The 66,635-nt window shown below is 32.1% G+C and overlaps 2 protein-coding genes across 4 annotated transcripts; one reads left to right on the top strand and one right to left on the bottom strand.

The window, feature by feature from the left end:
* Positions 1–8,863: 8,863 nt before the first annotated feature.
* On the bottom strand, positions 8,864–28,843 carry LOC130890706 (thioredoxin reductase 1, mitochondrial). Of its 3 annotated transcripts, none has more exons than XM_057794941.1 (8): positions 28,541–28,843; positions 22,855–23,075; positions 16,138–16,268; positions 15,006–15,232; positions 14,750–14,900; positions 12,853–13,099; positions 12,432–12,790; positions 8,864–9,251 (listed from the first exon to the last, which is right to left on the bottom strand). In XM_057794941.1, the coding sequence occupies exons 1-8, from the start codon at positions 28,551–28,553 to the stop codon at positions 9,122–9,124; spliced, it is 1,479 nt and encodes a 492-aa protein (XP_057650924.1). In that variant the 5' UTR covers positions 28,554–28,843; the 3' UTR covers positions 8,864–9,121. The 3 variants fall into 3 exon arrangements, with proteins under 3 accessions (XP_057650924.1, XP_057650922.1, XP_057650923.1); XM_057794939.1 differs by lacking the exon at positions 28,541–28,843 and adding an exon at positions 28,142–28,471; XM_057794940.1 differs by lacking the exon at positions 28,541–28,843 and adding an exon at positions 27,701–28,107.
* LOC130890718 (C-factor) lies at positions 28,267–57,839 on the top strand. The gene is made up of 5 exons (XM_057794967.1): positions 28,267–28,514; positions 29,091–29,142; positions 37,295–37,485; positions 51,537–51,686; positions 57,586–57,839. The coding sequence occupies exons 1-5, from the start codon at positions 28,389–28,391 to the stop codon at positions 57,808–57,810; spliced, it is 744 nt and encodes a 247-aa protein (XP_057650950.1). The 5' UTR covers positions 28,267–28,388; the 3' UTR covers positions 57,811–57,839.
* Positions 57,840–66,635: the final 8,796 nt, after the last annotated feature.

Below are 66,635 nucleotides of genomic sequence, written 5' to 3'. Positions count from 1 at the left end.
TAGTTTTTTGTTCCATTAAATCAGAATTAATAGTTTTGTTTTGTCATTATGTTAGTTTTTGTAATCATTTATCAATAGTTTATCAAGTTCCAAAATGTGACCTTTGACGATATCTATAGGTTTCAATTTTACTGTAGAGTGTTAGAGTTATTATAGGCCAAAATAGTATAGAAGATTTTAGTTTTTATTGAGGTAGCAGAGGATCCTTGAGTATTTAATAATCTTAAGTGTTCGATTGTTGAATGGAAACGTTCAACAATGCCGTTTGATTATGGGTGGTCTGGTGAACAAAGATGTAATTGATTTTTATGTAAACTTCGGTTGCGTTGTCACAAATTATTTGCTTGGGTATAGCGTGATTGCAGAGAAATTTTATAAGATAACTAGCAAACCCGGCGAACTCCGTTTCGCCACCAGATGGCTTCGTTTTATGTAACATTTCATTTGGTGATTAAAAGATAAAGAAAAATTTTTTTTGTTTTATATTTGAAAAGGAAAAATTTCATTTCACAACAGTAATGAATTCATTTCGATCACAAAAATGAAGTGTTATTTAGTTGAACTTCTCTAAGTAAATGAAAGTAAATCCAAAGTAAATACTGAATCGAAGCGTTATACGTGACCGCAAATTATCCGTTTCATTGAAGTGCTCTTTGGTAAACCACATTTTTTGTTTTTGGTCTGACGTTAACACAAACAAAGCGAATGGTTTCCCAACTCGTGAACACGCAACGTATAACTGCCCATGTGAAAAACAAAGATTTTTTAAATTTATCCCGCAAACACTAAGCGATTGGCCTTGCGACTTGTTAATTGTCATTGCGAACGCAAGGCGAACTGGATATTGCAACCGTTTGAATTCAAACGGAAGATCAGTCGGAATCATTGGTATTCACCTGCGTACTTTCTGTTAATAATGGTTGCCTCAATCAAATTCGGCATAAGTCTTTTTACCGAAAGTCGAGTACCGTTGCAAAGTCGCGGTGGATTCAAATTACGCAATATCATAATAATTGTACCAACTTTGAGTTGCAAGTTATGTGATGGAAATCCTGGTAACTCCAAAGAGTTCAAAAACTCCGTTGGATAATTTACTACATCATCGGGATTTGTTATGGAATCAACGGATTTGTATGTCACCAAATCGCCAGCAATTTTTGATTGAATGGTGAAATTCAGTGCGTGTACATCATTATTCTTTGCGACAAGAATTGCTCGTTGACTTAACCAAGCATAATTCTGATAATTCTTACTAATGATTGGAAAAACATTTTCAATAAGAGCTAATTGAGAGTCTACAAATCGGCAGTAAGTCGTTGGTAAGAGTAATTAATCCAGATGTCGCATCAACTGGGACTTTCCCATTTCCAACAGCTAACAATTATTTGGAATATTGTGCAGCACTTTAATCATTTTGAAGTTGAACTCTCATATTAATGGTTAGCGATAATGTTTTTACATTATTCCATAAAGGTGAAGCCTTCAGGCAAGCATTCAATTCATCTGCAGGCGTTCCACGGGGAATTACTGGCAACGTCTGCCTGAAATCGCCTGCCAACAATATAATCAAGCCGCCAAAGATGTTATTTCGCCGAAGATCCTTCAGTGTGAAGTTAAGTGGTTCAAGTGATTTCTTATGTGCCATTGTGCACTCATCCCAAACAATGAGCTTGCATTGCATCAACAATTTTCCCATTGCACTGGATCGGGAAATATTGCATGTTGGAGTATCAATTGTGTTTAAATTGAGTGGCAACTTAAGCGCAGTACGACCGCCATCTAGAAGAGTCGTCGCGATTCCAGATGATGTTAACGCCAAAGCTATGTCACATCTCGATCGACTTAAAATATTGGTTTGTAGTACATGCTATGTATAAGAGGTGGCGCTGTATGTGAAAAAAAGATTTTCCCGCTTTTTTGTTGAAATTTTTCCTGAAGTTTCTTTGCTATAAACCTCACGAAGCCCGAGACCTTTCCAGCGAATGCAAAACCGTGGAAATCGGTTCGTGCGTTATGGAGTTATAGCGTCAGGAAGGAAAACTCGACTTATTTTTATGTAGTAGATTAGCAAATTTCTGTTCCTGATGAGGTTACTAAATAATAGGATTGAGCATACTTTGAAATCAGCCTACGATTGTTAGAAATTTTGAATTTTAAAATGTGTATGAATCAATATGGTACTATTTCGAATGGTTTAATTGCTGTTGGTGTTAAGTTCATCTGGACTGAATGTCGGTTATATTTGCATTGCTACATTCATTAATATGGGTTTGAATCGATATTTTTATATCGGGCCAGTAGTGTTTTACCTTAATTAGAGAAGAGTGATAGTTTTTTATTGTTTCGAAAATATTTCGTTTTTCTGTAACGTTGATTAGTTTACTAGTAATTGTTTTAATTTAATGGAAATTTGAAATATTGCTGTAAACAAACTGAAAATAGTTCATACAGAGTTGGGTCTTCAAAATATAGGTAATATGCAGAGGCGGAGTAAGACCTCGCAGTGCTAAGGGCCTCGCGCCTCACAGCCGAAAATAAATTTAAAAAACTATGGAAAATCCAAAGGTACACGCCACAAGGTTTTTCTTATTCTAGAGTATCTGTTAGATACTCTGCGCCAAGCACACATTCGCTCCACTACCCCACGAGCAATACACTTTTCTAATTTTCCTTTTTCGAGAAAAATAATGGTGAAACTTAACGTCGTCGCTGGTTGGTTTATTCAAGTTCTAAAAATAAAGTTTTCTGTTTTCCATGCAGACTATTTAGCAATTCACAAACTCAAACGGTACAGGAGAGGTGTTGTGATTAGTATTATTAGAAGTACAGAAAACATTAGACCAAGAAAACGAAAGGCGAAGTCTTGAATCTCAAGAACATAGGTACCTACAATTTGTTTGAGAGATTAATTGATATAATAAATTTTCTTAACCTCTCATAATCTGGCATTTAGTGGTCATAGAGAATCTCTAAAAATAGACGAAAAAACTAAGAATTCTGGTAACTTCATAGACTTATTTAAATTGATATCTGAATATGATCCTACGTTACAGGAACACATAAATCGCATTAATAATGAACAGCTTGTACACCATTATCTTAAGCTTTGATATTCAAAATTAATTAATTGCATTTATGTCAAGCACAGTTACCAGTGAAGTGATTGGTTAGATAAAAGAGGTAAAATTTTATTCTTTTTTACTCGACTGCACTAGAGACTGCAGCTATAGAAGAAAATTTTATCGGATTTCTTGCTATCACTGAAACGACTGGAGAATATTTGACTAATGCAATACTGGGAGAGCTAGAAAAAATGACTTAGATATTAAGAACTGTCGCGGCAGGGATACGACAATGGTGCAATTATGGTAGGCATAAATAGTTGAGTTAAAATTCAAATATTAAATATAAATCCCAGGTCATTTTTCTCACCTTGCGGTTGTCATAGCTGGAATCTGTTGTTGGTAGACGCACCTAATACTTCGCTGGCGACAAAAAAAATTTTTGGTTTTATGCAGAAGATTTTTTTGCTATTTTCAAGTTCCAGCAAACGCTTGAAAATAAGATAAATTAAAGCTTACTATGAAGCCAGGCACAAGGTGGGAAAGCAGAATCCTGGCGGTGAAGGCTGTATTATTGCAATTTGATGATGTTGTTGAATGCATACAAAACTTAAAATGCAAACGAAACAATCGGACACATCAGTAATTGTGATTCAGTGAGCAAATTATTGCAATCTGTACAAGTTCATTTAAGCATTACTCTTGAACATTTGCGTACATTCTGTGACTGGATCAAAGAATATCCACAAACTGGATTCAAACTGACGCTCGTCAGTTTGTTGAGAAAAGCAGTTATGATTTGCCAAAAGAGTAGCCAAAAAGAAAAGGATGTGTGATAAGCTACATGGAATCGAGATTTATGTCTTTAAATCAATATTTTGAAAATTCCAAAAAAGAAAATACTGAAAACCTGTCAGGATTTACACACAGTCCTGCAATTAGGTGAGAACAGTGACTTGTAAGAGGAGTTACAAAATATGATCCCAAATTTACCCAACTCCATTAAAGACGTGAAATATCTGCTCCAATATATCATAGAGAACGATTTGAAAGACTAAAAGTAATTAAAAATCATTTAAGCAATACTATGAGTCAAGAAAGACTTTAGCAGTTTTATCTAGTGAAGCAGATATAGCATCTAAGATAAATTACGAACCAAACATTAAGGAGTTCAGTAAAAACAAAAGTAAAAAATTTCTGTTTCTTTAATTATTTCTTTTTATCTTTCATTCTTGTTTATTGTTCCAAAGATGTATGAGTAAAAATTAATTTTTTTTCTTAATGAATAAAAAACTCTTTAATTTCAAGTGATTTTTTATTTTATATCCCCACCTTCTTGCGCCATAAGAGGCCCTCGCCTTGCCCACAATAAGTTAAGGTCTTGCGCTGGTAATATGAGACATCTGGAACAATAAAATTTATCGCGTTGTTAACAGTTGTTTTTGGATAATAATTTAATATAGAATCGTGGTTTGTTTCCAAAAAGATAGTCATCTCAAAGAGGTTGTGAATCTTGTTACTATTTGATTTCCCGGATCGATAAATTATCTGATAGTCAAACTCTTCACTTTTTATTTCAACGTAAAAGTTTTGAAATAGGTTTTTTAAGAGAAGGGAAGAGTAAGGTCTGAAGTATTTGGTTGCTCATACTATTGCTAAAAGTTCTTCTTCGATTGTTGAATATGATTGTTCTGAATCGTTTAATGTTCGTGATACATACGTTACGGGGAGATCCTAACCTATCGGGTCTTGAGATATGATTGCTCCTAACGCTACATTTGACGCATCTGTTGTAAGGTTAAATAGTTTCGAGAAATCGGAATGCTGTAAAATGGGTTCGTTTAAGGGTAGATTTTTGCAAGTTTCAAAACAGATTTTGAATTCGGCATTTAAATCGATTTTAGCACCTTTTTTGCGGGAGTTCGCTAGAGGTTTCGTGATTTTTTTAAAGTTTTTAATAAATCGACGATAATATCCCAGTAAGCCGAGAAATGCTTTGATCTGTTTTGATGTTTTCGGTATTGGAAAGTTGCGTATAGCATGTATTTTGTCCGGACCGGACTTAAAACCATTAGGAGTTACGATATGACCTAAGTAGGCAACTTCCTTTCTTAAAAATTCTGATTGGTCTCGTTTGACTTTGAAATTTGCGTCTCTGATTCGTTGAAATACTGTTCTCAAACGTTCTATATGTTCTTGAAGAAAAGTCGAGAATATATTATGATGTCATCGAGGTAGACCAGGCACAATTCATTCTGGATACCTTGTAATATGTTATCTGCAACCCTTTGAAATGTGGTAGGGGCCGATTTGAGGCCATAAGGTATTCGGAGAAATTCATAAGGTCCGTTTTCCGTATTGAATGTAGTTTTTTCAATATCTTTTTTTTCCATCCCTATTTGGCGGAATCCACTACCTAGATTTAGTGTTGAAAAATATTGGCAATTACCTGATTTTGCTAAAACATCGTGTATATTGGGTAAAGGATAGCGGTCGTCTATTGTTTTCTCGTTGAGTTTCATGTAATCTATTACTACTCTCCATTTTTGATTACCCCTAGCATCTTTCCTCTTACTGACTACCCAGATGGGGGATGACCATGGTGAACTCGAAGGACAGATTTTAGTGGAGTCTAGCATGTTTAGTATCTGAATATCACTCCTATGTCTACGTATAAACGTATAACTGAAGTTTTCGTATAGACCGGTATTTTATTGTCGAATTTTACTAGTAAATGTCAATGGTTTATTTTCTCGATAAGCTATATTCGTGATAAAGCTCGAGGATTTTTTCCTCATTCATATGCTAAGGTCGAGTTTTTGACAATGCTGAAGTTTCATTAGAGCATTCTAAGTTATTAATCTCAAAATTGTTTTCTATAAAGTTTTCGTTAAAAATTTCAAGTTAAGTCGGTTATGAAAAATTTAGAGTTACAGAGTTTGTAGATTTATTTGAAATTGTATTCAAAGCATAACCCTCTTTGACTGTGCTAAGACTTTGTGGAATTTCACAATTGTTTATTGTTTTTATAAGGAATAATAATATCTCCTTGATGAACTCTTGTTTTTATTTTTATCACCTGTTGCGTTCTAGGACCTATTGTATCAAGATTCAAGTCACGTGTTGTTTTATGATAACACAATTGTATTCTAGTAAAAGGTGTAATAAGATACCCTGTTGTAAAATTGACATTAGCATGAAGTAATTTAATTTAAGATTATCTAAACTTATGAGGCAGTGGAAGTTGTTATGAAAGTTAAAAAGGAAAAATTGGGTTTGATAAGCTAAATATTTTTGATCCTTTTATGTCAGCGCGGAAGATTGTTGAAATACAGTTGTAACTATAAAAGGATACTACTAATTACATTTGGGTACAATTTAAAAGCAAGATTAGGGTCTATAAAAGATCTAATTCAGCAGGAGTCGATTTTACATTGTTAAATGATATAGTTATGAGGCTGAAGCATTTGTTTTCTCTTTGTTAAGATTTTTCCAAGGCACTTATTGAAAATTTGCGCCATCTTCGGTTGGCTCTGATATATTATTACTATCAATATCGTTGGAGCCATGTGGCTAGTAAGAATTGTCGTAATCTTCTTGAGATTTTACGTTTATGTTCTTCGGATATGTCACTGGGACGATTAGTTGGGGGTCTACTATTTGTGGATGGAAATCGTCTGTTGGACTGAGTAAACTGATTTGTGTTACTCGTCGATGTTGACACCGGCGATGGTTTGTATTTGGTCTGAATACATTGGTATTTCGAGATTTGAGAATTTCTAGCAAAATTGTGTTGTATTGATATAAGCTGAGAAGGAAAATAATTAGTTTGCCTATTGAATATATGGTTCGGAGTGTTTGAATTGAATGGAGATCGATTGGGCTTTTGTAATTGTCGATGTTTCGACCTGTTGTTTTTACTATTGAAAAATCGTCTTGACGAGAGGAGAGTTTTGAAGATAATAAACATTTTCTTCTTGAGTTACATATTGCATAGCTTGTGTTAAAGAAGAGGATTTCATGCACCGAATGGTGCTACCTAAGGGTTATTTTAACTCAGATAAAAAAATTTAGGGCTAAATTTTGATAATTGGTTTTAAGGAACTTAAGCCTCCGTATTTTTTGGCGATTGACATAGCTACAAATTGAATATAGAATATGTAGACATCTATCGTAAAACGATTGGGAAGATTTCCTTCAATTCTCGATACTATCTCATTCAAAATATAATTGTTCTGGAAACTTTTGGGGTTTTCCCCCTCTTCCAAATAAGCTATAATTGATTCACTTACAGAGATAAACCTGTTCAAATCAATGGAATTGCTATCAAAATCTAGAATTCAGTTAATGTATTCCCATTTGAATTGTCCCTGTGTCATTTCTGATTCTGATAATTGATTATTACTATCTGTAATTTAAGAATATTCGCTTTTTTTTATTTATTTGTAATTTGATTTATTTAAGAGTTTGAACTAATAGAAAGAGAACCAACCCTAAATTTACTAAAAGCAGCTTAATTTTCTTTTAAAACATTATCTGAACTCATAAATTGTAGTTACTGTACTAGTAACTACTAGTAACTAGTAACTAAAAACTAGTCGATGGGCGTTCGAATTCTCGGATTTGAATGAACTGGAACAGGTCTTCAATACACTGGCTGATTTTTTTGTAACTAACGAGATTCGATTGTCTCGATACATCTTTAAAACGAATATCGAACGTTAAATACGCACGACTCAAACAATCCTACTGACTGCGCCAAATATGTAATTGATAAAGGAGAGGTCCTTTTTAAAAATATATTTAGTGAGTCAACCTACAAATTAAGCATCCCGACCATGTTTGTTCGGTGCAACAGCGTTACATTTATAGCTTAGACTATATTAATTTACATGACATAAGCAAGTTATTTACAATGGCATTACCTTTTCTTATATAGTTGTATAGGGTGGATATGACATTATTAGTTATTGTCGAAAAATCAACTGCTTTTTTTTCAAAATTTCTGAGCACGAATTTTGGAGCATTGGAAATAGAGAAACGTAGAGCATATAATTGAGCAACAGCTAGCACAAACGAGAAGAGGAACAAGATTCAAAATTGTTTTTAATATTATTTTCTAAATATAAAATTCTAATTTTGAAATAATTTTTTTTTAATTTCGTTAAAAAATTTTAATTGCAATTTTGAAATTGTTGGCCAATGAAGATGGGTTTCATAAGGGTTGAAATATTTAAAAAAAACACTTCTTGAAATACTGACAAAATATTGTCAATTCAATATAAATACTTTGTAGAAGAGTGTACCTAGAGCTTGAATTCAAATTTTCGTGAAAATCGAGGTTAATAAGTGTTTTTAAAGCTTTCAATATTACTACCCTCAGAAGATGGTCTTTGAAGACGTTGCACGAGTCCAATTAATCATAAACTTGTTTGAGAATATCAACAGATCTACTGGCCTAATCAGAGTTAAAATATATCTTATAATTTTTCTTTATTTACGTGATAAGCAAAAGAAAAGGAAAATTTTCCTAAGCTTGAAAAATCGGTTAATCGCAGTGTGTTCTAAAAATTAAAATACAGCGACGCCTAATTAATTATCTATATTAAATTGTTTCGCATTTACCATGTTTTGGAATCTCTTGGAGCAATTTTATAAAACTAAAATCACTAGCTCATAAAATTGTTGTCATACTTTACAAGCATATTATTGTATTATAATAAAAAAATTGATAATTAGACTCTCCAAACTCACAAAAGTTATTATCTGAGCCTCGTGTTAGTAAAAGAATAAAACAAATATCAATAGTGTGTATTTTATTAATATTTATATCATTTTTGAACAGATTTCACAAAATAAAATCATAAATAATAAGAGAATCTATATATGACAGGTTAAAAATTAGACAAAGACAAGTTAAAAGAACTTTTTATTGTGTTTCAAAATGTGCCACGAAAAAGCTCAAGTGAAAATAATGCAGTGATGAACCTTAACTAGGTTGTACATGTACAAAAATAAAGAGTTTTAGTTATTTTTCGTAATTGGTTCTTGAGTATTTTTTAACTACAGCAAGAAGCTGGGTTAGGATCTTTACCGGAACGTTTAGTCACATTTATTCTTGTAAATTCTTCAGCTATAGTCGGATGAATTCCCACGGTATCCATCAAATCCTTCACTGTCAAGTTGAGTCTGCAGAAAAGCATTAAAATTCATTTTAAATTGCCACACCCATGAGGACAAATTACTTTCTGTTCTGGACTATAATGCCATTCTTTATTAAGTTTTATTTGTTTCTACACAACAAATATCGAAATAAACTATAAACCATTTCTAAAATATAAGTTTTTGTAACAATTGCCAAAATTTAATCACAATTTGAGTGACCTTGCCTGTTAAATATTTCAGATTGTTCAATACAGTAAAGTTTAATTACAATCAATAATAACATAAAAAATAGCCTTAATAATATAGTAATAAACTACTTAAATATGCACGGAAAGTGAAAAAACTTTAGCTTTATAGGCAAATACCACAATTGTAGCCTCATATTTTCAACATAAACTTTGGCGGATATGAGTGGAAATAAAATTGACGAGTCATAGGCGTGTGGTTATCATTAAAAATTGTCTTTATCATTTTAGAACGAATTGGTTGTGACAAATATTTGCTTCGTATACTTATCTCCAGAAAAAAAATCAACACTAGTTTTATTTTAATGTGTTTCGTCTATATTATCTTCAGTTTTATTAGTAGTATCTTAAGCAGATGCATAACAACTATGGGTTCGATGGTAATTTCATTAACAAGATTCCACATATTTTGATCCACTATCACAACAGGTTTAAACATTAAATCCACTACTGTGAGGTCATATTGCTGAAGGAACTATCTAACAGATTTTCACCGCGGTTAATTTGAAATTAACATTGCTATTTCATTTTTCATTCAAACCCACACAAATTCTATTGGGTTTAACTTACAAATGCAAAAGAAATAAAATGATGCCTCAACTCATGCCATTGCATCTAGTACATATTAGATATATGTATGGTGCTAAGTTCAGTAACTTGATGATCAAAATTGATTCGATAAACTTAATATTTTTCTTAATGAGCCACTTTGCAATCTGAGCATATCTCCATTTAGTGGTTGGTTACTATTCTATACACCTCATAATGTTTCTTATCCATTTTATAATGATAATCTCTATTCTTCATAGAAATAGAAAACGTTTAACTTCCTTCAACACATCATAAATTCGTTTTCCCTTTCCATACCACTTAATAAGCCTTTATTTAACTAGGTTTTCTTCGTATAGTTTTCTACCACCCCTCAAACTCTTATTTGTTAAATATTTTCTACACCATATTTGTTTATTTTCTTCGAATTTTCATTAAGATGAGAATAGAAAACAATTTTTTATTGAGTTAAAGGTTATTTTTCAATTTAACTTCATATCTACTGTATGACTAACCTGTTTGGATAAATCTTCCAATTTTACCTATTTTCTTCCTATTCCTATGACTTTCGACGTGGATTAAACCATCAATAGTGTGCCGAAAAACTAGCTTCGATCTTTAGCGATGAAGCACCATCACAAGCTTCAATTCAATCTTGGTCGCACTTCGCTTCAGGATGAATTTCATGAAGGTCGTCCGAAATCGGATGTGGTGACAGACAACATTGATTCTTTGCTTAAACTGATATTGCAAGATCTTCATTTGATATACCGCGAGATTGAGACATACTTGGGCATCACTTTCATACATTTCATATTGCATTAAAATTTGGTTGTAAGATTCGTTCGCGTTCAATATTGCACAAATGACACTTCAAAAGACAGATATATGATCGTGACAAATCATATATACACCAGTCGTCGAAACGTTTTTCAAAATGCTAAGCAATGTAATTTACAAAAAATCCTGTTAAAACCACATATCAAACTCCCACTCTTGCATAACTATTCATGATAATCGCATCAAAATATGGTCGATAGTTTACATCATAGGCCTAGATCGGAAAAGCAGCAAAACATGGTGGCTAGGGATGGTGCCTCATAATCGAAAGTCGAAGCGAGTTGATCGGCACACTGCTATTGGTTTAATCCACGTCACAAGTAATAGAAAAGCATCGCACGAAAATGTTCGCGATTTAATTCCATTTTTTGACCAAGATGAATGTTTCAAGTATTTGTAAACAACTCAAATAGCAAGAGTATGACTACACGTTCTGAGTAAGTTCACCATTAAAATTGTCAAATTTCATGATGGCAATGTCAGATTTGGCACATCAGTGTTGTCATATCTCAAACCCTCGTATAGACAAAAAACAAGTTAAAGAAGAGTAATAGCTATTTATCTCTATAACAGAAAAATACAAGCTAATAAAAATAAAGTAAGTATCTGAATAACCTATCCAATTTGTTGTGTAATATGTAGTGATTTTAACATCAATAATACTACCTAAAATCAACCTAATTGCTTAGGTCAGATCTGAGGAATATGTTATAAGAAAGAATATTTAGAAGCAATCTGAGCTTCAAATCATTCAATTTAACCATCGTTCATATCGACTACAGTGCATTTCATCCGTTGTTATTTTTTTTTTTCATTATGAGGAAGTGCTTAACATATCTGGAAAGCTTTTTCATACTTAAATATGCATGTGAAATGATGTGATATATACTATGACCCTTAATTTTATTATCTGTTTGATTTTAAGAACTTTTTTAGGTTTTCTAAAGTAACCAGCTCTTTTAGATGTCATCATCATTGAGAATCATATGTGCTTGTACAGTCATGTTTAAGCTCCACATACTACTCAGTAACCATAATAATTTTCCAGCATATGATTTGCCTCAACAATAGTTTTTCTAGTTAAAAATCAATTCTCAGTTTAATTGTTAGTGTAGGTGTAGTGGTCATAAACAGAGTCTTCAGAATGAATTAAATATAAAAATTTGATTTTTGGTGACCTGTATCCATCCCACCAAGAACTAACTTAGTGTTTCATGTATCCAAAAAAGAATTTTTATCCAGGTAACATCAATAGATAAGTGATTCACGTAGGAGATTTTAATTTAGGATTTGACAAGATTCTGTTGTGAATTGGTTGAAATGACAATAATTTTTGAAATTGTAGGAAAAACAACATATAAAACAAAAACCTGTCACGTTTGTTCGAAATAAACTCAAAAAGGCATTCAAAAAGTGTAGGTATGATATGGCCTATCTATAGTCTCTACAACTTATATGGAAAATATGAGGGAAAACTTGAAGAAAAAAGCATTTGCAGAGGGTAACTATTGTTAAAAAATCGCGTAATAAATAAGGGAAATAGCCTTACTTGCACGTGTCACCAACTTACTTGATAGCAGCAGCAAATCCTTGGATGATTTCCCCAGCATTGGGTCCAATAAAATGCAGCCCTAATACCTTTTGAGGCATCTCCCTCAGCGCAACCACTTTCAAATAACAGTTAGCAATACTTCTTTGTGGAATGAAAAATTCGGTCGGTTTATAATAACCATGATAAACTTCAATGTTGTCTTCTCCGTAATTTCCGATCGCCTTTTCTTCACTAAGACCGACGCAACCGTATTCCAAAGGACTGAAAACTGTAGTAGCGATGTTGTCATAATCCATCATTTGATTACTATCAGAAAATAGTCGTCGAGCTAATAAACGACCAGCTAAAATAGCTACTGGTGTGAGTTCAGGTTTTTTCTAAAAATTATAAACATATACAACTTAGATTAAATGCCAAAGAGAATACCATTTATACTTACGTATAGAACATCTCCAACTGCAAAAATATTTGCAACGTTAGTTTGTTCGTTGACAGCATCGATCTTCTCTCCATCACCGGCCACTTTAACTCCTACCTTCTCCAATTGTAACTCCTTAGTCAATGCCTTTCTGCCGATAGCGAATAAAACGGTATCAAAAGTGTCTGAAAACTGTTCTCCTTTGTCATTGATCCATGTTACATTAAGTTTGTCGCCTGCACCTTTAGTAACTTCTTTTGGATTACATCTTCAAAAAAAAATACGTAATTTTTTAATCATTATATAGGGTGATTCATTAAGAATGTCCAATCTCTGAACTGTAGATTCTAGACCTCAAAATATGATGATTCTGCTCAACACGCCTTATACTAGGCTAGTTTCCGAGATATGGGGTTTTCAAAGTTTTAATTTAAATTTTGATTTTCGCAATAATTTTTTATGTTTTCACAATTTCACTTTGAAAATTGACAATTTTACGTTTTTTGGCATGAGGAATCATAATTTGCACTCTAATTTAACATTGTTAATAGAGGGTGCTAGTTACACTTGTTTGTGTTAATTAAATCAAAGTAGACTTTTTTGGGCTAAACTTACAATTAAAATAATGAAAAAATATTAAAAAGCGTTAAATTCTACAAAAAAAGTTACTCTTCTTTGATTCGTGTAACTCAATCGGTTATAGAGTTATTTGCTTCTAAAAATTTCAATAAATTTCAATTTTTTCATAAAAAAATTTTATTACTCCTTAAATATGTAACAATAATAAATTTGTAAACAAAAATAAAAAACTTCAAAGCAAATGCTCAAAATGCTCATATGCGCATATATATATATATATATATATATATATATATATATATATATATATATCACTTAAGTCACTTAAATCAGAACTGATTTAAGTGACTTCCAAACACTAATACAAGAGTTCCATTAATAGTTATAATAATAAAGTTTGTTAATTATAATTGTGTCAGTAATTATTATAACTAGTAAGTGAACTAAAAAATTGTGTTTAACTTTAAATTTTATTTCATAAGTTGCAAGCCAAACCATTTAAGAACCACATTTTTTATCATTTTTAAATACTTTGAACTGTAATTAAAAAAAGGGTAATTATAAAAAATAATCTTTAACTATTATTATGTCTGAATACTACATCTAATAAGGCGCAACACATGGTGTAGTTATTATTTCAAAATATGGGGTTGGATTATTTGTTGAAAAAATGTTTTCCCCTTAAAACAAAAATTCAGCATTTCCTTAAAATCTTCTAAATAGTGTCAAATATCATTCAAAATATATTTTGATCTTCTGATCACTTTTAATTCCAAGAAGGATTTAGACAAGAATGTTAAAGCAAGATGCTACTAATTCAATTGGATAGTCTTCTACAAGTTCTAAAAGACTATATTATAAGCCATAAGCAAGGTTTAATTCTATTTGAAATTAAGATATATGTATAATTTTTTTAGGTAAGTGTATATCATACCCACTTGCTTTTTAGTAAATCTACTAATACAATTTCCAGTAATGATAAAACATAAAGTAAAGAAAAATCTTGCTTTTTATGTATATATCATTATTATTGATACTAATATGTCAAATGGCTGAAGAGTATACTCGAACTACAGAAAACTGCTAAAGAAAACATGGACAGGAGCTTTCCATACTTTACATTCCATATTTTGGAATTTATTTTTTACTAATTAACCACTCCTTGAAGCCAAACAGTCAAAGCCAAACAAGTCAGTTCAATTTAAAATGACTTCTACATAAACCTAATGATTGATTGCCTTATACATGTATTCATAAGTGACTTATTTTATCAATTTTCAAATTAAATGTTTTTGTTTGAGTTCAAAATAGTCAGAAGAATCACTTGAAATATACTCACTTGTGTAAAAATTTCACGCCCTTTTCCTTCATTTCATTGTGAATCACATTAGCCATTTGTTGATCGAATCCTCTGAGAAGGACTGACCTTACCATCACAGTCGCTTCATAACCTAGACCATTTAAAAATCCAGCACATTCCAAACCGATATCTGAATTATGATTTAAGGAAATTCACGAAAATAACCTGTAAATTATTATCAAATAAATTATACACGGAACTTGATTAGCGGCTTTAAAGTTTATGATAAGGATACATCCAGCTCCTACAATTAATGTTTTTCCTGGAGGTTTTTCCAAACTGAATATGTCGTCACTGCTTATGCCATATTCTACGGCACCCGGAATGTTTGGATAACGCGGTCTTCCGCCTACAGCTATTAAAATGTATTTGCCAGTAATCGTTCTTTCTCCTTTTTTTGTTACTGCTTTTACTGTATTTGCATCTATAAAAGATCCTAAGCCATTTATATATTCTACTTGCCTACAAAGAAAAATGATTAAAACCACTTTCAGTATGAAAAATAATTTTTCGGTACTACTTTTAACATTAGTAGTGGTCAGGAACCCCAGAAAATAAGGTATAGTTATGTTATCCAATGAACAATATATAATGTAACAAGGCTACATCTCTTTTTCTCTGTAACTACCTATTTGCCTTTAATTCATAATAATCCAATAACAAGCAGGTTCACTGCAGCAACAGTTTACAGGTCAGAAAATTCCTGAATAACTTACGCAACCTTGTTTGATAGAAACTGTTGTGTAGTGTTAGGACTATTAGCTGCTGACAAAAAGAAAACTATGTCTCTATCCAATGATAATATAATCTTAGATATATATGTGAGTTTATGTATGATGTGACTTACGTCCTGTATAAATAATATAATGATATATCCAAATCACCATACAGATATGTTAAAGATATTATTAAAGACGTAGAAAGGTAATAATCATTTATTATCAGAATATCTCCAATTGTTCAATTTTCATTTAATTTTTTCAGAAGTACATTTTACATAAAATCTGAAGAATAAATTCCTGTTCAAATTGGTTTTCTTTCTCATAATTTATTTTTATGAATTAGCTAATTGTCTGGTAAATAGTGTGAACATTTTTGCCATTCTTGATCATAGTAAGGTTGAAAAACCCTGTTCTGGACGTTCTGTGTTTAAAAATCCTACGAGAATATTCGACAAAATCGAATTGATTATAAACGCAGTTATCATCGAGATAAGAAAGTTGTAAATCTCAATTTTTGTAAAATTCTTGGGGTATGTTGAAGAACCAAGTTGAAATCTCATATGATCAAGAAGATTTAGAAAATCATTTGACAATAATTGTTTAAGGAAAACATTCTATAGAATGAAAACATTTCAAAGTACTTACTTATCTCTTAGTTCTACCCTGGTGACCCAGTTAACAGACTTGATGTGCCCTTGAACAGCGTCTTTTAATCGTTCCCAACTATGAGAAATATTTTCTGGTTGTGGTAATTGCCATCCATATGTCTGTGCATCCTGTACATAAAAAAATAATATTTGTGTAAATGAAGCTTACTGCAGGATATCCACCACCATGTGTATAAAATATTGTGAAATATTTCAAAAAACCCATATATCTATGTAAAATCGCTGAGCAACTTAATTCTAATTTACCAGTTTTAATGGAACGTTGGGATAAACCATAATAAACTTTATTGTTCTATTAGATACCACTATTTGAATACCATATACGAGGGTTGCTACTTAAGTTTTAAGACAGACAAATGAAAACAAATAAGTATAATTGGATGTGGCTTTATTGTTTTTCAAAATATTATTCATTTAGATCAATACACTTTTGCATGCGTTTGAATTAACTGTCGAAGCATTTTTCCATTCTGATTGAGGTACCTCCAAAATATGTAATTTGAACGCATTAACTGCTTCTTCATGTGTAGAAAAACGTTGGCCTCGCAATATAATATATGTTTGCTCTGCGAGAATAACAAGAAATAACTCAATTCGATGTTCTGGTTGGTGTACCATTCAGAATTGACCGTTCTACGTTGCTCTAATGGAACTAATGTAACACGTCCAATTATACCGAAAAAAACAGGCGACCATTTTCTTCGAAGTGCTTCGTGCGCAAACAACTTTTGAAAATCCCATAAAGTCCATTGTTGGTTAGTTTAGAGTTTATATGCATAGATCCATGATTCGTCGCCTGTCAAGATCTTATAGACATCTTTTGCAGCACTGCGATTGAATTTTTTTAACATTTCTTTGCGCCAGTCGACAAGAGTTTTTTTGAGGGATTGTCAAATTATGCGGTATACAACAAGAACAAATCTTTTTGAACGTATGCAAGTGGAACTAATATCGAAGTATGCCGCAATCTCACGATATGTCACATGACTATCTGGCAATATCAAATTACGCGCAGCATCGATTCTTTTTGGCACAATAGACGATTCAAGACGATCGTCACGGAATTCGGAAAACCAGCGAAACACGGTGACTCGAAATGGTGCTTCATCACCAAAAGTCGAAGCGAGTTGATCGGCATACTACTATTGGTTTAGTCCATGTTGAAAGTCATGGAAAATTATTGCCTAAAAATGTTCGCGATTTAATTCAATGTTTTGACCAAGATAAATGTTTCAAGTATCTGCGAATAACTCAAATATCACTAGTATGACAACAACACGTTATAAGTAAGATAACAGTAGCAGCCATTGTATGCTTTTCTGTAATTTTAGAAGTAGAATGTAGAAGAGATAAATAGCGAAACAAAAGCGATGAGCTGTTCATAAAAATGAGAATTTTTAAACGATTAATCATCGAATTAAAATATTATTTCTGAAAAAACATGTCACAAATAACTTAAAGTTTAATGAATAATAATTTGAATAAATTGAAATAAAGATTAAAACTATATTTTACATAGTACCTATTTAATAAGCTTAGTTTTTTATTGTTTATGGAAAAACCATTACTCAAACTAAATGAAGCAACTTCTTGAAATTTTGACAAAAGTCAAATTACAAATACCTGTTGACAGGAGCACTCTCTTAAGAGACGGGAAATTAAAAAAACTACGAATTAATGGCATTTACCTGGTAATGCAAAATACAGATGTTTATGATCAGTGTTGGCTTTATGGAATATACTATATGCTACTTATTAATAATGAATTATTTAGATTTTAGATATACTGAAAGACATAACATATTAGAAAAATCGTTGAACAGATTGAATGGACAAGAAATAAAATATTTAAAACTATCTATCGGATGTTGAAACGAAAAAAAATATCGTTAAAACTTGTTTTACCTACTGCCAGATATTACGAACTACACATTAAATCTATGACTCATTTTTCATAGGATCGCAAATTATAATAATATACATTTATATAAGCATTCCTTAATAGCAATTACTTGCAATTTTATTACGAAAGTCATAAATGTGAGAAACTAGTAACGCAAGTTCTCAAAAGAACAGAATGAAAATTACTACACTGTTGCTCAAAAGTATATCATCCAAATTTATATGACAACAAAATATGTATTAACTGTAAAAAGGGTTGATATTTTATTGTTACCATTGGCTTTTCTATTGATGAAAATTTTTATGAATTTTTTACTAGAATATAGAAAGCTGCTGGAAAATATTGTAAAGGCTAAAACACAAACTCTCCATAGCTCAGAATCTTGGCCTGGAGCACTAACAATTCAAAAAATGTATAAATGGAAATTGGAAAAATATGATTTCGCGACTATGCAATATACCGAGAATTTTGCTTTCTTTTTAGCTTCGTTAATCAATTAGGCGAATATTCTCTTATCAATATAGGCAGGAAAAGAACATTTTAAGAAGCTCAACGACAGTTACTTGTAAAAACTTGCATATTCCATATTCAGTATAAAGCGTCGAGACTTGCTGTTGCCGTGCCGGCCGTCGTCACCGCCGCAACGCTTGTTCATACGTGCAAATTAATACGACTTGTGATGTATGTGCTTGCAATCTTGCATGAACTTGTTTTATTCTTCACCAATATAAATACGAATGACAAGGATAAACGCTACTAATTTGTTTCCGAAGTTAGTGTTGGCCAGTGGCGGAATTTGTTTCCAGATTTTCGAAAAGAAAAGTAAAGTGAATCGATATTAGTGATTGCCAGTATCGAAAAAAGTAAGTACTTACCTGCCTATTTGTTATATGCATATAGTTTTATTTTATATATTATCTATTTTACAATTTATTTTAAATGACAAATGGAAATTGAATAAATAAACAAAAATAAAGCTGCTATATGATATAGGTACATTCATTATATATTATTTTATGAAAGTGTGTAAGTTCATTTTTGTACCTACTACATGCAAACAATAAAAATACATTATTTATTAAAATATAAATTTTATATTGTAATAAGTAAAAGAGTGTAATTTCAGCTTTTCTTAGTAAATTGAAATTTATAAAGGAAATATTAATGAGCGCGAATTTTCAATATTTGTAGAGTGCCTTGATGAAAATATGAGTTCAATATTTGATTGCCTGTATTGTGATTTTAAAATCAGATTTGAAGATATTCTGTCGATGGAAATATTACCAAGGATCATAAATCTATTTGCAAAACGGAAGACGAGGATGTTATATTACAAAAGGAGCTACTTGAGCTTTGCACTAATGAGTATCTGAAAGTGATATTTAAAAGAGGGTATAAAAAATTTTAGCTGCAGGTAGAAATACCCGAAAAATATCGTGAACTGTGGGAATTGTGCAAAAGCTTCTGGTCCCGTCATACCCTGCCAAAATATGTTTTAATGCCATTACGACCTTATTAACAAAAAAAAAAAGAGATTTCCAATTATTCCTTAACAAACTCAAACCAAATATTGATAATTTTCTGTCAATCCATCAAATATATTCCTCTCATTAATTTTATAACAATAATTAATAGTTTATTTATTTGAATAAATATCTACAACATAAGAAAATATATTAAAGTCTATTTATCGAAAAATTAAATAGTAAACCAAAACATATTCATGCATAGTACACATAATCAGAGTTGATACAAAGTGAATGGCTAAAATATGGGACACATTCATTTAAAAATTTAAAAAGATTAGTATTGAAACATTAAAATAAAATCTTAATTTTTTACCTCAATTAACACATGTTTTATATTCTACTGCAAAATATTGTTTCATATTTGTCCAGATCAACTCAATGGGGTTGAGTAATCATAAAATGGTTTTATTTTTTTTTGCCAGTTCATCAATAATGTTTGCTTTATATTTATTTTAACCATGGTTTCATCAAAATTGCCATTGTTCGAATTTTCTCAAATTTCCTCGTGTGATACGAAACATTGTCTAATACGACAACACAATTCTCTTCAAGCTTAGGTAGAGGTTAAGAAAACCAATTTTCGAAAGAGATAATAAAAAAATCTTTTAAAAAAACAAACTTTTATTTGAATGAAACTTTAGAGAACTCACAAATGGCATTAAAAATGGACGAAGCTCAAATAACCTGATATTTAGAAGTAGACAATCAAGTGAGAAATATAAATAAAGATGAGGAAATTCATTTATGTTTTATAGTTTTGGAGATAGCCTTCGATCAAATAAGAAGAAAGGATATAGTGCTAGATGTCATTAAAAATGAACTTCTTAGTAAAATATTTTTCTGGAATATTACCTGATGGGTTTTTCAATCCCGTGAAAAGTCCCTATAAGAATGCTTGCCTTGAGGATTTTTGGAAGAGTCCACCAAAACCTTATCCTTAGTATGTCCAGCTTTTATCCATGTAGTAAATTTTTTTATTTTCTTCACGAAATTTCTTAATTTTGCTGAAGTATTCTCGCCTCGACACAATTATTTTTGCTTTTTCTAATAATAAACGGTTCCTTCCTCGTTTTTTGAAATCCTATTTCTTTTAATAAATTATAAAATGTTGATCTTTCAAAATCCGGCAAGTTCTTATCTTCGTTAATTACTCTCAGAACTCTATCCACTGTAGGTAACTCATTTTGTAAGAATTCTTTTGATGGTGCTTCTGTCGAAATCATCAATTTAATTGTTAATTTTTTTATGATGGATACTTTTTTGGGTTGGCCACTAAATGATTAGCTCTGTACTCACGAAGGATTCGGTAGACACTTGAAGAAGATACTCTCCTGATACTTGCCGTTTTGAAAATAACGTCATCAACAGTCTTAACATCATTTTCTTGCATTTCATTTTTTTATATATTCACAATAATTTGTTTTCGCTAACGTTAAAATAAATCTTTTTAGCTCTTTTCTTAAGCGGAGTATAGCTAATGTCAATAACTTTATCAGTTATATCCGTGTCAGACATGTTTAAGAAAATTATGCAACAGACAAAAATAAACAATCTCACTGCAGTTCGATAATACAATGCCGGATGCAGTCCCTGTGCTACACCTGATCTAGGGCCTGTTGCAGCAATGGGGCACTCGCCTCTCACACGCGGCTTTTTACTTGTGGTGTGTTGTGGTGCCACTAATTTGGACTATAATAATGATGCCGCGCCGCATTTCGCCCGGGTTGTTCACGTGCGAATTTAATAATTTAATAATTTTTTTTGGTTTACTATTTTTATTAGATAAATAGACTTTATATTTCTTTTTACCAGTCTGAAAGAGACCTTATCTAAATGAAATTTGTGAGAATTGATTGGTTCTACTTCAGTGAGTCACTGTAGATTTCAAAAAAGTGAAGTTGTATATGGAATCAATTTTTCGTTTGGCCAACTTTGCTTTTATGATATCCTTTCACAGCACAATCAATTAAGATTTTTTTGACAGTTTAAATAAAATTATTGAGAACCTAAATAAAATAATAGAACTAATTAGAACCTGGGCTAAGAGATAGGAATAGACCAAAATAGAATACTAAGAAAATTAATAAACGAATTGGAAGTAAAAATATTGTATATTTAACGCATGGACACGGCGGAGCAGTACGTTAAGTACGTTAAGCACAATCACAGTTGGATGCTTTGCTCTGTTTATTTAATGGATCAATTCTTATCCGTACGAATACTGATATACAAAATGCGTCTTGAAATTACAAAACTGCAAACGCCCAAAATGATTATTGCACATTTTGGAAAAGTTACTTTTTCGGGAGCACCCAAGGATAATCATTTGATAAGCAGAGATATCAAGTCAACACGTGTTGAGAGCGGGCAAACAGACAATAATGATTGATGAAGTTATTACGTTTTTAAAGGGTTACCTATTCAGAATGTACATATCGAATAAGCCTCTTAATATAGGATAAACAACGTTATGTGTTGATATGTCAAAACAAAGTATATGTTTGATGCTAAACCTTACCTTTCATGATACAACCATGGGCGAAGATGGATTTGATCAAATTTGTGAAAAAAGAAGTTGTTTAAGGAAACCACAAAGGTCAGTGTGTTTGTTTTCAGAATACTCAACTTGGTTTGTATAAATTTGTGGATTGTTTTCTGTCATAATTTACCATTAACAGAAAAAATTACTAATCTTTGGAACCGTTTGTGATATTCATACTGAACACACTGTTTACACTACCACTACACCAACACTCGCAACTACACTGTCTGATGCACGTTTTGACAATCAGTTTACCATCAAGATGATAACTTGGTAATCTAAACGAGCGTCAAACAGTGTAATTGTGACTGTTGGTGTAAACAGTGTGGTCAGTAGGGAAAAAGCCATGCACAGAACCATTTATGTGATCCAACTTCATGAGCAATTCCAACTTTGCAACAATTATTAAAAATAAATAATTAGCGATATAATCGGAATTCTAGGACCAGTTGATCAACATAAGTATCTAGTACTAAAACGAACTACTTTTTTAATTTGCCAATGGATAATTATAATTATGTCACTTCATTGTAGCCATTGTCGCCGAGCATTTACTTCCAAATGGATAGATGTATAATTATCGAGTTCTACATGTCTAGCTAAAGCACTCATGAAATATTACAACTTAAGACTACTATTTTCTATCATATTGCTACTAAAATTTTTAAATTGGTTGTAAAATATTCTTTGTTGAATAAAATTGACCAAAACCAAACTCACATGTATAGCTTCTCCTAGCAACGCAGCTTGGTGCATCAATTTCTTTGGGATACAACCGACATTGACGCAAGTACCTCCCAAACCCCATTTTGTACCCTGCGGACTGGGAGTCACAAAATCCAAAACGGCTACTTTGGCTCCTAAAGAGGATGCTTCTTTTGCAGCGGATAAACCACCAGAGCCTCCACCGATAACGATGAGATCATAATCTGTATTTTGGTCTGAAATGAAAAATATAATTATTAAAATGAGTGTTATACCATGTTGAGAAAGAAACATTTAAGTGAAGTGACATGGATATGGATAAATTTGCTGTATAATTCTCACAAGAATACTTTTTTTATTGATAAACTTATATTTTGTTCTTCTTAAATAATGCAGTTTTGCATTGGACCAGGCCTCATAGGATTAAATATGAATTTGTCGTCCATTATTTGTACCTAAATAGGCCAAGGACAAATACAAAAAAAATTATAATTGATATACTTAATAATATGTGATAATGAAATTTATAATTTGATGTAATCACAAAATAATTACGCAACTAATTTTCAAATCTATGCAAACTATATCAAGGCAGCTATTAGTGAGGTACAATGACATACTTTTGTGTTCGATTATTGATTATTTTAAAGTATTGATCTGAAGCCGAATTTGGTAGTGTTGATTGTTGTGAAATTTGTTGTTTCGAATACCAGTATTATAAAAATGATGAGTGTTCCATGAAGTCACTTTTCATTTTCAAATGGCATTAATATTTGTTGGTCTTTATAATCCTCTGTATACTTATTCTGATATTAACTTACTCTCTCACAGGCTTTTAGGATGGTTCATAGTATTTGAGTTTAGCGGAGCCACTAAGTTATCAAATATATTTTTATAAGGCAGTTAAAAGGCTATTCGTTTTAGTTATCTTGTCAATATATATGAGAAAATGGGATACTCAAGCAGAATCTCAATGTAAAAACTGTAACTGCAAATCAACTATAAAACAAATAACTGTTCATAGTAGAATGCACAAACATCATCATCCAACCTGCCACCTGGAATAATGTTTTCAGTTATGATCCCCGGCCCAACTGTTCCAGAAAAATTATTTCAATTTAGTAAAAACCTAAATATTAATAACTATTTCAACTTGTACTGTAGAACTATCAAGATACTCTACTAAAGACTATATTATAACATATAACAAAATTATGTTATTGTTTTAGATTTCTTTTACTGCAAACGTTAGACTAGAATTAATGAAATGTTAATAATTGCTCCACATTAAGTATTTGATTGACCTACTAATGTTACTCATAAAGTTAATTTATAAAGCATCTTTTTACTTCCACAAATTTTTATGTATGTTTATCTAACCCTCGTACATTGTTTATTAATAAAACAACACCGATTTTCATGTCTAATCACATAAGTTCAAAAAGTCGTTCAGTACAATTCTCCAATTAAACGTTTTTTATCTTCCCTCTTAAATAATGCCTTAAATCCTAAGACGAATTGCGTTTTTGGGGCGTCGGGCGATTCGGATCTCAAGGTTAATTTGTAGGTTAATCTCAATAATTAGCTTAGTATGAAAGTGTCAAGGAAAAAACTACTTTAAATGACGTAATTGTGATAAAATCGTAGATAAAAAGTATTTTCTCAAAACTATTTTTGCTTCTTAATCAAGCGGAATGAAATGATTTGATAAGAATATAAACTTTTAGGAACATTTATTTCAACGGTTCAAAGATATTTTATTATTTTAAAAATCAAATTCTCACATAAGACCATTAAATTGATCTTGCTTTATAATATAAAAAAATTCTAAACCTACCTATGTGATCAGGTTCCATCTTTAGATTTGTATTTTCCAATGTTTGATAATTGACATTTTGCATGACATGACAACGTCAGTCCATAATTAACTTATTTATTGATAAATAATATCGAGTTTTTGTACACTAACGTGTTTTAATCTAATAGTCTATCTCTAATTTTTCATTTATTTTTAGAAAACGTGAAAATATAAAATTAAATTCAACTCATTCTATGTAATTTGTCTCTAATACAATGAAAATTTGATTAGATAATCTATATCCAATTATTTTCAAGTAGACAGAGTATGAAGATGATTTAATGGAAAAAAGGGCTTAAAATAGATCAAGGTATTCGGAAATTCATTGCAAATTAGTAGAAGTACACGTAAATCAGATCATAGCAAGTTTATAGATTCACTCGGATAACATTCATCATGAATTTAAACATCAAAATAATTAAACAATCTCAATTCTACGAAAAAGAGGGTTCTGGCAATAAATTCCCTGTGCATTTTCCAGTATTGATCCATTATCAAAAAATGAATAAATAAATTGTTACAAATATAGTCAGATGAAATATTCTTTTTCTATTAAATAGAGGATCGCTTACTGCTGTTCCAAAAAACGGAATTGAAAATATATTTTTTCTTCTTCTTTTTCTTCTGATCTCACCTTTGTCTTTTGAGTCTTCCTCCATCAATTTTGACTTGCTCGTCCCTCACGCAAATACCCCGATGTTCTCCAAAATTTTCCATATATTTAATCGTCTTTTCTCTATCAACTCAATCCATTGTCATCTTGGTATCTTTGCTTTTTCCTAGTTTATCCTATAACCACTTTTCCTGGCCATTCTTTGGTGGCTCATTTATAAGTATAAAAATCATAAGCCAAACACCAATTATGTAGGTGGACATCCTTCTTGGTAATCTAACCTAACCCTATAATCCCTTTTCCTGGCCAATCTTTGGTGGCTCATTTATTTATAAGTATAAAAATCATAAGCCGAACACCAATTATGTAGGTGAACATCCTTATTGGTAATATATTTTATTTAACAGACTGTTTTTCTAAAATATTTTCAATGAATATGAGAGAATTTGAAACTTTAATGATGACCTGTGTTGGTGATAGGAATGGGACTCAAGGAAAGGTGATAGCACCCTATTCATGAATGTGTATGTCAATCTGCAGTAAGAAAAATAAAAAGGGAACGCAGAGAATTAACACCGAAGCAAAATCAAATATATAATCCTTATAAAATACATACCAACAATGAATTGGCTGAAAATAATTGCAATCACAAAAAGGGATTCTATGAGTAAATAATAAATCCAAATAATACCAATATCATTGATATTCTAGCATATATTTTATTAAAAAAACATGCTAACCAACAAAACTGAAAATCAAACTTGGATGATATTACAAAGACCGCAAAAATCAACATATGGACTGGTATTATTTGTACCTGGATTTTCTGAAAAATACAAATTAAGTCTAACCGAGATGTCCAATTTGTCAGAAATTTGGATAGCGCAACATGATTTTTAAGTTTAAGCAAAATAGTATAACGCTGTACCTTTCTATATCTAGAAAGAAGCTTTCTGACCTGAACAGTACAACAAATTACTGACTTTATTAAAACCTATAATCATTTTAATGAAGGTAAGAGCATCAGAGCCAGACACTGTACCTATGACTGACACTTTCTAGTCCTCAGAATATGGAAAACTATCATTGAAACAAGACATGTTTGGATTGATGTAGGGTAAATCGTGATATTTCAGTTAATTCTACATTTTGTTACAGTAAGTACTCTTAAATAGAGATACTTAAAATTCAAATTTAGAGTATTTACTTGATATTTTTAGTTTTCTGTGACTTTAGGTTAATAACCATGTAACCGTGAGGCTTTAAATCAAAACTACATTGTTTATTTTATCAAAATTAGGAGTGTGTCGAGTTTGGGTAGATATATTTTTGAATCATATCAGTGGTTGACATGGTTTATACATGTATACATATATAAGTATAATGAAGAATATATCGTATCACAAATTAGACAAAAAGAAGATGTCTTAAGTTCTATCTACCTGCAGAAATGGTATACTTCTAGTAGCTGCTACAAAACAGTTTAATGGTTAATATTCTGAGTGGTGATAAATGAAACCTTTCCAATGTTTCCTCCAGAAAAAGAAGAAAAAGTTGTTAAATAAATTCATCCCAGCGTATTAGCCAAAATCTAACTGGAAGTTTTTGCATAATAATTTTTATTAAAAATCCTACTTAAAATCTTCATATACTGATATGATTATATTTTGTATTTTTTATTTAAATAATTAGCATTATACTATTATTTTCAACATTTTATATATTTTAATTTTGTTATTAGTTTAGCAGTATTAACATACCGTCTGCCATTTGTACTCAGTGATGCCAGACTTTAATCATGCCATATCTAGTGCAGGAACAATTGCATTTTTAAATAAAAGATGTAAGTATATCCAAAGAAATAAAAAGCTTTTGAACTTCTAATTATGTCAGTTTACTTAGTACTCACTACTTGATAGCCCTGCATTAAAAATGAATATTGTTTTTTTTTTCAAGAAATATCCTCACTAAAGTGTCTACCACTGGTACTCTTATCTTATGCTCTGTTTTAATTTTGTTATTGTAAATTTATAATTTGTAATTTTTGTAATTTAAGTTGGGATATAAAAAATGTAAAATTCTAATGGCAAGGAGCAAAATAAAATAATTGCATTATTGGACTCCTTTTTATGGGGTTTAAAATGTGTAGTCCAACCAGACCTAAACATATCCATGATCTAGAAATTCGAATAGGACAGAAATGTAATATATAACAATCACTGTGCTACAAAATGTACTCACTTCAAGGAAAGTTTACATGGTAGGCTACATGTCTTATAATGTTCTATTTATTCATTTGTACAGGAAAAGACAATTAGTAGTAATCATTTGTTATAGGGTTTTTGGCAGGATCATATAACATACGTATTATAACATCCAATAGTACTCACCTGAATTAAATAATTTATTGAAACTGGTACCATGATCTGATTCAGCTTTCATACCAATACCATTATAAAATTTTTCAGAAATTCCCAAGAAAAAGTGTATCAAGATATTTGATTCCATACACCATTAGAATTATAATTTCATATTTACACTAAGAATTTTCAAAATATGTCAAGAAATCAATTGTTACTTTAGATTCCTTCAATTATAGGTTAAGTTGTCAGTGTCATATGTAAATTAGATATGTTTTAATATACCCTGGCTTTTAATAACTAAAAGTAAAATTAAGACATTGATACTGATTGATTATTGATATTTCGGTGGCTTTCCAGGGAATTTATTAAATTTGATTTAAAAAATAAAAATAAATTAAGGTTATGTAGTTACGTCATTGGAAAAACAGCAAGTCATTATTAATTTAAGGGCTGATTAATTTTACTTACTTTTAGTTTTTGATGTACTAAATTGCCTAATAATAACCGATTGAACTTTTTGATATCCATTCAAGGTGTCACTTATGCGCAATTTAACTACTTCTCTAAATATGACACGACGAAAACAAAAAACTGCCGCCATTGGATCAATTTCTACCCAACTGTATGATCTCAACTATCGGCCTTGAATTTAGTTTATCTATGTCGAAGATACTAAACTTCTAAATAGTGGAAATAACTACGAAATATTAATTTAATGAAGTCTATAGTTATAACAGGTTGCAACCGAGGCATAGGCCTAGGGCTTGTGAAATATTTAGTGAAAGATAAAATATCCCCAAAATATGTAATGGTTACATGTAGGAATTTGCAGAATGCGAAAGTATGTATTTATATTTATTAACTTACCGACCGGTGGCATATTCTAAGATTTTGTAAAATACACAATAAATGCTGTAAATCGTAATACCGGAACTATATACGCGCACGTTTTTTCTTTTGTTAAATAATAACCTAAGCTACAACACACCTACAAGGTTATTTCCAACGCGCCAGCGCGAAGTTCGGTTTTTATTTGAAGGATTTGAATGATCTTCTAACGCTCATAAATTTATATCATATCCCTTCCAGGGAGATAAATTGATTAGATTCTTTTTATTGTATTGTTTTCTACAAGTCATGTAATTCCAAAAACCTTCAAATAGCCTACTCATTATAGCAATTTCAGAAACTTCATGAAATGTTAATCCTAAAAATAATGACTTCCCACAATATAACCTGATAATGGTGAAAATTTTTGAAATTATTATAAGCGATAATGTTTGTTTAGGAATTTTATCTATAAGTATTGCAAAAAAATTCTGAATTTACGACTTAATAAAAACAATATGCACACTTTTAAAAACATAAGCGAAAGGAATATCATATGCTTGGGTGGAATAAATCTATCTTGTTTCAGGAACTCCAAGAGATAGCAGATGCTAATAAAAACGTACATGTACTTCAATTAGGTAAGTATGTTATTCCACCATTTCTCCTCTACTACTTTTTTGTATGTATACAGAGTGTCCTAAGAATCGCATATATAATAGCAATTAAATCAAAATATTCCCTAAGGTAAACATGCAAACAGAATGAAATTATGACGCGTAATTTTCAAGCAAAACCAGAGTGAAGTGAAAAGGGCATAAATGTTCTTAATACTTCTTAAGTGCACTAGTGCACTTCATAAGCCTGCAACTAAGTGATCTATATCTTCCAGAGTGCGCATAGGCTAAAATCTCAGTTTATGATTTGGGTGTATTTCCAGAAATAATGTGTCTATCTTGTTGAGCCTTAATCCTGCCGCTGATACCAATCATTAAAATTCTTTCAGCTTCAATTCCCCGAAAGTATTCTAATAAAAACAGTAAAATATTGTTTTTGAATATTTATAGCATTTCTTAATGTCAAAGTGAACACTAATTCTGTAATATCAAAGAGCCTTTGCGAATTTCTCTTCCCTATACAAATTTTTATCACATTGTGGCACATAGAAAAATTAGTATCGACATATCTCAGCATTTTTTCATCTCAACTGTTTAATCAGCAAATAATATATTTATGCCTACTAATATTTCTTCAATCATTGTATAAAGAATATGATAGTAGAACAGTGACAATGATCCAACTAATATAGTTAAGTATATATAGTATAAGTTATACATAATCAAATAATTTTTTAACAGATAAATTTAAACACAAAGCTGCAGGTGGAGAATGAATAAAACTTTCATTTCATAATAGTGTTGATAAATTAAGAGAAATGAATGTTTTTGTATTTGGAAAATAGGTTAAGCATTAGTTTTATAATTTGTGTGAATTTTTTATATAGTTTTTAAATCTGTTATGTTTTGTATGGCGTTATTTTTTGTTTGTTTTTGTTTATCTTTGTTTGAAATAAAGAGGGGGTCAATAGATAATAAAATTCCACTTATTAACAAAGTTTATCATGAAATAATTCGAAAATTATAATGATTGTTGTGAACACTCAACGTTTGTTTACTATTTACTCTTTATTGTCATCTATCGTAAAATGTTCCATTTTCTATTAGAAAAAAAGGTTGTTCATCATTATCTCTCTCTTTACTGTTCTTTCATGTAATTGGATTTGATTTCATACTAAATAGTATCTTTTGAAATTCGTTTTCTCATTTTCCACACCTATCTTCACAAGCAACTGTTTCTTTCTGGGTTTTATAATTGTCTCCCATATGCCATAATGCTACAGTTTCCTATAGACTTCTTGACATGATAACTGTCCTATATTTATTGTTACATTTATTTGTAGTTATCTTTATTCTGATACCTCAAATTACTATTTTATATCACTGTATTATTATTGTATATCACGTCCGTAGTTTAGTGTTTAGTTTATTAAAGCCCTTATTTCTAACTTTGCTTATTACAAAGCAATAAACTGAAAACTAAACTACTGATATAAGATATATACCTGACAGTGACATAAAATAATAATATAAGGTATCAGATATTGGCGAATTTCCGGGGGGCGGTTGCCCCTCCCCCTCCAATAATTTGAAAAAGTTTTCTTTTGTTAAAATTACGATTATTTATGAAGAAATAGTGGAATTAAAATTTTGATGTCCTGTATATATTTTTCAAAAAACTATCCGACTCATCACTCTCCAAGCTCGTTGACATCTATAACATTATTTGGAATACTCACTAGTTCCCTGATGTATGGCGCAACTCTATAATCATTCAAATTAAAAAAGCAGGTAAATCCACATCATCCCCTAAGTCTTTCCGTCCAATCTCCCTCACTTGCACTACTTGTAAAATCCTTGAAAAAATGATCAATAGAAGACTTCAATGGTTCCTTGAAAAATACAAGCTTATTTCAGACGCACAATCGGTTTTTCGACCTAATCGATCGACATACGACAACCTTGTTCTCTTGCAAACAAATATCTCCTCTGCATTAAATAACCATCAGGACGTCATTGCAACTATTCTCGACATTGAAGGTGCTTTTGACTCTATATCCAGAAGTGCAATACTGAATAAACTTATTCAATACAATCTACATGGTAAAATATTTCCATTCATCCATAATTTCCTAACTGATAGAATTTTCAGGGTTTCCGCAAACGGTAAGCTCTCCCTTCCTCATCCACAAAATACTAGCATCCCTCAAGGTTCAGTATCAAGCTCTACTTTATTTATCCTCACAATAAATGAGCTATCTGACAACTTCCCATCTCCCGTAAAATATGTCAATACGCTGATGACCTAATCATTTATTGCTATGGTAAATACGTCCCCTCTACATGCCAACTGCTCCAAAACGCAATAAATCTACTACAAAAGAGATCCCCTTACCTAGGATATCATTTTCCCGAAACAAATTCATGCTAATAAAATTCTCTCGAAGAACATCTCTACTCCCCTCTACCTATTGTGAATCAGTGCAAAATCCTTGGTATGATTCGTGTTTCTTAACTCAACTTGGTTGAACTGAGGCTGAACATAATTAAAACCCTTAGCCACCTTCAATAGTGCTCCAACGAAACTATACTGCGAAGAGTTTACAGAGCTCTCATACGCTCAAAGCTTGACTATGGTTATTTTATCTATATGTCCGCTTCCAAGTATAAAACTGACTTATTGAACTCTGTACACAACACCGCTCTTCGCCTTTGCCTTGGTGCCTTTCGCTCTAGCCCCGCCGCTAGTGTCAATGTTGAAGCTAATGAGCCACCACTATCCTTAAGACGACAATCTTTTCTCCTGTCATATGCTGCTAAAGTATTTCCCAATCCTTCTAATCCTCTCCATTCGCTACTTACCACCACTTCCGTACCTATCAACTCACGAACAACTGTAAATTAAATCCCTCAATTGCTCGCATCTCTACTCCAAAATATTAACCTCTCGTTGACCTTTCCACTTTCTTTGCCTTCTTCTCCCCCTTAGATATAAAAATATTCCCATAGTAGATACCTCACTAACCATTTACAATAAACACAAATCCCCTAGCGTTCTTGTAGAGAAAGCATCCTTCAAGCTTTCAAATATATTTCTTCTCCCCATAAACATATCGCCATATGTTCTGACTCTCTTCCATCCATACAGCCAGTCACAATCATATTTACCGACCATCCAATAGTCCAAAACATTCATGATATCTATCAAATTCTCATTGCTCTTGATATAACATTTTCTCTCATCTGGCTTCCATCACACATTGGAATTGCTGAAAACGAATATACCGATCGCCATGCCAAAGAAGCCACAAAGAATCATCCTGAAATCCCAGTTCAGCTGGCCAATGATTTGAAGATTAACTTCAAACACCTCATTAAAAAATCTTGGCGCGACACATTGAGCAAGAGTACTACAGCACTACATCACATCCACCCATCTACTTCTCACATTTCTCTAAACTTTTTGAATAGGAGAGAAGCTGTGACAATAAGAAGACTGCATCAACCACACGAACTTACCCACTGCTATTTGATGTCGTCAGAAAGTCGTCCCGTCTGCCGACCTTGTCAAGTTCTTGTGACTGTTAAGCACATCCTCGCCGACTGCAGAGAATATTCTACCGCATATCAACAGTTTGATATGAAAACCAACGATAAGTGTCTGCTCGACGGAAATAAGGAAAATCGTGGAGTTTCTTAAAGCCACCAAGCTGTATAAGAAAATATAATTTAATTTATGCATTTTAATAGATTATATTTAATTTAACTTATGGTTGTTTTTGTGTGCCAATGACCAGCGCTGTCGAGTTTCCAAAATTTTCATGGTGAAGCGGTAACTTCAATGAAATCATTGATCGACACAAGATGGGCTTGCCGCATAAAAGTTGTGCATGGTTTGCTAGATAATTTAGAAAAGCATAGAGGATTTTAACTTTGTTTTTGATTTACTTCTACCGAGAAGAGTTCTTATGCAATGGGACATTTTATCAAAGACACTTCAATCCAGCAGTGACTTATGAAGTAGTTACGGTTGAAGTTTTGCAGTCGTTCAGATCAGAAATGTTTTTATCTAAATTTTACAATCTCTGCAAGGTGATTGCTGCGAAAAGTGGCTTTAAAGAAGCTGACTGCAGAGAAGACGAAAACTTCCAGCAAAATTGAGTGGTGGAAGTATAGTTCCCTTTGAGACAGTTCAAGAGTATTATAAATGTACAATCTTATTCCCAGACATTGGTATTTTAGTTCAATAACTAGAGAACCGACTTGAAGAGCACAACTTAAAAGTTTTGAATCTGTTGAGTGAAGTGTTAGGTGCTAATGAAATAAACAAGCAGAGTGTTCACTTTACGTGCGAGTATTACAAATTGGACAATGATCGCATATTGTCTGAACTCCTGTACTTCCATAAAATTGAAGAGTTCAAAAACAAAAACATTCAAGAACGACGATCTGTTTTTGTAGAGAAGCATTTTAAATGTGCTTTCCCTAATTCTTTCGAACTTTTTAGACTATTTTTCTCGGTACCCATGAACTCAGCTTTGTCTTGTTTAGAGCGCTTAAAAACGCCAAAACACCATCGGACAAGAAAAATTGTCCTCTCTTGCTCTTTTATCCATATTAAGAAACAATGACATTGACATTCTAAAGGTTATTAATGAATTTAGCTCCCGCCGAGAAAGGCGACTCCATTTTATTTTAGTATCGTCCCAATTTCTTCAACATCACTTTATATGATTAGCCAAGAATATTTTTATATGTAGATTATATTGTCACAATCAACGTCGTGATATTTTCATTAGTTAATGTTACACATTTTTTCGATGCTGCTTATAGATTTGAATGAATGATATTTAGATGTTTTATTTTATTATGTTATTGCCATATTTTAAAACTTGTCCCCATAAAAAATACCGATTTACGCCCATGGTATCAGAGTGTGGGTAACTACAAATAAATGTAATAATAAATATAGGACATTCATCCGAATGGTAATGAGGCTACTGTTTCAACACGACATCAGTCATCAGTGCCTAATTCTCCAGTCGACCATCAGTCCCATGCAGATCATAAGAGATAGTCCTGCGGACCGACGTTCACTTTGCTCTCAGTCATTTAGAACTGTCTTCTCACTCACAACGACCCCAACGTGAAAAAGGACCTTCTTACCCATTTAAAGCTGAGTGGAAAAAAAGACCGGGGATGAAAGTCGTATATTTATTATTACATTTATTTAGAGTTATCTTCATTCTGATATTTTATATTATTATTTTATATCACTGACGGGTATATGTCAGTAGTTTATTAAAGCCTTTATTCCCGAGGTTGTTTATTACAATAACGATTATTTTTTCTGCGAAAACTGCAGTTTTGCGTTCTGAGTGGTTGGCGGCCCCGTGTTTCTTTCTGTGCATATTCCTATTCTCTTGTATGTTAAATTCGTTTTCTCAAGAAATTAAAACTCCGTAAAACCATGAGTCGGTCTGAGTTTGTTTAGATTATAACATACAGGTAATCTTCACATCATCCGCAAATAAAATGTGCATCTTTTATTGCACACACATTGCAATTCTTGGAAAAATATAGTTACTTTTGGTTTAATCTAACCAAATGACAGTTCTATCAGCTGGTTGATTGATCGAAGCACATTTGTAAAACTAACCGTGTTCTTATTGAATACACTGTTTACACCACCATTTCTTCAATTTATTATTTCTTAGACTTTTTAATATGTTTATGTTTCTTAATCTTCTTGATTTTAGGTCTCTTCTGTTTCAAACTTAGTTTTTTTTAATAATTTTTGAAAGATAGATAAAATTGACGTTTCGACTTTTCTTTAAGTTTTTATCAAAATATGACACTGACACCGCCAACCCGCGTATATATACCAATCCATAGATCACCTTCATCATGAATATCAATATGAGAATAAAATCAAACTAGAATTCTAACTAACAACTCTCTCAATGTTTCTAACAGTAATTGAGGAACTGGGCCTAGTAACTCTTGCCTCATCACCAAGTGATATCCGTCCTCTTTTATATCAGCAAAACACAGTCCTGAAAGACTTTCTTCACCAAATGCGCGTCACAACTTGGTATCATAGAAGATGTAATATTGGTATCATAAGATGTAATAGCAACGACTCAACTGCAGTCACAGCTTACTACTCAAGGATTGTGGTTTTTAAGAAAAACAGTATAACCAGCTCTAATTCTTCTAGTTTAGTGGCATTTCAAAAGATAAAGAGTGACCCTTCTGACTGATTGATTGATTCGTCATAGGAAACTACTAAAGCTACAATCATAAAATATGATCAAAAGATTCCTACTATAATGTATACTAGAATTTTACACCCCTAAGGAAGTTAAATAGAGGATGGAAATTTAAATTAAAGTTAATTTTGGGGTTAAGATCTTCCAGTTTTGTACTTATTCTAAAGTTTAAAGAATAATGAACACAATTTTTGACAATTTCCCCATCTTATGAGTGAAAGGGGGATATATACAGTTCTGTATGAAAAGTCCTCCTATTTCAATTTAAAAAACGGCCAATTTATTATTTGAGCTTACAATTCTACTATATAGCAACACCTGTATCGCTGACGGGGTAGGTAGAGAATCGACGAATCCATCATTTTTCTTTCAGGAATACTAAAAACTGAAGAAAGAAACATGAAATGCACACCTTGAATAACGTAAGTACTCGCTAAGAAAAGTTTTGAAAAATTCAACCCCTTATGGTATAAAATGGGGGTAAGAAGTTCATATGAAACTGCCAAAATTTATACAATTCAATAAGAGTTTGATAACCAGAACAGTACGTTTGTATTTAACAAAATAATGGAAAATATGAGGAGTAACTCACTGCTCCTAGGTATCTTAGATTTACTGTTTTATATATTGAAAAGTTACCTCAAATGTGTTGAATTTCTTGTTACATGGGACATTAGAAGTGGTTGAAAGGAAAACAAAATGAAATGCCTGCTGCAGTTCCTAATGCCGCGACATAAAATAATAAAATCCAAATTTGCCATCATCATCGCGACCTATTCCATGGAAAAAATTATCCCGTACCAAATCCACTACATTATTTTCAATTCTTAAGCAAAAGAAACATTTAGGTGTATCAAAATAAAAGGCTTCAATTATGGAATTTTTAGTAGTAGTGTGCGTTTGCAATGTAAAATAGTAATTTTACCAAAAATGTATAGAAAGTTTCAAGAGGCAAAAAATTTAGTAAATTTACTGAACAAAATAATTCAAAAAATTTGAGAAAATCATAAAACATTCTAAAAAATTTACTAAGCGGTAAAAGAACATTTGATAAGTAATTTCAATGAATAAATTTTGTAATTTTATTTAAAGATTTATCACAAGGATACTTGGTACATGGGTTAAAAATAATACATAATGTCAAAAATTAAAAAAAAAATAAGAAAATGTGCTCTATTTGAATCGAAAGAAGACTTCTTAAACCGAATTGTTACTATGGATGAGACTTGGGTACATATCTACGATCCAGAATCAAAGCAACAATCGATGGAATCGCGACACTCTAGTTCTCCAAGACCTAAAAAGTTTCCTGTCCAAAAATCTACTGGAAAAGTTATTTCTTTAATTTTTTTGGATTACCATGGAGTAATCATAATTGATTTTTTGGATAAGGGTAGAACAATAACTGGAGATTACTATTTGACATTACTGACCACTCTACGAGAAAGAATTAAACAGAAAAGACGCGAAAAGCTATCTAAAGGTGTTTTGTTTTGCAGGATAATGTCCCTGCACACAAATCTCATGTTGCTATGCAAAAAATTCGTGATTTAGGGTTTGAATTACTAGAACACTCCCTTTATTCACACTTTTTTTGAAGGGTCTAGAGACGTTGCAGGTTCGCTGCAATAAATGTATCCAGTTAAAAGAAGAATACGTTGAGTAATAAAATATTTTGACATTAAAATTTTGTTTGGTTTTATAGTTGGCTATTTTTCAATATATCCTCGTATATATGATAATTAAATATTTCATTGAACAACGGACGAATCCACTTTTAGGACAATACTTACGTAGCTTTTTCTCGGTTTCTTTAATTGTTTGTCTACGTTTAAAATAATTTTTAAGGAACTCTCGAAATTCCTTTCCCTCTATATATGAACCTCTTTTGGTTTTGATTGTAGAAGTTGACAAACCAGAAACTTTCGATAATTTTGCTAAAGATATAGAAGCCATTGTGAAAGAAGATGGACTGAACGTTCTGTTTAACAATGCTGGATATTCACCAAAATCCACGAGAATTAATTTTGTCAAAGCTGAACAAATGATGGAGACTTTTTCAATTAACGCCGTAGGACCATTGATGTTGACAAAGGTGTGTAATACATATATATATATATATATATATATATATATATATATATATATTGATTTTTTCTACAATGTTATTTTGACGTTTCGCGTTATCAAAAAACTTGAATTGAAAAATGATTAAAAATGATTGATAAATTTTATAAAATATGGAATAAAATTTTTGTTGGAAATATTTTTCCAATATCAAAAAATAATGTCAGAATTCAGTCAAATAAGTCGAAACGTCAATTTTTATCTTGCCAAAAATCTTGATTAATTATTTCCCAGACGATGAATTCATATATATATGTATATATATATATATATATATATATATATATATATATATGTATATATATATATATATATATATATATATATATATATATATATATATATATATATATATATATATATATATATATATATATATATATATATATGGGTGATTCCGTTCTAACTGTGATTTTTTTGTATTCAAAATTTCAAGATTTTAAAATTTAACTTTTCTAACTTTTTTATGCATATTATTCATATATTTTACTGTAAAAATAAAACTCTAAGAGGAATTTACTACAACTTCAAAGTATCACGAGCAAGACACAAATGTCGGATTTTGAGTTCCACGGTACTGACTCATTTATCCACGGTACTGACATGGTAACTTAAGATATTAAACAACAAGTGCATCAATTTTCCTCAGTTTGATCATAAACATTAGAATTTATAAGGTAATTAGTTTAAATCATTTGTTACGACAAAAAAAATTAATAATTTATCGGTAAATTCTAGGAATGGACATGACACGGTACTGACATTCAAGTGATGTAGTATAAGTTTTCTTTAAGTGGCAAGTTATATTGTATAAAAATAATGTTTAAATATCTTAAGAATTATTCAATTAACACAAAATTTTTATTAATTGATTATTAATTAATGACTAGTACAAAAAAACAATACAGGACATTGAATATCACAGTTATAATGGAATCGCCCATATATATATATATATATATATATATATATATATATATATATATATATATATATATATATATATATATATATATATATATATATATATATATATATATATATATATATATATAACTTAACTTTTAATTAACTGGAACCGTTTTTTTAATAACTAACTTTATTTTTGACATAAATTCTATCAACAACTTCAATTACAAGACTGATATTTTTCATTACAATCGTGAATTAAATAATCTTTTAGTAAACACAAACTAATCAATTCTACAATAAAATAAGTTCTTAATCAGTACAAAATACTGTCCATCTAAGGGCAATAGCGTAGGTGACACCTCCCCCTTCAGAAAGAAAGCTTCTCCTGGAAGCTGGATTCCATCTTCTGTTGCCTGCGGGTGATTCTTACTTGTCCTTCCTGAATGTTTCCTCTTATACAAAATCCACAAGAAGGCCAATATCAATGCTATATAAAGAAGAATAGTCCAAATACTGGGAATGTGAAAATTAGTGTTTTCCGTGAATATTGGCGTTACCAGTTGATTTGGAATATCCTTTAATTTTAACCTTTTTAAATCAATCTTCATTGGAGAAACGTGTAATTGATTTAATTTCAAATTTAATTCATTTATTACAAAAGGTTCTCCAAACGTTTTTTGTTGAAATATTAACTCTTGATTCCTAAATATAATTTTACATGATAAATTTTCTATTAAATAAATGCATTTAAGAGTTGTCACTTCAGTTTCTTGCTTACATTTTATGATTAATTTTTCTTCTACGGGAAATATTGCCAAAAATTGATTTATTTCCGGAATAATTTCAATGTGATTCTTAATTATTTCAATTTTTGTATATTGACAATATGTAGAATTTCATGCTAGCAATATATTTTCTTCGCATCCATAATTATTATTGTCTTGCAAATGGTAAGGACATTGAAAAATATTGCCGCGAGTACAAATGTCATTTAGAGGTTTAATGACATTATTTGATTTAATTAAAAATTTTGAATTAGGTATTAATGTTACGTATTCTGATTCAATTTCTGTAGGTATATGTAACATATAAAAAAGATTAAATAAAATATCATAGTTAATGGTATCGATAAAAAATATTGTATTTGGTTATTTTCTACTTTACAAACTACGTCTATGACGGCTTCGAATTCTAAAATATTTTTATGTTTTAATTCAAAGGGTAATTCGGCTTGGTAGTAATAATGCACTTTTTGCAACTCTACAAATAAATCGTGAGATTTTATAATACTTGGATGTAATGTTCTAAGTTTACAGGTCAAGGAATTTTGAACCGTTTCTAAAATGTCTTGAATTACATTGAATGTGATAAGAAGTTCGTTGAATAACTCTTTCAAATATTTAATATTTTTCGCATTTGCTTGAAAATCTAGAATATTTCTTATCTCAAATATTTTCGTTTTTAATAATTTTTCATTATACTGAATGCTCTGAATTGTCTTATTAAAATTATCAATTATTTGGCGACTAACAGAATAATGCATTCTTATTTGATTTTGCAAGTTTTCTTGGTTTTGTTTTAAATGTTCCATAATTGAATTAATTCTTTCTCCATCTTCAGAGTCCAAGTTTCCTGTAATTGTTTTTACTATTGACCCAAGACCATTAATTAACCCTCTCTTTGGTCTATCTAAGGTATAATGAATATAAATGTTATCAAATTTTTCTTCTATACTATTCCTAGTGTACTCTATTATATTTACAATATTTTCCGTTTATATTTAACGTGATTATATTGTATACTTAACTTATTATATTCTACGAGTAGTGGACTTAAATTATAAAAATGAACAAAGGTATGACTGGATTTCTGCAGCTTGGCATATCCAAGATTTATGGGAAGTATTCCCAAGTTATAGGTAACATCTTTTATATTGACTGTTGCGTCTTCGGCGGTGACGAATCTAAAATAAATTTATAGGGAGTCTTTTTAGGACGTTTTATGTTTGAAAGATGAATATTGTCTGAAATATTTTTGTGTCTAGTAGCGATTTTAGCTGTTTTTAGTCGGGTATTTTTGCTTTTGATTTCTTCACTTTTATATTTATTTTTGGTTTTACCTTGTGCCTGTTTATTACGTTCGTACACTTTAGTGGGTATTGTATCTGGTAATTCTTCACGGCATTTATTTGCTTTAGAGATTATTTTTGATTTGTTTTCCTGTAATTTTTTATTTAAATTCGAGTACCAAATTTTCATTTTATCTTTATGATTTTGTATATAATTATTAACTACTTGTTGATCAATTTCTATATCAAAAGGTGTGTTACTGTTTATGGGTCCGGTAATTATTTCGTTTGGTTTCAATTTTGCTTCAGAATGAACGCTATTATTATAGGCTAATAATGCGTAAAGTATTTTATTTTCAACAGTCTCATTTTTAAAATCTTTCTCATTATTCAAAAGTCTGACGTGTTCAATAATCGTAGAGTGGAGTCTTTCAGCAAATTCCATTCGATTCTGGATGTTGGGAACTTATGAAATGAATTTTAATTTTATGCGTTTCTAATAGTTCTTTTGCAACAAAATTTTTTAACTCAGTTCCATTGTCCGAAATTATTTGTTCTGCTATACAGTGGTGTGTAAAATATTTAATGACTACTATACTAATGAGCTACCTCTATTCCTTAGATTTTAATTCATACATTTGACCATATTTGGAAAATGAACCTATTATCGTAAGAAATTTACTATTTTCTAAGGTTATCGTGTCTAAATGCAAAATTTGGAAAGGTTTAGTAGCTGTGGGGGTAACATTTAAAAATGGTTTTATTGGTTTTCTATCATATTTGCTTAACTGGCAAACTTCACATTCGTTTATATAAGTTTATGTAGATGCTCTTTGATTTGGCCAGTAATACAAAGCTTTTAATTGATTCTCAGTTTCATCTAGTCCGCTATGATTAGTCTTACCTTCGTGGTAATTTTGAATTACTTCTTTAATTTCATTTAAAGGAACATCTATTAATTTTTTATTACATTTAACAAAGTCAATTTGAGGATCTTGAAAGTGATTTTGTAGAACGACACTGAATTTTTCATAAATTGGGTCTTCGAAATAAATAAAATATTTAGTTTTTGGTACTATGTATTCTTTCACGAAATTAATTGTTCTTGCTCAAAATTGTTTTTAGATAATTGCACAACAATTCTTTGTTTATTTTCATACAGTTTCATAATAGTAGGTACGGCTGGTTCGAAATTTACTTCTGAAAATATTAATTGATTTTTACCCACATTTATCGCTGAATCTGAAATTGGTATACCAATTACAGGATTTTTCTCATTTGTATGAACAGTTATATCTTCGTCGTCATTCTCATTATTATTACTTTCATTATCTGTTTCAACTATTAGCGATACATTATCGTCGGGAGTTGATGAGAGTTTTTTTATTAAATTTGTCCATATAATCTAATAATTTTTTTGAACATTGAGGTTCTTGTAATTCAGTTTCATTGATATTTATTTGAATTCGGGATAAACAATCGCTATTTGTATTTAAAGCACCCTTTTTATATACGATATCATAATCATATTCCTCAAGTTTCAAGCGCCATCTAACAAGTTTTGAACTTGGATCTTTAAGTGAGAATAACCACTGGAGTGGTTTATGATCGGTAACTATTGTAAATTTTCTGCCAAAAAGATAGGGGCGGAAGTATTTGGTTGCCCAAACTATGGCAAGAAGTTCTTTCTCGATTACAGAATAGTTGCATTCTGAATCATTTAGGGTTCTACTGGCGTAAGCCACAGGTAAATCAGAACCTATTTTGCCTTGACTTAGAACATCACCTAAAGCATAATTGCTGGCGTCTGTGGTAAGATTAAAGGGTTTTGTAAAATCTGGATATTGAAGTATTGGTTCATTCATCAACAGATTTTTACACATTTCAAAGTGTAATACCTTAGGAGTCCAAGGAAGCCTTGTAATTGTTTTGAATTTTTTGGTATTGGAAATTTTTGAATTGCTAAAATTTTATCTGGGTTCGGTTTTACACCTTCTGGCGTGACAATATGTCCCAGATATGCTACTTCTTTTCGCAACAATTCGCATTTATCAATTTGTAATTTAAAATTAGAATCTCTTAATCTATTGAATACTTCTTTCAAATTTGTGATGTGTTCTTGTAAACTGGTACTGAGCACAATTATATCATCAAGGTACACCAAACATTTTTCGTTCTGTACAACCATTAGGATATTGTCCATGACCCTTTGTAAGGTTGCAGGAGCTCCTTTCAGACCCATGGGCATATATTCAAAGTGCCCATTTTCTATATTAAAGGCTGTTTTCGGAATATCCTCCTCAGCCATTTCGATCTGAAGGAAACCAGAAGCGAGATCTAATGTTGTAAAATATTGACAACTTCCAAGCTTATCTAGTAACGTTGTAATATCGAAAAGTCGAAACTTCGGCTTTTGAGAAGCATCTAGCTTCTTTGGGACTATCCAAATGTTGCTAGACCATGGAGAATTGGATGGTCTAATAATATTATCACTTAACATTTTTCGTATTTGATTTTGAATTTCCGTTCGGTGAATCTCAGGGCACCTGTATGATTTTGAATAAATAGGTATTTCATTAGAAGTTTTATTTTACTTGTGAAGGTGAGCTGATTTCCTTCAACATGAAAAATATCACTATACTCTTGAATTAATTTTAATACAGATTGTTTCTCTTCGGAATTCATATGTTCAGTTCTAACTTTCGAAACATCAAATTTAACATTTTCACAATAAATTTCATTAAAATTTGGGTTGAGAGTTTGTTCGTATTCATCGAATGTCTCAACACTAATAGAAGGGCTTAAATCTACTCGAAAGTTGGATTCTGAAGGATTTAAAATTGTACATAAAGCTATATTATTTTCAACTTTTGTTAAACATTCCGGGATTTCTAATTTCCCAATTCGTGTATTGGTATAATAACATTACCATTTTTTACATTTTCAATATTTAATTTAATTACTTGTTCACAACGTGGAGGCACTACAATTTGTGGATCCAGTTTTAATGTCAAAGTAATTCAATTTAATTTGACTATAGGAGTCATAAGTAAATTATTATTTGAATCGATATTTGCATTAAGTATTTTTAAATTATCCAATCCTAACAAACAATCAAAATGATCGTGAAATTTGAAAACGCAATATTCTAAATTGAGCGGTTGCCTATAATTAAAGATTTTAGGGATTGGAATGAGTGTGCAGAAATTTTGTTGACTGCAATATTTCTCCGCAACTGCTGGTGTCACAAAGGATCTTGTGCTACCAGTATCAATCAAAACTTTAAGATTTTGTTCTGGAAAAATTATATAGGGTAACACGCTTTCTGATTTATTCAAGTTTAACAATTCGATAATGTTTGGTTTGGTTCCGAGGCTGGTGTCTCTAAAAAATTATCGGATTCATCATTAGTGCAATCAGAATCGGCTATATTATGGAGTTCTTCCGAGATAAAATTTCTAGGTTGATTCGGATTGTGTTGGAACCTATTTTGATAATTTTGAGGTTGGGGTCTAAAGGTATTTCTTGTAGACATACTCATTGGAGTTGGATTAGGAAATCTTTGGTTCTGGTTGGGTTTAAAGACGTTTTGACCATTATTAGAAAGGTTTGTATTATTCCTATTAGAAGGAGTTGATGGATGATTTTGCGGGTTTGATGCGGAATTTCGATTAGTATTTTAATAATTCTGCATAGAATTTTGCCTAGGAGATGGCTGTCTATATGCCACATTATTTTGGAAAGTGGTTTTATTTTTATATGAATTATTTTGTGTATTCAAGGATGGAAAAACATTTTTCGGATGATTGTTCTGGGTCATATAAACTTGAAAATCATTTGTAAGTACATTTAAAGCAATATTCAAGTTTTCTGGATTTTTCGTACGCATTAATGTGCCTAAAGGTTCTTTTAAACCGCGTAGCAATAATCTGAGAGCCAAATTTTTAAAGTAATTACTCAAAATTAAATGTTCACTAACATTAGAATGTGTCATGAGATAAGAAATTTGAAGATTTAATAAATGTTGAATTCTATTATAAAATTCGAAAGGCGTTTCATTACCTTGTTTCATTTCTGAAAGTTCTATATTTAAAGTGTAAATATTTCTTTTGTCAGCGTAAGTATTAAGAAGTGCATCTTTTAGATTTTCCCAAGTTCTTATCGTACAAGAAGAAATGTTAATGGATGCTCCACCTTTTATTTTTGCTAAGATGCTGGACATCAAATATTCGTTTTCAAAATCCCCTACATCCACAGTATTATAAAACTTACTTACTAATTTCTCTGAAATTTCTATAAACCTAGGAAGTAATACATTGTTTCTATCAAATTCGGGTATCATATCAAGATACTCTTTTTTTAAAATAGGCTATTGTGGAGTACCCATTTTATTAAAATTATTCGTAGAAAAAAGTTTTAGTGATGCTAAGTTAAATTTTATTTTAGTATTAACATAGTTTGATCCTGAATTTGAGTTAATTGAATCAGAATTTGAGTCAGAATCGTCAGATGTGTCAGGTAAATAATTAATATTTCCTCTATATGACATAAAAACACTTACAGCAATAGAATGAAGATCCTTTCCATTGGCTCGAACTGCACAGGAACAACCAATATCCTCTTGATTCTTCAGGTTTCTGGCACAACACAGATCTTCTACTTGAGTTACTCAGTTCGCCCAACTAAGAGTTCCAATAATTTAACTTTACTTGTTCGAATAGTCAACAAATCGTAGAAACGAACCGAATGTTATATGCTTTAACTTTCGATTGACTATCCTACTGACTGCGCCACTTAACTTTTAATTAACTGGAACCGTGTTTTTGAAAACTAACTTTATTTCTGACATAAATTCTATCAACAACTTCAATTACAAGACTGGTCTTTTTTTTACAATCGTGAATTAAATAATCTTTTAGTAAACACAAACTAAGCAATTCTACAATAAAATAAGTTCTTAATCAGCACAATATACTGTCCACCTAAGGGCAATGGCGTATATATATATATATATATATATATATATATATATATATATATATTTAATTTCTTATTTGTTAGTCCTTTTGATATGTTTATGTTTCTAAATGTTCTTGATTTTAGGACTCTTCTGTTTCAAAATTAGTTTTTTTATAGTTCTCAAAAGAAAGATAAATTTTGACGCTTCGACTTTTCTTTAAGTCTTTATCAAAATATGATATTGACACTCAATGGGACAAAATTAAAGAATATACAGAAAAATCTCAAATCAAATTTAGGTATAAAAGCTATAGAACTCACACTTACAACTATTTCAAATATGAAAATGAAAAATATATAATATGGGAGCTTCTATATCACGGGTCATAGCAAAATTAGTAATGGAAGATCTTGAGGAAACTGTCTTAAGCAAACTTGATATAAATATTCTATTCTTTTTACATTTTGTTGACTATTGCATTACTGTCGTACCGAAGAACCAAATTGAAAACATAAATAAAAAATTCAAATCTTAGCATAAAACTTTAATTCACAATCGAAATATAACAAAATAATAAAATCTATTTTCTTATAAAATAACATAAGATCAGAATGGTACACAAAACCAACTTGGTCCTCAAGATATATGAACTCCAATTAATGACATCCTTTGTGACAAAAAAGATCAGTGATAATAAGTTTGGCTGATAGATCTATCCAACTATCAAATCCTTAATTTAGATGCTTAGCTATTCGAAAAGCAATACCTGCATTGGAAGAAAATAATTATCTGGAAAAAATGATAAACAAAATATTCAAGAATAGGATAAACATATATCACCATTAATAAAGAAACTAATCATCAAAATATAAAATATTTTTTCTTACAATATGTAGAAGGTCTTTCCCAACAACTATGGAATTATTTCAATATGATATTAGTATAAGTCATATCAAAAATCAAAATCTAATACACGAAAAAGAGAATTCTAGAAATGGTCCACGTTAATAGGAACGAGAAAGCTATGAATGATAAAAAAGACCTATATAATTTAAGTAAAATTTATAGCTCTATTCTCTAAATTTTAATACAACTGCAAATAATTTGACTGATAGCTGCTACATATTTTTGAGACGTAGAACCTTTATGCTTTAGCAGATTTCTATTTTGATAAAGACAGCAAAGTTTGAAACGTCAAATTTCCATCGGTTTAAAAAAAATTAAAAAAACTAATTTTAAATCAGATGTACAAAATTTTTGTAATATATAACAACTGGGGATTGCATCACCCACCGTTAGATATAGGAGGGAATCTCACTAAGTTAGAGTAGTCGTAAAGACGAGAGTATGTAACCAATCAATAGAAGCAACATCAGAAAAGGTATAAAATCATGACGATTTAGAAACTTTACAGACCAATGATTTAAATGAATAGAAACGTTAAATGTGATAAATAGAACTTCATTAATTAGTAGTGAAACGTCTTGTTTCATTAAAAACGAGGAATATATAATTACACCGTCTTAGATGTTTGTTTACAATAATATTTTTCTTCCAAAATTGCACATTCTTCTTTAATTATGAGGAATTCTTCTAAAGTCTTGGCCAAGTAGGGTTGTAAAGTAATAAATATTTTTTGGTTTTGGATAACAGGATATAAATGGAAAAATTCAGTTGTTTAAGATTTTAGTATATAGGTAGCAAAAAAATATTTCTGGAAGACCATGGAGGAGAACTAACTATTAACGGCCAACAAATCAAAGTACGTAGAATGATCACCCCAGCAGAAAGACTTATAATTTCAAATTTCACCTTTCAATCCCTAACGAATTTATACAAGCAGCTTTAGAAAATATTGGAACAAAACTAATGTCGAATATAACATTCCTAAGAATTGGTGCTAATGACCCTGCCTACAGCATTAATATTAACACAGCAAATAACGTTATTGTACCAGACAATGTCCTTATTCAATTCGAAACAACCAGTTATCGGATTTTTCTCAAATTGGATGGTCAGGGTTGCTTTAAATGCAAAAAAACAGGTCACACTGCATACAACTATCTTTCCAGTCAAATTAACTCCCAATCTAATATAAGCAGCAGTAACCACTCTGGTTCTGCTCTTCAAGTCCAAGCTAACAATACCACTTTTACACACGCAGTGCAAGTTAAATAATTCCTCCTACACTCCAACTGCAATCCACCAACAACTAAACTGAAAGAGACCAAAATAAACGGAATTAAAAGCCTCCCAAGATAAACTTACTGAAGGAGAAACAACTTTTAAAACACCCAAAGAGCTTAATGTGCATGCACAGAGATGAGCTAATATCAAATTATGATCAACTGACAAATTTGATTACCAATATTCATGGTTCAAGTAATCCAATCAGTACAATAAGAAATTTTACCGCAGATTTTGAGTCTCTTATTAATATGCTGGGAAAAAGTGTATCCTCAAATCACGAACAAATCCCTGAAAATTCGCATAACCAAGATAAAAAACGATTTAAGAAGATCATATTAGAAGGACCCATTGACTCTAGTAACGAGTCGTCAGAACCATCATATTAGAAATGGATCTACTGCAATGGAATTTGAATGCTTTTTATTCATACTATGAAATGTTGAAAAAACTTCTACCTAAGTTCAAGACAAACACTTTGTGTTTACAGAAAACACATTTATGTACATAACCTGAAAAATTATAACGTATACTATAAAAAAGGACCACTGGAGAGAGGAGTTGGGGAGGTGTTGCCACATACATCGAAAATAATATTCTATCGAATAAATTTAATGTAAAGACAGATCTAGAAACGGTTACTGTTTTCTATCCATTTAAAATAAATATTTGTAATATTCCTTCCAATATTCATCTTGATAAAAATGATTTGGAGAATTTAATTCAACAAATACCTCAACCTCACATGATTATCGGAGACTTCAAAGGTCACAACTTACTATGGGGATAAGACAAACAACGGATCTATTACGAGATTCAACACATACAAGGGAACATCGTTTGCTATAGACTTAGCAATATGTGATCTTGCTATTACTCCTTTCTTTAACTCATCATTCCGAATAAAAATTTCTGACATTAGAACTAGCGCAGAAAATACTGAGCCTTTACAAAAATGGCTTCTAAAAAATGCAGGTTACCATGGCTATGTCACTTAAAACGAATGGACGAAGACAATGAAACGAGTTGCATGGAAGATACCAGAGGGCAAGATGAGAAGAGGTAGACCAAGAAAAAGAAAGGAAGAAAAACATCCAGAAATAAAAAAAAACGAAATATCATGTCAAAATATTTTATTACTCAACATATTATTCTTTTAATTGGATACATTTATTACAGCGAACCTGCAACGTCTCTAGACCTTTAAAAAAATGTGTCTTCCTGCTCTGCACAGACCTCCACAGCTTTTAATACCTCGTTGGAAAAAAATTTACGTCAACATGAGATTTGTGTGCAGGGGCGTAGTCCTGCAAAAACAAAACACCTTTGGATAGCTTTCCGCGTCTTTTCTCTTCAATTTTTTCTCGTAGAGTGATCAGTAATGTCGAATAGTAATCTCCAGTTATTGTTCTACCCTTATCCAAAAAATCAATCATGATTACTCCATGGCAATCCCAAAAAACTAAAGCAAAAACTGTTTTAGTAGATTATTGGACACGAAACTTCTTAGGTCTTGGAGAACCAGAGTGTCGCCATTCCATCGATTGTTGCTTTGTTTCTGGATCGAAGAAATGTATTCGTTTTAGCCCAATTCGACGATCTGCTAAAATCATGTCATAAATTGCATCGATAATTTCGGGGACTGACACAGAAACTGGCCTTCCCGATCGGTCATCATCTTCAATGGAAAATTTGCCTCTTTTAAAGCTTCCAGTCCAATTTTTCACGGTCGTATACAAAGGACATTGATCAGCAAGGGTATTAAGCATATCTTCGTGAATCTGCTCACCTCTTAACCTTTTTAAATAAGGTACGTGATGGTGGCACGATACTCCAATTTTTCGATTTCCACAATTTCGGTGAACATCTTTTTACTTTTAATTTATTGCGTAATTCTGGTTCACTTTTTTGACATCGCAAACGTTCTTTGTCCGATGAAATATTTAATTATCATATATACGTGCAAGGTTTCTACATTCAAATAACCCCGCTAATGCTATACTAATACAGATATTCATTTTTTTATTTTTGACATCATGTATATTTTTAACCCATATACCAAGTATCCTTGTGATAAATCTTCAAATAAAATTACAAAATTTATTCATTGAAATTACTAATCAAATGTTCTATTACCGCTTAGTAAATTTTTTGTGATTTTCTCAAATTTTTTGAATTTACTAAATTTTTTTGCCTTGAAACTTTCTACTCATTTTTGGTAAAATTACTATTACCTACATGCAGACAGATCCACTACTACTACTAATTTTTAGCAGAAATTTCATTCTTTCTGTAACTACCACCTGTACTGTACAGGTAACCCTACCCTTCAATAAAGTCTTCAATTTGTCCTTATTTAATCTACTCTTACATCTAGCAATTTCAATGCTCTCAAATGCATCCAACAATTTATTATTGGATACATTTTTTAACAATTTCACATTATTAATATTTATGTCATGATTGATTAATCTATTTACAATTATTTTATCATAACCGATGAGGACAGCTACATCCTCAATAAATTATTCTATCTCTCGATGGTAAGTGAAAAGTGAGGACACCGATGCACCAGGAAAAGGAGACTGGCCATTTTATGCTGGATACAATGAAAGGAATCAGCCGGGATGTACCTGAACGTAGCGGTGTTTTTCCTAAACACATCAAATTCTAACCTATTACTATTCCTATTTACTAAAGTATCTAAAAATGGTAACTGTCCATTATTCTCCATTTCATAGGTGAACTTTATAGAGGGATATTTTGAGTTGAGTTCCAAAATGAATTCTTCTACGTTATTATTAGATCTCAGTAAGTCCTGAAGGTACTAGAAGATCTGAGGAATTGGTACGCTGGGAAATAATGAACTTAGATAAAAGGGGAAGGGAAGGCAGTGAAGCTTTGATGTTGGGTTACTTATCTGAGTATACTGGTGACAAGATTCATACAATTTTTAATCAAGACGATGGAACAACAATGGGCAACTGCCTATCACCGTTTATGGCTGAACTGTTCATGAGTCATTTCGAAAAGCAAATCAGTCTAGAGTTTCAGTAATTTCGCAGGGTATGGTACAGGTTTGTGGATGAAATTGTCGCCATATTTAATACGAAGAAGGCAAACGTAGACGATTTCATTTTAGAACTCAACTCAGAACATTTATCTATAATGTTGATCTATGAAATGGAAAATAACTGCCAGTTACCATTTTTAGATACTCTAGTTATTAGGAATAGTAATAGGCTATAATTTTATGTATTTAGGAAAAACACCGCTACGTGCAGGTACATCCCGCCTGATTCTTCATTATACTCAGCATGGCCAGTCTCCATTTCCTGGTACATCGGCTAATTCATTTTCTACTTGCCATAGAGAGATACAAAAAGGATAAGACTTTTATTGAGGATGTAGTTGTACTCAACGGTTATAATAAAAGAATTGTAAGTAGGTTAATCGTTCGTCATAGGTCATAGAAATCTCTATGTGAAACTACTTTTTACCAAACCCAAAATGAAAAATAAGGAAAATTTGCTCTTATACCTTTCAATCCTGTTTATACAAAAAGATTAGAAAGAATATTCAAAAAAGTGGGTTTTAAATTGGTTTATAAATTCAACAATACATTAAACCAATTGGTAAGTAATCCTAGGGAAAAAATTGTTGAAAAGTTGCGGAAATTCGTGTCTACCGTTTACACTGTCATACCTATCGCATGCCAAATCGCAAAGATCGTCTATTCGTCATGCAAATTGAATTTTAGACAGGACAGTTACAGGACATTTAAAAATAGTTTTCAATGTTTATTCATTTTGTTTTAAATCTATTTCACTATTTTTTTAAATGCATGTAATTCCAACATTTGAAATACCATTACTTAGCATATATGTTGTAGGCGCTCCTTCCAATACTAAAGAGAGCTGCAACTATAAATAAGGATAAACCACTAGGAATCGAGAGATCAGTTGTGATTAACATGAGTTCGTATTTAGGATCTATATCAATGAATAACCAAGGTGGTTTGTATCCGTACAGATGTTCTAAGGTAAATATCTTGAAACTGAAATTTATAAAACAAAATTTTTAAGCATAATTTTCAAAGATGACATAGGGGTCGTACAAAAATTCACTGGTTGTGAGAACATCTGTACCTGTTGTCATTTTTCAGTTCTTACTCTATATTTTAAGCTAGTCCAATCATTTTCTATGCTGTTTTATTTCTTAGATATAGCTGACGCGCCGAACTTCATACCGGTTAATGTATGTGGTATTATATAATATAAAGTAAAAATTCAGTTCAGTATTTTCAAGATAACACAAATAACATATACTCAGTAAGTATAGCAATCGTGTGTGCGTGTGAGCAAGACATTACTTAATGAAACCATATCGTGTAGGAAATATATTCGTCTGAACACATATCTGTTGGAACAACAGTTTAGCACGTTCAGCAGCAAAAACTCCTATGTTTGCTCCCAGTTGAAGTTGAACACTAGATTTGATGGGGGCATTTGTTCAATTTACCGACGGTAGTCGATAATGACTGCAGTGTTTAGCTAAAATATAGGGTTTAATCTTTCAATCCTGCAAATCGTAGCTACGCTAGCACTTACTGCACGTCCCTTTGACTTGCAGCGAGGATATTTAAAAAAAATTTTGTTGGTGACACTTGAACGTATATATTTCTGATAGCCTAATTTTGACATTGACAGATCTTATCGAAGAGCATCGTACTGAATGAACAGAACGATTTTACATTTATATATACATACATACATTTACACCGATTTCGACAGCAATACGGGATAGCTGCGACAAAATTATCACATAAAATTTTTTTAATATCAATTTCAAATTGTCTCACCTTTTCTCTATTCACTTTTCATACACCATTTTATATTAATCATTTCAGTAATTTATATAAAATAAAACAAGAAAAAATACTCTTATCTTTCTCTTCACAATTATCCACTACTATACACGCAGCAGATTTTTGTTTTCGTAATTTTCCATACTTAAACAATCACGTAGTTGAATTTCATCCATACTATGATTTTCCCATACATTTTTTTCACAAGTTCGTGGGAACAGCTGAGACATAATACCCTCTGTACGACGCATCTGACGATTTTTTTCAGCTCAGTATGATGCCAACTATTTATAAAAAAGTTTCAGCTGGCTTACTAATAGTTTTTTCAACACTTTAGTACCCTTCGATAGTTAAGCATCTGACGGTTGGACCCAGCAGTACGAAACCAAATATCGATATTAATATCAGTATACTATGACTTGTTCGTTTGCAACGCTATCTCCCGGACTATTTTGCGAGTTGTGTGACTGAGTTTGACTCTTTTTACCAAATTATTATTTTTGTTTCAATCAAAGAGTCACGTTCGAAAACTTATTTTTGTTTATTCCACGTCTAGTTCTTATATTCTGTTGAATAGTTATTTATAAATAAAGGCACTAAAGTCATACTTTTTGTCAAGAGGCTGGACATAAGTTGCCGCTAAATCACCCGAGTTAAAAATACTTGCGCGTTTAGTTACAGAGCTGAATAATATGATTATTTTTCAAAAATCGGCATGCGAATCTTATTATCGAATCGACATTAATGTTCCACTTCACTGCCGATTTCGACAAGAAAAAAAAAATAAAATTTATTCCATTTATGCCATTCTTCTGTTGATTTATCATCACGGAGTAATTCTTAATATATATTTCACTTTTTTAAATTTTCCTAATTTTTTATCGGGTTTTCCAGAAAGCTTGAAAATTGAAATTTAGGTTGGATTTTTTGATGGAAATTTTCTTGGAAAATCCAGAATTTATTAACATCATTTCACTTACTTATTATTGACAATTGCTACTTATCAATTATAAATAAAGACTTTTTGTTTACTAAATTTTATTTCGCAAAAAATTTATCAAATTATTGTATTGTTGTCGGTTCTTGATAAGCCTTTAAAGTGGTTCAAAATATTACTATCAAACATACAGGTGAAACTCATAGCGTGTTAGAAAACAAAGTTAATTTCAAGGAAACAACTGAATTACTAAATATCATGGCCGACCAGATTTTCGTAATACAGACGAGAACTTTATTTTTAAAATGGAGATACCCGTCCAATAGAAAAAATATTTATTAAACCCTAACACGTACCACTTTTCAATAACTTGATTATCCCTATTTACATTAGCAGGTAGGTGATTTTATAAAGGGGCGTTCAATATCGGTAAATTTTATGGACGAAAAAATTCCTGAACTGTATTATTCAGAATAATAAACATGAAAATAACATTAAAAATTAAAATGAATACTATGAAACTCAACTATTGAGTATTGTGAGGGAAAATTTCGAGTCAAATACGCCGCAGTTGCAAAACTTCTCCTGACAAATATTTGTGGAGAATTTATGGTGAAATCGCAAACCATGTCATTTTCCGAAAATGCGAGAAAAGCCTATTTAAAATATTTTGGTACTTTAATTGGAGAGTAAGACAAGCAGTGAATTCCCACGCATGCTATGTTAGTTGTAGCGCGTCATTGGTGCAGTAGATGAATGGGAAGAAAAAAAGCATGCCTTTTGCAATTCCGATGTTATGGCGGGGGCCTACTAACCATTTTGATGATGATATTTTTCTCTAACGAAGACTGAAGGTTCTAAGAAAGGAAAGCACAAGATCGAGTGTCCAAATTTGCTTCCATATGACCTGTTCCCCATAACGAAGATTTACCAGTACCGATTGCCCCTTTAAATCCGCAAAATCTGGTTTTAGACGATACTGGAGACAATATATCATCAGGAAGCTGCGAAGAACAATACAACTATCCTATTTTTACTCCAAGTACCAGTTCCAGCGAGCCACATTTGATTGTTCAAAGTGAGTAGAATCAGTACTTGATTTTCGGTTATCAATACAACAGTCTGAACTTCTTGCTTCCCGTCTTAAGGAATGGAACTTGTTAGCTAAAAAGACAAAAATTACGATCTTTAGAAAAAGAAATGCTACATTTTCTGCATTCTACAGTATGGAAAATTCATTGTGTGCGTGTACGGATATTGATGGTCTAATGAAGAAACTTGATAATGAGCATAATCCCAGTGAGTGGGGCCTATTTATTGATTAGTCTAAATACACTTTATTTTATTACAGAATGGAAATTTTAAACAATCTGTACCAGTTGCTCATTCTGTGAAAATGGAGGAAAGAAAATATTCGCTTGCTTTTAGACAAAATTAAATACAAGTATAAGTGGCAGATATGTGTAGATCTGAAGGTGATTGGAATTTTAATGGGACTTCAGGGAGGGTTTACGAAACATTGCTGTTTTCTTTGTCTATGGGACAGTCAGGCAGTAGATCAACACTGAAAAAAATTGGCAAGCAAGAAGTGAGTTTCAATCGGGATCTCAAAATGTTAAGTTTATACCCCTTGTAGATCCCAAAAATGTCATTATGCCCCCCTTCACATTAAACTTGGATTGATGAAAAACTTTATAAAGGCTATGGATAAAGAGGGTGATGGATTCACATACATTAGAGAAGTCTTTCCCCAGTTGAGTAATGCCAAATTGAAGGAAGGTATTTTATTGGCCCACAAATAAGAAAATTGCTGTGCATTGTACAGTGTTGCAAAAAAGCTCACCAGACAGGTACTTATGGCATGGAAGGCATTTGTTAGTGTAGTGGGGGGATTTTTGGCAACAATTTGTTTCCAAACTACCAACAGCTAGTTGATGAACTAGACGCTTAAAAATCCCTTGGTGCTCGAATGTCATTGAAAATTCATTTCCTCCATTCCCATCTGACATTTCTTCTCGCAAATTTGGAAGCTATCAGTGATGAGCAGGGTGAAAGATTCCACCAAGATATTAGAACAATGGAAATTTGGTATCAAAGACTATGGGATTCGGCCATGATGGGTGATTACTGTTGGGGAAAGAAAAAAGTAGAGCTAATTGATATTTAAAGTGATTTTTTTAAAGTTTTTGTTTTTAATAGATGTGAGGCATGTTTATTAGATGTAAACTATAAATATTGTCAATATATACGATTTAAAAAACGTGAAATTATTTTTTTAATTAATATTAAATATTTCACCAATGAATATGGTTCTATAAATGTAACTTAAAAACCTGACGTGTTACAATTATTTTTTTCATATTTTCGTACTTGTATAGGTCCACTTTATTACAATATGCTATTCATTCTTGGGTTACTACAAAAAAAATTTTTTGTCGACCAGTGGAATATATGAATGAATAAACCTATAGCAAGGGTTTGTCTTGTCAGTTGTTTTTCATACCTTACCTTCGACAAATCTCATCAATACTGACTTCACTTAATCCATACAGTCATTTAAAATTTCATGTCAGTAACAGAAACATAAACAATTAACGAGGCTGATCTTTTTACTCCGCCCCTGGTCTATTTGTAAACCAAAACAATTATTTATCATCAAGTCACATTATACATATTCTACTAGGTATATATATCCCTACGAACGAAACTAACAAATATGAATCTGTTGAAGTGGTAGAAGCCGTTTCGAGGAACGTGCTGTAATTAAATACTTATAAATACGTATAAAACCATTGAACCAACGTAAATTCACAAAATTTGATGGATACATAAGGGGAATTCATAACAAGACGTAGTGAAATGGTGGTGTCGAAGTTTAAATGTGGTAGACGATGTACAGAGGAAGATGTAGGTGAACCATAATACAAAACCGCTACCACACATGAGAATATTAAAAACGATAGTGGTCCCTCATAAAAAATTATTTGCACGATGGGTATAGATAATCTATTCTTACTTGAAGGACTATAAAAATTATCTTATTATTCGCATTAAATATTTCATTTGATTTGACAGTGTTATAATTATTCTCTTTTTCGGATCTTAGTCAAGTCCAATTCAATTATAGCGACACCGGAAGATCGTCTCAAAATTACAACCCGGACCCCTGCTAAACTGTGGGAAGGTAGTGCTACCATACATCAATGACCAGGGTATGTCAAGACGCATCGCGCTGGCGTAATAACGTCTCGAAATTCCATAAAAAACAAATTTTTCACCCACGAATTTCATCCATGAATCCCCCATTTTTTCCCATGAGATCAAGGATATTTTTTTGTCTTCGAATCATACTTTCCTTTTTTCTGCTACCGTGTAAAGTAATAGAGTTGCATCCCCTCAAGTGCAGTGCAAGACTTATGGACAAACCTTATTAAAACTGACTCCGTATTATTGTCTATTATAATACAAGTTAGTTATTCTAACAATGGGATGCCGATTAAAAATCTTTTGTTCGATTTATCATTCACCGCACTTTTAGCTTCTTCATATAAAAATAAACAAACAAATTTTTTCGCAAGATTAGTAACAATGCAAAGAACCAATTAAAATTTATTTACAAAAGTACATTAGGGTGTATAGCTCAAGCAGGCTTCAAATTAGTTGAGCATCCGCTGTATTATCCAGATTTGGACCCCAGTGATTATCGGCTGTTTCCAAAACTTGAAGAACCTTTTCCGGCTAAACGATTTAATTGTGATAATGAAGTCAAAGGTGCGGTAACTCAAGTGTAGACAATTGGTTATTGGTTAAACCATCTTTATTACGAGACGTATTAGAAGAACATTGATGGGAATATATATTAATAATGGAAATTATACTCAAAAATTGTAAGTCAGCCAGGGGGGAAGCTAAGGGTTCTGCCCTTGTTCTTTCCACTCCGTTCTGTTGTTTATGACACCTTCATCAACAACAAATTAATTAATAATTTGTTACATCAAACGAAATATTATATATTAAACTATCAAGTCCCTATTCGCAATAGGGCACTGTATTACGATTATTTAATTTAATCAGGAATCTTAATTAGACCAAATTAACGAGATTCTAATGCACTACGTCTATGTTTCGGTTTTTCAGGCTGCCTTAAACATGATCACCACTTCTTTAAGCATTGACCTAAAACCCGATGGAATTTTAGTGACTTCGGTTCACCCTGGATGGGTTAAAACAACCATGGGGGGTCCAAATGCTCCTTTAGATGTAGATATTTGTTCCAAACGAATCATACAATTACTGAAAACGCTCAACGAAGACCACAATGGACAATTTTATTCGTACGAGGGCCACAAAATTGATTGGTGAAATAAATAATGTGTGAAAAAGGAAAAAAATACATAGTTTTATGTTAATTGTATATAAGCTGCCGAAAATTTATGTTTAATTCTGATTGTAGATATTTTAAATATATTATTTAATTATAAGTTTCATATATTAAATCTTTTTCTATTTCATCCAAAACCACTAAGGAACATTCCTCAATTGTTGTTGGTTCAATTTTTTTATCACATTTTATTCTTCTAAAAACTGATAAAATATTTAATAATATCACGTGAATTAATCCACTTATTGTTTATATAAAACATAATGTAATAGATTTGAATAAAATTTAAAAAATTTATTAATATTCGTTGCTACAGGCAACAGAGAAGATTTATAATTTCAGCGAAAAATTACGTTTAAGTTGGAATTTCTAGAACCATCGGTGATACTTATACGAACACACTGTTTACACTACCTCTACACCAACACACAAACTTAAAATTGCTCCGTCTTACGCACTTTTGGATAACTAAGTTATCATCTTCATAGACTGAAGGTAAACTCAGAGAGTGCATTTGTGATTGTTGGTGTGGTGATGGTGTAAACAATGTGTTTAGGATGACGTTGCTAATTTCAAAGTGATATATCGTAAGGTTAAGATGAGCCCGGACATTTTTTGCTATTTTTTGTTCTTGATCAGTAGAAAGAAGGACTCTGATATATCTGATGATACAGTATGTAAAATATCGGGCCTAATACGCTACCTTGTGGCACCCCTGCTGCTATAGTAAAATTTTCGGATTCTTCCTCATTAACTTTTGTTTGGAAAGTTCTGTTGGTTAGATAATATTTCAGTAGTGGGTAGTAGTTTGGGAGAAGAGTTCTTTTAATTTTGTGTAGCAGCCCTTGATTCCACACTCTGACAAAAGCCTGTCCGATATCAAGGGAAACAGCCGAGCAGTATTCTTTGTTTTCCAGGGCTTGGTTTATTTTCTGCGTGAGTCGATCACTCTTGAATGTTTGGACATTGTAGGTAGAAGGCTTATAGGACGGTAAGATGACACGTTGTATAGATATTTGTTTGGTTTACCAATCAATATGATTTGTGCAACTTTATATAATTTTGACCAGTATCCGAGTCATAGAATTGTGGTAATTCTTTCAGAATTTTGGCGATTATTAGGTCGCAGCCCGGTGCTTTTTTCGGATTTAGAAATTTTATTTCATTGTGTGGCTCCTTTGCCATCTTGCCCAACCCTGACTCTTTTCTGTTCTACTAGTCTCTTTATTTCATTTTTGTTTCCTTTTTTCTGTTTCGTGTTTGGTGTAGGAGTTTGGGCTGCTAGCTGAATTTGTGAGTTAATAGTTCTGTTGCTCTTTCGATATCTCCTGGTTCTCCAAACCTTATCTTCAAATCCACCGTTTCATTAATTTTGTTACAGTATGCTTCTCAGTCTGTTTTAAAACAAAGAAGTCCAAAAAGTCCGGAATTTTGTGTGTATCAGTTGGCCAGTACGTCGGAGTACCTGTCGAGATAAATGAGTATCGGTTAGCTTTTATGGTTCTGTAAAGTTTCCTTCCTTTAGTTGTCTACAGTCTAGATCCCCACATGGTGTGTTTGCAGTTGCTGCTATGAACTTGTCTCCTAAGGTGCTGAGATCATTTTGTTTTATGTTGTGTCGAGGTGGGCAATAAACTGCAGATATTATGAGTTCATATGGCAAGGTTGTTACTTTTATAGAGGTAGCTTGGAGGTGATTTTGTTGGTAGTTTATAAGTTCGTAATGTATGTTTGTATGTTTTATCAATATAGCTATGCCTCCATGTGCTGTATTATCGAGATGGTGTGTGTGATATACAAGATAATTTGGTATCTTAAAATGTTTTTTTTTCATTCTTTCTGTATACCTTGTCAGGTTCAGATCGTTAAGTTAAATCCCAACAATAATAAATTCTTCCCTTTTTGTTATAATTAAAATGTGATACCATAAATTTTGAGGCAGCGTTTTTATCATAAAATTTGGTAAATATACTTTAGCTGAGATTTATTTATATATTTGATCCTTTTCTCTTATTTTGTTCAACTATTGACTGTGATTTTGGCAACCAAGATCACAGCAATATGTCTAGCCTTCCCTCACTACCAAAAACCAATCCAAATATTCACTCTCCACCTTTATCATATGCTACAGCTACCTCAGCAAAATCTCCAACGTCTTCTGTGCCCTCACGAGATCAGGCCATCATTATGCCTTCTATCCCCAACACTGTACTATTTGACTACATTAAATCAATAGGTAGCATCGTCTCTAGCAGAATATCACACGGACGCAAATGCATTTATTTATCATCGACGACTCAAGTCGACGATCTTCTAAAAACCAACCAAAGCATCCTAGATAATTCCAATTTAATCCCTATCGGTCGGCTTATATCTCCAACCAAAAGAATACTCATTTCCAATGTTGCTTCATCCATTCCCCATTCCGTCATCGAGAAAGCACTTCAAGACCTAGGGTTATCACTCACCTCTCACATCATACGTCATATGTGGCTCACCTGATGATGAATACGCACATGTGCTCAGCTTCCGTCGAGTAACTTACGTATTACCAACCAATAATGATTTTTCTCTTCAAACTTCGAGTGTCATTAGTCATGAAAATACAACACACAGAATATTCATTTCTACCGACAAACATGAATGCTTTCTCTGAAAACAGGCTGGGCACACTGCTGATTCATGCCCCAACACTTCCATCCCTCAAGATTCCTCTCCCAAATCAAATGATTCGGCCAATCTCATCCCCCCTCTTGTGCTGACCCTACTGCCACTACTAATACTTCAGTTATTCCCGTAGTATCCTCGGAGGACACCCTTTCTAATTTTCCCTCTCTAATTTCCTTATCAAAAACTAGCGAAAAAGTCCCCGTTCGAATGACAGCAGCCTCGACTCACCACAGTCTATATCTCCTACTAATCTTCATTCAGACCCAATGCCTCCCCCCGAATTTTCAACATCCAGCTCCAGAAACCCTGCGAAAAAGAAGACCAAAACATCTAAACTGACTAGAAACTATTGTCACTTTATAAGCCCTGAATCACGCTCCGTTATACAAAAACAATTCGATGATTCTCCTGAATCATTTTCCCTTACAGGCACCCAATTTATTGTGTATCTTGAAAACACGTATGGCATCAATGACCCTCCCCGAAGCCAACAAATTTATTTCCGACACAACCCTTCTTCTGAAGGATTTGTCCCTTATTTATTCTAATATAAAAGAAAGATCTTTAAAAAAGCGTATTACCCGTCTAATCAATAGAATTAACTTTAAACTTCACCCCGAGCAAAAAACTCCTCCTGAAATGTCTATTACTTCCTAAACAAGTACATTCTCCCTGATACAGTGGAACTGCGATGGACTTTATCCTCGACTAGAAAGAATTCAGAAAATCATTTCCTCCCACAAACCTGACTTCCTTTGTCTCCAAGAAACCAACTTGATCATAAATGCAATTTGAGAAACTTTGAAGGATATCATTACATCCGTACCAACTGCATAAGAGCCAGTGGCGGTACTTCAATATTTGTATCCAGCGACATATACTCATCTCACCTCCCATTATCAACAAACCTTGAAGTAGTATCTGTCACTACTTGGTGCTCCAATAAAATTACCATTTGCAGTATATACATTCCACCGGACCACACCCTTGATGAAAAAGAGTTAACAAACCTAATTCGTCAGCTTCCCCAACCATACATTCTTGTTGAAGACTTTAATGCACATCACACTATGTGAGGCGCCACCCAAACTCGCACTATAGGCAACACAATAAAAAAGTCATAAATTCAACTGGTATCTGTCTGTTAAATACTGGATCCAAAACTCACTTTAACATCTCAGGTTCCTTTTCGGCTATTTACGTCAGCTTCTGTGACCCTAAAACTGCACTTTCTCTTTTTTTGACAAGTTTCCGATGACCTACATGATAGCGACCACTTTCCTATTATTATATCCAATCCCTATAATAAAGAAACTGTTGCCAAAAGCTTCTGGCAAATAAAAAATGCAAACTGGCCTGAGTTTACCTCACTCTCCGAAGCATACTTGTCATCTTTGATCATTTCTACGAATATAAACGATACGCTAGATATGTTCACTAAGAGCATACTTGCGGCTGTCGAGGCTCATATTGGTAAAACGGTCTTTTTCTCGGCATGTTCCATGGTGGAGTCCGGATTGTGCGAATGCCATACGTGAATCAAAACATGCTCTTAATAGGTTTAGACGTCACAAAACACAAGAAAACCTTATAGTACATACAAGGCTTGAAGCTAAAGCTAAATTTATAGTCAAGCAAAGTAAGAAATCTGCTTGGCAACGTTATACTTCATCTCTTATTCACAATACAGACCCCAGTCAAGTTTGGAAAAAAATTGCACAAATCCAAGGCAAAAAACTGATATCAAAATTCCTTCTTTATTATCTAACGATCTGCTTATCACCGACAGCCAAAAAATCTCTGACACACTCGCACAACAAGTTGAAGAAAATTTCAGCATCCATAATCCGGCATCCGATTTCAGTTACTCACATATTCAGCCCTCCTCCACACTCCAGCTAAACCCTCGCGATATTGCGTCTGTCAATGCTTCTATTAATTTTAATAAAGTAAAATTCGGGCTATCGTCCTGCAAAAATTCTGCTGCCGGTCCTAATGATGTCCTATATATATTTTTCAAAAAACTATCCGACTTATCCCTCTCCAAGCTCCTTGACATCTATAACATTATTTGGAATACTCACCAGTTCCCTGATGCATGACGCAACTTTATAATCATTCAAAAAGCAGGTAAATCCACATCATCCCCTAAGTCTTTCCGTCAAATCTCCCTCACTTGCACTACTTGTAAACTCCTTGAAAAAATAATTAATAGAAGACTCCAATGGTTCCTTGAAAAATTCAAACTTATTCCCGACGCACAAACGGGTTTTCGACGTAATCGATCGACATACGACAACCATCAGGACGTAATGGCAACTATTCTCGACATTGAAGGCGCTTTTGACTCTATATCCAGAAGTGCAATACTGAATAAACTTATTCAATACAATCTACATGGTAACATATTTCCATTCATCCATAATTTCCTAACTGATAGAATTTTCAGGGTTTCCGCAAACGGTAAGCTCTCCCTTCCTCATCCACAAAATACTGGCATCCCTCAAGGTTCAGTATTAAGCTCTACTTTATTCATCCTCACAATAAATGAGCTATGTGACAACTTCCCATCTCCCGTAAAATATGTCCAATACGCTGATGACCTAATTATTTATTTCTATGATAAATACGTCCCCTCTACATGGCAACTGCTCCAAAACTCAATAAATCTACTACAAGAGAGATCCCCCACTTAGTATTATCATTTTCAAACAAATCCATGCTGATAAAATTCTCTCGAAGATCTATTCACTCACCTCAAATTTTCTTTGATAACTCTCCTCTACCTATTATGAATCAGTGCAAAATCCTTGGAAAGACTTGTGTTTCTTAACTCAACTGGAATCACCATATTCATGATGTAAAAGGCATTTGCCTAAAGAGGCTGAACATAATTAAAACCCTTAGCCACCTTCAATGGGGCTCCAACGAAACTATACTGCTAAGAGTTTACAGAGCACTCATACGCTCAAAGCTTGACTATGGTTGTTTTATCTGAATGTTCGCTTCTAAGTCTAAAACTGACTTATTGAACTTCCGTACCTATCAACTCACAAACAACTGTAAATTCAATCCCTCAATTGCTCGTACCTCTACTCCAAAATACCAACCTCTCGTTGACCTTTACCCTCGACGTGTAGTGTTTACACTGGTGAACTATACAGTATCCTTCAAGCTTTCAAATATATTTCTCCTCCCCATGAGGAGGAACAACTGTAAATTAAATCCCTCAATTGCTCGCATCTCTACTCCAAAATACTAACCTCTCGTTGACCTTTCCACTTTCTTTGCCTTCTTCTCCCCCTTAGATATAAAAATATTCCCATAGTAGATACCTCACTAACCATTTACAATAAACACAAATCCCCTAGCATTCTTGTAGAGAAAACATCCTTCAAGCTTTCAAATATATTTCTTCTCCCATAAACATATCGACATATGTACTGACTCTCTTCCATCCATACAGCCAATCACAATCATATTTACCGACCATCCAATAGTCCAAAACATTCATGATATCTACCAAACTCTCATTGCTCTTGTTATAACAGTCTCTCTCATCTGGCTTCCACGCACACTGGAATTGCTGAAAACGAATATACCGATCGCCATGCCAAAGAAGCCACAAAGAATCATCCTGAAATCTTAGTTCAGCAGGCCAATGATTTGAAGATTAACTTCAAACACCTAATTAAAAAATCTTGGCGCGATACATTGAGCAAGAGTACTACAGCACTACATCACATCCACCCATCTACTTCTCATATTTCCCTAAACTTTTTGAATAGGAGAGAAGCTGTGACAAAAAGAAGACTTTGCATCAACCACACTAAACTTACTCACGGCTATTTGATGTCGTCAGAAAGTCGTCCTGTCTGCCGAACTTGTCAAGTTCTTGTGACTGTTAAGCACATCCTCGCCGACTGCAGAGAATATTCTACCGCATATCAACAGTTTATTATCTTCCTGCCATCATTCAGGTGTCCAGGGGTCTACGTGAAGAACTAAAATGTTGGCTTCACTTCTATTATCCAGTACAACGCGTCAAGACTTGCCGTTATCGCGTCGGCCGTTGTCCCGTCCGCAAATCTAGTTTAGACATGCAAATTAATACAACTTCTGGTGTATGTGCTTGCAAAAACTTGTTTGATTCTTCATCAATATAAATACGAATATTAAGAGTAAACGTTACTTATGTATTTCTGGCATTTCAATTTCAAGAAAAGTGGATCGATATTAGTGATTGCCATTATCGGAAAAGTAAGTACCTGCCTGCCTATTTGTTATATGCATATAGTTTTATTTTATATATTATTTATTTTAAACAAAAAATGGAAATTAAGTGGAAAGGAATCTCTTCCAATCAACCTACCACATATTAAAGATATATTTTTATAATATATTTTTATGGAAGTATGTACTTTCACTATTTAATTTTTAATACGTATATAAAACATTAGATATACATTATTTATTACAATATGATGTTTATATTGTAATAAGTATATGTATAGTATTGAATTTACATTCTTCGATAAAGATAAAGAAAACCGAGCAAGATTGAAATACTTCATTTTTTTCACTTATCTAATTTTTTTAATTAGTACGGAGTTTTGATATTAAAGTATTGTTTAAAAGTTCCCATGGAATTTACAGAAAAATATTAGAATATAATGAATGAAATAATAATTTTAAATAACATTAATAGATCTTAGCGATTTCTTGCTTTTAATAATGTTATGAACTAGTCCACGACATAGCCCGTGTTTATTTTGTTTTTTCAGAACTTTATCCTAGGAAGGTCTTTTTGTTTGTTTGTTTATATTCTAGAATTTCCGAGAAAGTCGTTTTGGGCATATAAACGATTTTATTTAGTGGAATTAAAGGAGTTGTTTTCTAGGAGCGCTACGAGAAGATCGGTTGTCAAGTCTTAAAGGACTGTATTTTCGGTCACCGTTTTTTTTAAAACACCGATTACAGGCGATTCAATCTCTCGCTATTACTAGAAAGTAGCGATTATAGTGCCTAATAAATTTAGCGTTTAAAAAGGGACTCTTTGTCAAAAAATTGCCCTTTTCAGGGCTTAAGGATCCCAAATTCAGGTGAATATTACTTGTATTACCAATACTAATAGGCAATCAAAGGGGTCAAGAATCCTTTAACTGGGAAGAAAATTTCCTCCGACAGTGAGTCCGCTGTCAGCTTTGATAGCCAACCATCTCGTTAGACATTTACCAGTGAATTCATTAATCGAGCACCTAATTTCCGCCTACACCATATTATCATTTATTTAAGAGCATTTTTTTCACTTTTCTTTATCTTTTTAGTTTCTATTTTTTCCCTCGATCCTCTCCCAATTCTCAAAATGCAGAAACTAGCCCGTTCAGCCATACAAACCAGGAGCAAGCCATTGTCTACATCCTCTACCCTCCAAACCAACTCCCTCGACAGACAACTGGAATTATGTTGACATTCTGCAAAGATTAAATCAAAAAGATTCTTACACGGAAGAAAAACTGAACAAAGCCATTAACTTCATTCAAAACCTCCAAAGAAACCCTCATAATTGCACGAATTTATCTCCTGCATTCTTGGCGGAATCCTATTCGTCTAGGGTTTCGCAAAAATCTGCCTCTCTAGACCCCCCCAGGTAGATGATACCCGCCTAGACGCCATTCCTAAAAGGAATAGAAATATTCTTTCCCAAAAACCCCAAACCAACCAACAACCTACAAATATTGAAAACTCGAAATCTCGCCCAATACAAAACCCTCCAAAAACACAACAGCCTCAAATATCCTATCAAACGCAACATATCCAACCTCCTAGAGTCTCCCAACAACAACCTAAACCTAAGAAATATTTGTCAAAAATACAACTCCCAGAGCGAGCTCAACAATTTCCTCAGCACTCAAGAGCTGTTGAAGGGACAAATGAGCCTCCTCAAAGCCTAACGGAACCGCCCTCCTAAAAATTCCTGCTTTCTTTCAGGAAAATCCGCTATGCCATTGGCGACGAGAAAATTGGGGTCATCCCAATAAATTCCGCACAACGTGCCCCACGATCCTTTTCAAAACCGAGAAAAACATTCTCTTCCCTGGCCTGCAAGAATGTAGACTTCTACACAAACGAAATC

Source organism: Diorhabda carinulata, chromosome 2 (genome assembly GCF_026250575.1).
Source record: "Diorhabda carinulata isolate Delta chromosome 2, icDioCari1.1, whole genome shotgun sequence".
Taxonomy (NCBI): Eukaryota; Metazoa; Arthropoda; class Insecta; order Coleoptera; family Chrysomelidae; genus Diorhabda; species Diorhabda carinulata.
Note: the sequence above shows the minus strand (reverse complement) of the source record. Positions and strands in the feature narration are given on the sequence as shown.

Excerpts from the sequence above, each read along its gene's own strand:
- LOC130890706 (XM_057794939.1), bottom strand. The coding sequence starts at position 28,274 with ATGGCGGCAGTTTTTTGTTTTCGTCGTGTCATATTTAGAGAAGTAGTT. Across the intron at positions 23,076-28,141 it reads TAGTACATCAAAAACTAAAA|ACCAAAATACAGATTATGAT; the intron begins GTAAGTAAAATT and ends TTTTCATTTCAG. Across the intron at positions 16,269-22,854 it reads TGCTAGGAGAAGCTATACAT|GATGCACAGACATATGGATG; the intron begins GTGAGTTTGGTT and ends TTTTATGTACAG.
- LOC130890718 (XM_057794967.1), top strand. The coding sequence starts at position 28,389 with ATGAAGTCTATAGTTATAACAGGTTGCAACCGAGGCATAGGCCTAGGG. Across the intron at positions 37,486-51,536 it reads GACCATTGATGTTGACAAAG|GCGCTCCTTCCAATACTAAA; the intron begins GTGTGTAATACA and ends TATATGTTGTAG. Across the intron at positions 51,687-57,585 it reads ATCCGTACAGATGTTCTAAG|GCTGCCTTAAACATGATCAC; the intron begins GTAAATATCTTG and ends TCGGTTTTTCAG.